This window comes from Sesamum indicum, linkage group LG9, assembly GCF_026168435.1.
Source record: "Sesamum indicum cultivar Baizhima isolate 11 linkage group LG9, ASM2616843v1, whole genome shotgun sequence".
Lineage (NCBI taxonomy): Eukaryota > Viridiplantae > Streptophyta > Magnoliopsida > Lamiales > Pedaliaceae > Sesamum > Sesamum indicum.
Window position 1 is genome coordinate 14,934,340 of NC_142665.1, and position 72,089 is coordinate 15,006,428.

The window sequence follows — 72,089 nt, forward strand, 5'->3', positions numbered from 1 at the left end:
GAGCTGGTGCTAGATCTCCTCGGCCAGCCACAACGATCCAGCCAACTGGTTCTGGGCGTCAGGGAACTGCTTCCGCAGACACTTCCCCCCTGCTACTTAACGGCTTTGAACATCCACTAGTCGTCACAGCCCCATTAGTACGACATCTGCAAATTTGATAAATTAAGAAAAATATAAATATTTAATTAAAAAATATAATATTACTTAAAATTAAATAATATTATTTTTTTTTAGTTTTTAGAACCAGAATAACTGGTGCTCCTAGTGATCTGCGATATATGGGCCTAGGGATGCGGATAATGCCCTTTGACCGCAACATTGATGGCAGTGTGAAAATATTGGCCAAACCTAAAAATAATAATTAAATATTAAAATCAATTCAAAAATAAAAAATTATAAAATAATTGAAGAAATTCTTTTATGTACCTCGCATTGCGGAGACTAATGTAATGCCACTAGGGGAAGTACTGGCACTGGTGGTGCTGGTGATGCATTCAATGGCTGAGCCAAGGTTTGTGAACTGCTCAGCCCACCGCATCTGACCCCATTGCCAGGGAGTCTGCAGGACTCGACGGGGCCTAGTCCACAGCCTCCAAAAATTGAGGGCAGGGGTGCATCTACTGGCTCATCCCGAGGAAGGCATTTTTTGTAGTGAAGGGATGGAGTTGCCTCCATCAATTTAGATTGTAGCCCATTTACAGTCCATATTCATGACATACCCATTAGATTTAGGAAACAATCTGTTTTGATGTTTATTACAAACAAAGTTGGAACAGTGCTGGAAATTCTGAACGAAGAAGAAGATTTGATGTGGCTCAATTCTTTTCGTTTCTGGATCAATGTTAATATTTGTAAGGAGTGGATCGGTCTCCGGCGTGTTACAGTATAACAAAAATACAGAAACTTAAAATAGATTACATGCCTTCCTATAACAAATTACAAGTATTCTAAGGAATATAAAAACTGATACAAGGAATAAACCAGGAAATAGTAATATTAAGGAAATAGCGGACATCAATACTGTAAGGCTCAGGAGCCTAATAAAACCCAAGGCCTACACAAGGCCAAAGGTCGTGAACCTTTCACAGGTTGCACAAGAACACTATAGACCACACAGGTATTCTGAACCACAAAGGTTCTACTAGAAATCCACTCAGGAATATGCCACGAAGGCTTTTTAGTGAACCACAAAGGTTTGCCACTTAGGCTTTTTAGAGAGTTTTAGAGAGTAAGAAGAAGATGGTAGAAGAATGTTACCTTGTTAACCAAGAGCCACAACAAACCAGCCATTTAAAGAGGCCGTTCATCAATGGCTCAATAACGGCCATTATTGGAGTAAGAGAGAACACAGAACCCCAAGGGTTAATGGGGAGTCCAAGGGGACGAGTTTTCTGGGGAAGGAGAAGAGCAGTCGAAGGAGAAGCCAAAAGAGGGGGAAAATGGATTAGGGTTAGCAGATGAGGGTATAAATAATAGGTCAACCGGATCAAACCTTTGTGGGTCGGGTTAGTGGGTCAAGCGGCCTAGTGGGCCGAGTGTTCTTGGCCGTCCATGTAGAAAGGCCCAGCGTTTGGTTTTGGGCCAAATAATTCCAACAATTTCCACCTTGGTCCAAACCAAGATGGTGGGTTTTTAGGCCATCAACATTGCCTTAAGGATGGTACCTGCAAAACAGAAATCTGTATACAGAATAACAGTTCACAGATTAAGTATATCAAGACAGATTTTAAATTTTTCCAAAGACAAACATTTAGTGCCCATATATGCAGGATTATCTGCACACTTAATCTTTTCAAGATTTATTAAGCCTTTATTAATCACATCACGGATGAAATGATACCTTACATCTATATGCTTAGTTCTATAATGAAAAACTGGATTTTTGCAAAGTTGAATGCTTGACTGACTATCAGAGAAAACAATGAGTTTTTCCTTTAAAAAACCAATTTCAGAAAGTAATCCTTTCAACCAGATAACTTCCTTTATTGCCTCAGTGGTGGCAATATATTCAGCCTCAGTAGTTGAGAGTGCTACAATGTTTTGAAGTTGAGACTTCCAGCTTATGCAAGCATCAAATAGTGTAAAAATGTATGAAGTGGTAGATTTTCTACTGTCCCTATCATTAGCATAGTTAGAATCTACAAATCCAACAAGTTTTGCACCATTAGAACTTTTTGAAAAGGTTATGCCAAGTTTCTTAGTACCATTAAGATATCTTAAAAGATACTTCAATGCTTCCCAATGAGAAGAACCAGGATTTGACATATATCTACTCAAGCAGCTAACAGAATAAGCAATATTAGGTCTAGTACTTACCATCAAATACATAACAGAACCAATAGCATTGGAATAAGGCACATTTTTCATTTTATCTTTCTTAGAATCAGGTTTAGGACATTAATCCTTACTCAACTGGAAATGAGCAGCAAGTGGCACAGAAGAAGGTTTAGAAGTTGACATTGAAAATTTTTCAAGAACACTTTGAATGTAAGATGCTTGATTCAAGAAAATAGTTGAACTAGACCTATTTCGTTCAATGCTCATTCCAAGTATCTTTTTAGCATCTCCAAGATATTTCATTTCAAAAGTTTTGCACAGATTTTTCTGTAAGTCCTTAATCATGTCCACATATAGAACAAGGAATATGGGCACATTTTTGTCATACTTGAAATATAGACAAGGGGCATATGCACTGTTTTTGAATTCTAAAGAATGCATAAATTGATCAAATTTTTTGTTCCATTGTCTGGGAGACTACTTAAGACCATATAAAGAGTTTTTAAGCAAACAGACAAGGTTAGGATTTTTCTTATCAACAAATCCATAAGGTTGAGACATATAAATCTGTTCATCAAGATTTACATGCAGAAAAGCAGTTTTTACATCCATCTGTTTAAGTTCCCAATTAAATTGAGCAACTAAAGCAAGCAAGATTCTTACAGTAGTAAACTTGATTACAGGTGAGAAAATTTCAGTGTAGTCTATTCCTTCTTTTTGTGTAAAGCCTTTTGCTACTAATCTTGCCTTAAATCTTTTATTGTTATCTTCTTCTTTTACTTTGAGAACCCATTTGCAGTCAATAACAGAAGCATTTTTAGGTTTAGGGACTAAAACCCAAGTTTTATTTTCTTTTAAAGCTTTAAGTTCATCATGCATAGCAGACAACCATTCTTTTGAATATGAACTTTCTAAAGCTTCTTCATAAGAATTTGGTTCAAAGTTTTCAGTATTCAAAGCTAAGTGATAGTCTGTAAGCCTAGTAGGGATTCTACGTTCCCTAGGCCCTATCTCTTACAAGTTGATAGGTATTTTCAAGATTTTCATTTTCTGTTTCATTATTGTCAACTTGATTTTCTTCTCTATCTTCTATTTCTTCCCCTTGTTGGTTATCTAGGTTATTAGGTTCCACCTTATTAAAGGTATTTTCAATATTATAATTTTCAGTGGTTTTAGAAGTAGTGTGCAAGCAAGGTATTTCAGATTCATTAAAAATGACATCTCTACTAACAATTACTTTAAAACCAGGTTGGTTTCTTAATCATAGTCTATAACCTTTAACACCTTTGGATAACCAATAAATACATATTTTTGGGACCTAGGATATAGTTTATCACCATTGACAAGGCAAAAAGCAGAACATCCAAAAATGCGAAGAGAAGAGAAATCAACATCAGAATTAGACCACAGTTTTTCAGGAATATTTCCAAACAAAGGCACAGATGGTGATCTATTTATTAGATAAGCAACAGTTAAAAGTGCTTCACCCCAAAAATTTTTTCGTAAACCTGAACTTATTAAAAGACACCTAACTTTGTTAAGCAAAGTCCTATTCATCCTTTCTGCTACACCATTTTGTTGAGGAGTGGAAGGTGTAGTTTTATGTTTTTTTATGCCATATTTATCACAAAGTTCAGAGAATTGTTTGTTGCAGAATTATAAACCATTGTGAGTTCTTAAAGCTTTAAGCTTATGACCAGTTTGATTTTCAACAAAAAATTTCCAGTTTTGAAACTTTTCAAAAACATCAGATTTTTGTTTCATAAGGAAAACAAAGACTTTCCTAGAATAGTTATCTATAATTGAAATAAAGTATTTATTGCCACCATGTGTTTCAACATTTGCAGGACCCCATACATCTGCATGCACATAATCTAATATGCATTTTGAAGAAGTGGGGACAGGGTATGAGGAAGTAGGAAAACTGACTTTATGATGTTTTCCTAGAATACAATCATCACAAAAATTGGACGTGGCAGGTTTATCATGCAAAAAACCATTTTTATGCAACAATTCAAGACCTTTTAAACTTATGTGGCCTAGTCTCTTATGCCACAAATCAGATTTATTATTCTCAGACACATTTTCAGAACCTTGCTATAGCGTTCCTGCCTAGGCAGAATACCGTCACCCATTCTTACTAAGAAACTAAAAGAAACCTCAAAAACGGAAGAAAGGGTGGAAAGTGAGGAAAGCAAAGAGCGTTTTCTGTAAAATAAAGCCAAGCCCCTTTCCGCCTTCCACCCCGTCTATGATGAAACTGCAAGCCAACTTCGTTGCCTGCCACGATTTCTAGACCATATGTATGGAACCTTGCCAAAAGCGGTCCTCGATCCATTCAATTTGTGATCCGCCGGCTAGAGTGGCTAATGGAGTCCTAGAAGAGGCTTGAGTCCCTTTCCAACTCTATGAAGCTGCCGAGAACACTCTGATAGTCTAGAGAAAGCTCTTTAAGAACCATATTGGGCTTTGGCGGTATTTACCATGCACTTCTGGGACCCGAAACACTGGAAGAATCTTTTCCATTCTTCGGTTATGTATGGAAAGATAGAAATAAAATGACCACAATTTTAGGTATTCACTTAATCTTGTTGGGTCTAGGTGTTTTTCTTCTAGTCTTCAAGGCTCTTTATTTTGGGGGCGTATATGATACTTGGGCTCCGGGAGGGGGAGATGTAAGAAAAATTACCAACTTGACCCTTAGCCCAAGTATTATATTTAGTTATTTACTAAAATCCCCCTTTGGAGGGGAAGGGTGGATTGTTAGTGTGGACGATTTAGAAGATATAATTGGAGGACATGTATGGTTAGGTTCCATTTGTATACTTGGTGGAATCTGGCATATCTTAACTAAACCCTTCGCGTGGGCTCGACACGCCCTTGTATGGTCTGGAGAGGCTTACTTAGCAATGTACAGTGGGCAAATAGGATTATTTTCTTCTCGGGACCTTTTACTTTTTTTCCTCATGTGGGAGTTAGAAATCATATTGCACTTTACCAAGATACAGGTTTCTTTTCTTTTCTGCTTTAAAAATGGTTAAGGACCCTTTGGTGATTTTCATTACCCTTTTACCCCATCTCCCTTCCAACCCATCCTCTTCTAGGGCTGAACAAGATAACAGATTATGGGCAAGGTCTGGTACATATCTAACACCTTTAAGGGTAAGTTTAGAACCATTTTCAAATTTCAGAAAAACATCCCCAAAACCAAGAACCTCTGTGAGGTTCTGATTTTCCATAGAAATAGAACCTAATTTTTCTGTTTTAAAATTCACCAAAATATCTTTATAAGGAGTCATATGAAAAGTACATCCTGAATCAACAAGCCATTAAAATTTATTTTAATTATCAACAAAATTAATGTCCGAAGTCATGTATACTTCATCAAAGGTTTCTTCAGGAACATTAGCAGAATCATTTTGATTATTTTTCTTTGGTTTCTTACAATCTTTTATAAAGTGTCCTCTTCCCCCACAATTATAACACTTGTAGTCTTTTTTAGTGTTTTGTTTTCCAACCTTTCTTATTACATAATCAGATAAGTTTAAAATAATAGAACTGTAGGCATACTCATCATTTTCAAGTCGTTTTTCTTCAGAAACAGTTTCAGAATATTTACCATCGATAGCCTTAAAAACTTTTTGTTGTATTAAGATGCCTTTCATTTTTTGTTGCCAAATAGAAAAATCAGATTTTCCATCGAAAGGTTGCAAGTTATAACCAGACATTTTAAACAGAAAACAGCAACTTTCATAGTGATAATTTCAGCACAGAGTATTCACAATTTACAAGATAATAGTAAGAACAGATATTAACAGAAAATATCCCAATCACAGTATATATGTGCAGGGACCTTAACTGCCCCTCCACCAGATACCTGACGGCTTCAACAGCCCGGCCAAGGGAGATAAACAGAAAGGGTTCGGGGTTCTGGGACCAGAAAATTAAATGAGTTTAGGTTAAAGCAATATTACCGTATATGGCCTTTTTGGCCAGAGACTCACCCTGGATGCTCTGATACCACTGTAAGGAGTGGACCGGTCTCCGGCGTGTTACAGTATAACACAAATACAGAAACATAAAATAGATTACAGGCCTTCCTATAACAAATTACAAGTATTCTAAGGAATACAAAAACTGATACAAGGAATAAACCAGGAAACAGTAATATTAAGGAAATAGCAGACATCAATACTGTAAGGCTCAGGAGCCTAATAAAACCCACGGCCTACACAAGGCCAAAGGTCGTGAACCTTTCACAGGTTGCACAAGAACACTACAGACGACACATGTATTCTGAACCACAAAGGTTCTACTAGAAATCCACTCAGGAATATGCCACGAAGGCTTTTTAGTGAACCACAAAGGTTTGCCACTTAGGCTTTTTAGAGAGTTTTAGAGAGTAAGAAGAAGATGGTAGAAGAGTGTTACCTTGTTAACCAAGAGCCACACCAAACCAGCCATTTAAAGAGGCCGTTCATCAATGGCTTAATAACGACCATTATTGGAGTAAGAGAGAACACAGAATCCCAAAGGTTAATGGGGAGTCCAAGGGGATGGGTTTTCTGGGGAAGGAGAAGAGCAGTCGAAGGAGAAGCCAAAAGAGGGGGAAAATGGATTAGGGTTAACAGATGAGGGTATAAATAATAGGTCAACCGGATCAAACCTTTGTGGGTCGGGTTAGTGGGTCAGGCGGCCCAGTGGGCCGAGTGTTCTTGGTCGTCCATGTAGAAAAGCTTGGTCATACCGAAAAATTCTGTGAATTGCATTTTACTGATGGTTTCATTGATTCTGGTCCAAATTCCCCATTCGGACCTTGGTTAAGAGAAAATGGTCCAAAGCGCAATGTAGCTTCGCTTGGGGGTATGAACCAGAAATCGCAAGTGTTACCTCTCCGTCCAGTACCCACATCGGTTAGAGGAGCTTCCACTCCGGCAGACGGTACACCAAAATGGAAAGGAGCTAGAATTTTTGGTAATTTCCCAAATGCAGTGCATGGTAATAGCGCCTCTCATGCAAGAAATGAAGCCGGTAATTTATTGGTTATAGTTGGATCCTCTCATTCTTCAGAAATTAAAGAGAAAAACTCGTCTGCAGCAAAAGGAAAGATCAACTCTCAAGGTGAAGTTGTTGTCTGCCACTTTTGTTGGAAAATACCCCACTATCGACCCACCTCCTAGCCCACACAGCCACTATACATATCACCTTAAAGCCGAACATAATAAAACTATAATTCCAAGGGGTGTATTTTTTGGAGTTTTGGAGCGTTAGATGTAGTTAACAATAATAATAAAATTAAATGGGACTAATGGTAAAAAGTATAACGAGAAGTGCAAGAAAATGTAAATCAAGAATTACCTTTTTCTTGATTTGTTTCAAACTCCTTTTTCTTTCCGTTCACGCTAAACTTCAACATAGAATTCCTCTAAAGACATGTTCACACCACATCAGAATTTTAATTCAATTTGCTAGAAAAAAATTCAAGAGAAAAAGTACACACCAAGTGTTCTTAGAGAGAGGCGGCTGAATTGGAGCTCTATGGTAGGAAAATTATTTTATGTTGTGTTATGTTTTCATTAGTTATTCCAATAACTTATATATATATATATATACCTTTTATGGATGTACTAGAATGTGTCTAGGTTCATTCTACAATCCATAAGGTAATAAATCCTTTATTCTAAATAAAGAATGACTAACATAGCACTTTTCAAAAGTGATAATTGTTAGTCAATAATTTTCTTTACTAGAATTTTCCAACAACTTAATTAGGGTGTTTGGCCGATTTCATGGAGATAAAATGCAAGGCCTAATTAATTTTAATTAAATTTAATTTAATTAAGATACACCTAATTAAGCCCATCATGTATTTAATTCAATTAAATACATAAGCCCCAATGAGCCTTTATTAATTAATAAGTCCAACTTATTAAATAATAAGGGCAAGCCCAACATAAGTTAATCCTATTAATTTATTTTTGGGTTCCTCTATCCAATAGTAATCAATTATTTATGGAATTAACTCCCAATTAACCCTCATCCCTTCTCGAAGATTTGTGTGTGACTCTTTAGGTTTACCTTTTAGCTAGACTTGGGCTAGTGTCAAACACTATTATTAATTAAATCTAATTTAATTAATAATTCTCAATCAACCCTTGATCAAGAAAGCCCGTCACCATGGGTGGCCATCTAGCAACAATCCATGGCACTAGAGATTAGGCGAATATCCATGTCAACTTTTAGGCGAGTCCATACGGGTCTGATCCTTCCGTCTACTGTCTGTCGGCCTTAGTCTAGGGCATGGAATTGGGTGTCGGCTCCCATCCTGGACTAGGCGTCTATGCTTAATACTTGAAATCGCGTTACGTCAAAGCTCGACATAAGAACCTCTTTCCTATTCTACCAATGAATGTGGCCACATGTTTATAGAGCGTGAATGCATCCCCAAATGCATAAGAGATACCTCTATCATATTTTGATAGGGGATGGATCCTCTTCTTGAAACTCACCAACTTCGCTACATGCTTTGACTCAACTAGACAAGGCTTATGATGAACATGTCTCAGACATAATCACCTCTATCACAAATCTAAGATACAACCATCGCATGCACGTGACTGCCGTGATTTCTCAAGTCTAAGGACTACTCCCGTATTATAGGAGTCAGGGATTCGAGTCATATTGATCAAGCCTCCAAGGCTTCTATATGATGACCCCCACGAGTCAGTTCAGTCGATTCGACACCTAGCCAATCAACCCACCAAGATTGTATAGACGTCCCACGTTTGTCGCGGATGAAATACCACACTCATCAAATGAATGCGACTCTTAATGCAAGTCTCCATAGGACACTCGATGTCCATTCTTGAGATCCTAGACTTGGTCATTTCAGACCCAACCCTTGGCAGTTGGTTTCATGACCACCATCCAATGCAAAGTTCAATTATTGCACGATTGTCAAAGTAGTTTGTGGGCTTTGTTGTGATGTTTAAAAGAAATACAAATATATGTGTAATGAGCACAATAAATGAAATGCCAATAGCGAATACTCATTTTATTCAGTGAATAATATCACAAAGAATAAAGTTATTGTCAAAATGGATTACAAGTATGCCAATCTAATTGGTTTTCAAGTCATCTACTCTAACACACCACTACTGGAAGGAGGACCTCATTGACAGAACTTCTGTACCTGACATTGTTAGCTTGATTAAAGCATTACCTCTTGCAAGCCATCGAATACAAGACGTCTTCGTGTGGCACTACTCGAAGAATGGACTCTTCTTAGTTAGGAGTGCTTACTATGTTCAAAGCTTCATAAGAGGAATAACAATGTATTAGATCCATCTTCAAGTAGAGAATGAAGAACGACATGGAATTTCCTTTGGAGTTGAAAGCCCCCAATAAAATTAAGATTTTTATTTGGAGGCTCTGTAATAATGCATTACCTATTGCGCCGAACCTGATACGACGACGAGTGGACATGGAACCGTCCTGCCCTTTTTGCCAGTCACATATTGAAGACGTTGAGCATCTATTCCTCAACTATGTTTTCGCTAGACAGGTATGGGCGTTATCAGAAATTCCTTGTGCTTCTATCTTTAATTGGTTGGAATCGACTCAAAATTGGATTAAATTTTTGTATGACAATCTTGAGGACGGTCAATTCAGACTGGGTAATGCAGTTATGTGGAGATTATAGCATGAAAGAAATAAACTTTTTATGGAGAATCAAAGTCCTAACTCCCTTAATGTGGTGGTTGGAGCGAAGAGCACAACACTTGCTTGCCAGGAAGCAAACTTTGAGCCATCTTCACTATCTAGTCCCAACGTGAACCCATGTTGGATGCCTCCTACCCTCGCGGCCCTCAGAGTAAACTTTGATGCAGCTATATTGAAGGCGCAAGTTGATGCCGGATCGAGTGCAGTCATCAAAGATGATCAAGGTCAATACTTACGATGGCAGTCCAAATTTGTAAAACATATTGCTGACCCCACATATGCTGAAGATTTCGCTGCAAGGATGGCGATCGAAATGGCCTTGCATTTCCCTGAAAGAACCATTGAAGTGGAGGGCGACTGCTTGGTGGTAGTAAATGACATCAACAAAAGGGACTGGAATCACTCCTTTTTTGGCCCTATCATCAAGGATATATGCATTTTGTTAGATCACTATACCAATATTACTGTTAGTTCTCTCGTAGATCGGCAATAAAGTAGCCCATGCATTGGCTAGACGAGCTGTAGAGGTGAATGGGAGCAATATTGCACCCAATACCTTAAACATTATTTTGCAAAGGGATAGAGAGCCCACAGAATAAATTCATATTATAAAAAAAATAAAATAAAAACCTACTTCTGAAGGTTGGTATATATCATTTACGATAGTAACTAAACCTAAAAGTGATGTTAATGGTTTAAATAATTAAATTTAAAAGAATCTAAAATATATATTTAAATGGTTCAATAATTTTATTCGCTCATAATGATTCAAAGTTAGAAAAAAAATATATATATATCAACTAAACATTAATTTAAAATTGCACTTTGCATGTGAAAATATTAATTTTTTTATTCTAAAAAATATCAATTAAAAATACTCTTGACTTGATTTATTGATCAGAACGAGTAGAAGTATATCAGCAGGGACAATGGATAGCATTCTTATTGCCTACGTACAAACATTTCCAACATCATCAGAAACCAGCTGGAAATCCACCTTTCCTCGGATCGCTTACAGCAACAAGATACCCTGACTTAGAACTCTCCAATTCTTGAACTACAAATTGGCATATTGTCCCTCCGGCCAGGCTTTCTAGTACATGTCCCTTCTTTTCCAGGGCAGCTCTTGTTTCTGCTGGAACCTCAAAGTGTTCGCCTGTCGGCACTGTCCAGTTCTCGTACCGTACTGCGTTAGGAATCAGCTGCATCAAACAAGAGCAGCGTTAACGCTAGCGAACAAAAAGCTTTGAAAGTATTGATGTAGTAGTCCTATGTCTTGTTGGAGAGTCATTCTGAATCCTGTCGGAAGGAATTGTTATCCTAAAATCATTACCTGATGGTAAGTTCTTGGAGCTAAAACCGAAGAGAGTGGATCCATTCCTCTTGCTAAATGATTAAGTAAAACTTCTGTTGTGCCTGCTATTATCAGGGACCCTCCGCTTGCACCCGCAACAGCTTTCAGTTTTGCACCCTGTAATGGGATTGCGAAACAATTTATCCGTAAGTAAAATTTGCAACCATAGTCTAAGAACGTGAGTACTAAGGTTGTACCTTGTTTTGTCAGGGGTTAATTTATAATTTTGCAAAAGTTTGTGGACGTCTTAACATAAAATAGTTGATGGCTGACTATCTATTGTGTTTTTCAAAATGCTATCATAGTACGATAAAATTAATTAGTACTCTGCATGTAGGAGTGTTTTCCGAACCACGTCAATTTTATTGGTCTTGTGTGATTGTTCTTTTCGTTTCTGCACACACTTGACGACCTACCTTATAAGTTTCCAACAAAAAGTATTTGTGATGAGAGAAACGGGAAATTGAAGATATTGAGTAATATATTACCTTGAGGACGATTGCGGGTGTCATGGAAGACAATGGTCTTTTCCCCGGGTGTATAAAGTTGGCAGGCGCCGGAGGTGGAACATTTTGTGAAGTGTTTTCCGGCATGGAGAAATCGTCCATTTCATTGTTTAGAAGTATCCCCGTTCTTGGAGAGAGGAACTTAGAGCCAAAATAGGCATTGATGGTGGTGGTCATGGAGACAGCATTCCGTTCCCTATCGACTATGGAAATGTGGCTGGTACCATGATCATGTATCTGGTTCCACCTATTACAAAGCTAAGATACAACACTCTTAGTATTTTGTCCCAAAATACAGACAGGTTTGTATAGGTATCTTTTTCTAATCTTTTATTACAAAATGGTCATGCTACGTCTATAAAATACTCTTTTGACATTTATAATATTGATTTTATACATGTGACATGTGTATATTATGACAGCTGCTTCAAGTTCTTACCTCCCACCATAATGACTCGCATTAAATGTTGTATTGTCAAAAATAGATTTCCTCAGTCTTGCAGCAAAGTCTTTTGACAACATATCTTTCATGACATTCTTGATGTCGACATAGTCCGGATCACCTAGGTTCATCCTCACAGCGAATGCATTCTTCAAGGATTCAATTTCTCGGTGTGTCATAAGGGAATCAGGGATATCAGACAAGTCTTTATACTGAGCCAAGATGTTTAGCATCTGAGGTAGCAGAAAACAAGAAAAAATGTTGTAATATTACATAGAATTTCAATCTTAGAAACTAAATTCTGTGACTTACAAGCGACATTGCAGCACCTCCAGACGATGGTGGAGGCATGCTGAATATTTCGACTCCCATGAAACCAACTGAGACCGGTTCCCTAACTTTAACTTGGTAGTTCTGCAAGTCTTCAAGTGTCAGGATTCCTCCAGCCTTCTTAACATCCTCGACTAGTCTAACTCCGATCGGTCCCTTGTATAATGCTCTTGCGCCGTGCCTTGATATCGTTCTCAATGTTTTCGCAAGTTGCTCGTTATAGCAGATATCTCCTGGTTGCAGCAGACTACTGTTTGATGTGAATACACCGCGGAGGCCCTCGTCACCCCTGATGCCCGATTCTGTTTTCATCATTTGCATATGGAGATACAGCGAAATCTTGAATCCATTCTTGGCAAGGCGAGCTGCTGGCATAACGAGTCTCTTCCATGGAATCCTCCCGTATTTTTTCCAAGCATAGTGAAGGCCTGCGAGTTCGCCTGGAACTGCTACCGAGAGGACACCATTAGCTTTCAGAGCAGCATTTCCTGCATACATGTTCTGCAGAGAAAATCAAATCCGCTAAGCTCTAGATGTCTTTTGGTGTTAAGAAATTGCAAGACTTATTGTAAAATATTTGGAAAAAAGATAGAAAAACAATCACAAGAATACACAAACTTCATGTGAATGCTCTACCTCCACTGCTACTCAAGTCTCTCATATTTGAATATAATTGCGTACAATTACGACAACCAACCAATCATTATGTACATACAGTAGACAGGATCCTTATTGTAAATGTACAACATTGTGAAATTAAATTCTTTTTTCCTTAACAATACAGTTGGATATGTGATAGCCGACTAGAAAATATAATGTTGGGTCAGACTCTATACTCAATAGTTGGGTCGGCCCAATAACTACATATACAACAAAAGAAACAGAGGATAACTTTTATTCTCAAAACAACTGATGATGGGGCTAACGCAATGAAACAAATCACTCTTACCAGATTCATCTATAACCATAACTGAGAAATGAAAACCAACAATCAACCCCTTTCTCGTGGAAAAAGAGATATCCCTCACGTGGGAAATTCTAGCCCAAATTTGGTTCGGCTAAAGCTAAATCAATCACACTACAAGTGCAATACACTTGTGTCAATTACATAGCAAGTGTATTACACTTATTTTGTGATTGGCTTGGTTCGGGCAGATCTGATGAGGACCAGAATTTTCCCCCTCACATTCTCTTGTTATGCGTTTATCTCTACGACAAGAATCCATCACTACTTAGACAGGCTAGTAACAATGCAAGAGAAGGTTATACCTCAAAAGCCAGCGCTGGAGCCGTTTCTCTCATATCATATGCTTCCGTCTTGCTATCAGTGGATCGGACCAGCATAAATGCCCCACCACCGATGCCGCTAGATGCAGGGCTGACCACGCCTAGGCAGAGGGCAGCAGCCACAGCAGCATCAACCGCATGTCCACCTTTGCGAAGAATGTCCCTCCCTATTGTCGAGCATTGTCCGTGATCCGTGGCCACAACGCCATTACGTGCAACGGCTCTCGCAGATTTCTGATTGGCCTCGGAAGCACTCATGCAAGAAAAGAACGACGAGAACAAAAGAAACAGCCATAGAGAGACCGTCCACGACATTATCATAGCTGCAAAAGATCAAAACTTTATCCAAGTATTAATCAATCCATGGTTCAAAACCTGTATTCTTTTTTGTGATTCTATGAAAGTAACTGCTTGATGAAACTGAGAATTTAGAACCCTTCATCGAACTAATACAGGAAAACCAGCAGAAACTTGCCAAAATCCAACTTCGGACAGTGAAAAATCTACACACATTCATTCGTACAAAATCCAGAAGAAAAAACAATATGCCCATAAATGGAACAGTAACAAGCATTGATCAATTAGAATCAAGATCCAGATTATGTAGAATTAGAGGCTGTGGGACAGAATAAAATCTTTGAGAAGCTAAGCAAGAACCTTCATAAAACTGAAAAATTACAAAAATTGTATCCATTTGAACGCTTGGAGCTAATCAGACAATAAACGTGCGAAACATCATATATTCAGGCAAACAAGTAAGAATTCCAGAGTCGAAATCGAAAACCTCACGTTCTTGAAAAATGGGTCGATCAGCAATAATGAACTTCTCGATGGAATTGCGAAAGCGGTTCATTCATGTAGAAGACAAGTCAAACAACATATAGGCACGTATTCAGAATCTTGAGCATTAGTTTTTTGTTTTCTTTCCTTTCTTGAAAAGCCAATTACTGGAAAAGGAGATGTGGTATGAGGAAACTGTTGTGTGTCGATTGTCTTGTCACTTCATGAAGTTGTGAGTTGAGTGGGAATGAGCACTCGCAGCTCTTTTGGAAATGAGGGTTTGGATTTTTCCCTGACGTGTACGTTTGTCCTTGGTTAGAATTATGACTTCTCTTTTCTCATACGGAATCCTTGTCTGCATGTATCTCAGAAGGTATCTTTTTAGTGCGTAGCTTTCATTGATTTTGACATTGTTTTGTTACTATGGAGATTTTTTCTCCAATGTTGTGTAAGAAATCAAAGTTGGGATTGTGTTAAATGGGTAAGTTTGAGGGCTAAAGTCTTATTTAGTTGAGTAATTAATGTTTTTTTCAAGTGATAGGACGGCGGTTGATGTATTTGATAGGTGATTTGGAGAGTTATATATGGCTGTGTAGATCCTGTCTGTGGTGCGCTTTAGTCCCTATTTTTTATGAAGAAAGTCTCCACGTAATTCATTTATATTTGTACTCATTTGATGCACTTTAAGGGATAGTTACATAAACTTTGATGTAATTAGATATTAACTCATTGTGTTTTTGAAAATAATATCAAGTATTCTTAATATTTGATTCTGTTTAACAAATAACTTCCCTCATTAGTTAAAATTTGGATAAAATCATAAAATCCATCTGTATTTTAAAAAGTTGGCTAAGAATCTCTTTCTATTTTAAAATAGGCTAAAACCCCCCCTGTATTTTTGTAAAACTCAGCAACAAACACCCTTTCATTAATAATTAACGGAAGGCACATAGCACGCCTTCTTTGTGTGTTTGAGGGTATTTTTAACTGTTTTTGACCTTTTTCTTAGGTGTTTTTTACTAAAATGTCCTTTTATTTTTATTTTATTTTTGTATTTCTTTACAATTTAAATTGAAATGTTAAATTATATTTATTTATTTAATATTAATATTAAATTAAATTATATTTAAATTCAAATAATTTTATAATTGTTAATTGTTAAATCAAAGATTATTTTTAATTAATTAAAAATACAACAATTATTATTAAACTTATTCTTAATTAGCTAAAATACTTAATCATTATAATTATTTAAAATATTCTTAAATAACTAAAATATATTTTAATTAATATAATTAAAATTAATTAAAAAATTAAAAAAAAAGAAAAAACTATGCAATTCACTCCTTTTTTGCCGGAAAATTGTCTCTTAGTTTCCAGCACCGTCCAGACGAGTTTTCGACTACCAGTGGTATCATTCGAATCCTCTCTTTAAGGTTTCATACCTTCAATTTGAATTTTTGTCGATCGGAGAGACTAAGCTCAAGCCATAATGGCCGAACATGTTTGTCGTTGATTCGTCACTATACGATTGAATCTCGATTGGAGACCACCACTATCAGACTCGTCACTTCAAGACGATTCTAATGAGATCGGCCTCACTATTTTGGTAGAGCATTTACAGAGATCGGATTGTTTGAAGAATCCACCACCGTGACGGAGATGGTGGTGGGGGTGGGGGTGGGTAAGGGGGTAAGGTTTGTGGTGGGGTGGGGTAGTTAGTTTATATATATATATATATAATAATAATAATACATATTTTTAATTATAAATTATTTATATATAATATAAATTAAATAATTTGTTGAATCTAGACCTTAATTTTTTTCAAAATTTAACGGTTGAGACTGATTGATTAGATTTAACAATTATTATTTGATAAATAAAAAGATCCAACGATCGTTAAAATAAGAAATAATATATATTAAGTAAGGGTATAACGATCATTTTATAAAAAAAAAAATAATACTATTAGTTAGATTTAACGGAGAGGGGGCGATTGAGCTATGTTTAAGAAACACAGGGGAGGTTAGCCTATCTTTAAAATAGAAAAGGGTTTTTAGCCGATTTTTTAAAACACAGGGGGCTTTTATATATTTTGTCGGTCAAAATTTATTAAATTTGCTGATATTAATAAAAAAAAACTAAATAAAATTGATATTTACCTTTAATTGACTTATTATTGGCTTGTTGCAAGTTAAATATTTTTTGTCAAACTAAATTACTCTTATAATGATAAAGATATACATTCTCACATGCATTAACGTGTGAAGACGTATGAGGGTGATTTGATCATAAAAATATTTATTTAACCTGCTATAAATCAATAATAATTAATTGAGGGTAAACATAGATTTCTTTTTAGTTTTTTGTTAATATCAATAAATTCGATAAATTTTAACTAATAAAGGGGCTTGCTGTTGGATTTATTAATCCAATATTATTGGATCCTTAATCCAACGTTAGGCTAATACGTAATATAATTATGTATGGACTGATGAAGTTTAGGCCCAATAAAATGATCAAATAAGGGTTTAGTAATTTGGATCTAAATGTATCTGATAGGATATGAGCCTTTAATGTGTAATGACAAATGGAAATTTCAGTTTTATTAATGAGTTGAAATTGAAATACCTATTATTATATATATGTGCCATGGTCTTCAAATCCAATGGTACTTCATTATATCTTCTGACATCCCATTATCAGAGAGATATTAGAGATAAAAGAAACTAAAGAAAACTCTGTGAGACCGTGTTGATCTGGAAGGTTGTTGACACGATTCAATTGAGTTCCTTATAGCTATGGATTCAGGTACAATTTCGCATCTATGGTTATCATATTTCTTAATGATTTAGCATGATCGATTCTAGAATTGATAGTGATTCTTTATTCACTATAAAGTTTTCACTTTAAAATCCAACAAGTGGTATCAGAGTCACTCATGTTGAATCATTGAGAAATTATTTTTTTGGGGGTTATGAAATTATGTATGGATATATATATATATATATATATATATATATGCATATTTGAAATTATGTATTTGAAATCAGTATGTATATATATTTAAGATTTATGATTTATGGAATTTTATATGCAATAATGTACGTATATATGCATATTTGAGATCTAGATTCAAATTCAATTTATGATTTATATGAATATATATGCATACATGCATACGTAAAATTGTATAGATTTTTAATTTTGGATTCAGATTTTACAGATACAATTTTGGATCAGATTCTTGGGTTATATATATATATATATATATATATGAAATTTATGTACATATTCAAATTCAGATTCGATTTCTTTTTTGATTTTGGTTTTGGATTGAGCAGCAACATGGAGATCGCCACCTGTTAGATGTGGATCGGTCTCCGGCACAGGTACAATATAAACGATTACAGAACACTTAAAATTATTACAGGCTCTCTAAAACAAATTACAAGAAACCTACAGAATAGGATTAAGCATACAAGAAAATAAACCGAAGCAATACAATTACAGAATGAGGAATCACAGACAACTTCAGAGTGATCGGCTCAGAGGCCTAAGACCCAGGGCCTAGAGAGGCCGTAGGCCGCAACCCTGCTCACGGTTGCACGGATGTTACCGAGACCACAAAGGTCAACAACCACAAAGGCTGTTTTCAATAATCCACCGAGGATTTGCCACAAAGGCTTTTAGAATCAGAAACCACTAAGGTTTTTGCCACAGAGGCTTTAGAATTTTCAGGGAGGAAGAAGAAGAGAGTAGAGTAATCTATCCGTTAATCATGAACCAGCAAGTACAGGCCATATATGGAGGCTAGTACTTAATGGCTCATTTACAACCATTGTCTGGAGAATAGGAGTTACAGAAGATGAAGAACAGGGTGAGAAACCCAAAGGGTCGAGGAAGGAGAGGGGATAGAGAAGACGACGGAATTAGGGTTAAGAAAGGGGGAGGAGGGTATTTAAATGGGAGCAGCCGGGTCAAACCTTAGAGTGGACCGGGTCGGTGAATTAGAGGGTTTGGGCCTTGGTTTTATCCGGCCATCCAGTGAGCAAGGCCCAATCATATTGGTTTGGGCCATTTCATTTTTACATTTTCCACCTTGGTCCAAACCAAGATGGCGGGTCTAGAGGCGATCATCATTGCCTTTGCTTCCTTTCCTGCAAAACAAAAGAGTTAAGGAATAACAGTTTATAAATGAAGAATACTAAGACAATTTTTAAAATTTTCGATTGCCAAGCACTTTGTTCCCATATCTGCTGGATTTTCTTCAGACCTTATCTTTTCAAGGTTGATTACTCCTTTATTGATAATATCCCTAATAAAGTGATACCTAACGTCTATGTGTTTGGTTCTATAGTGAAAGACTGGATTTTTACATAACTAGATACTAGACTGACTATCAGAGTAAACGACAAGTTTATTTTCCAGAAATCCTATTTCAGAAATTAAGCCTTTTAGCCATATTGCTTCTTTTATTGCTTCAGTAGTTGCTATATACTCAGCTTCTGTAGTGGAAAGGGCTACTATACTTTGAAGTTGTGATTTCCAGCTTATGCAGGCATTACAGAGAGTAAAGATATAGGAAGTGGTTGATTTTCTACTATCTTTGTCATTAGCATAGTTAGAATCCACAAAACCTTTGAGTTCCACACCATCAGAATTTTTAGAAAAAGTTATTCCAACATTTTTAGTACCATTCAAGTATCTAAAGAGGTATTTTACTGCTTCCCAGTGGGAAGTTCCTGGATTGGACATATATCTACTTAGGCAGCTAACTCCGTATGCAATATCCGGCCTAGTACTTACCATTAGGTACATGACAGAACCTATAGCATTTGAGTAGGGCACATTTTTCATTTTATCTTTTTCAGATTCTGTTTTAGGACATAGTTCTTTGCTTAACTGAAAATGTGCTGCAAGTGGTACAGAGGATGGTTTGGATTTTTCCATTGAAAACTTTTCAAGAATGCTTTGAATGTAAGAAGTTTGATTTAAGAAAATAGTTGACTTGGTTCTGTTTCTCTCTATATTCATACCAAGTATTTTCTTTGCATTTCCTAAATCTTTCATTTCAAAGTTTTTGCATAAATGATTCTGTAAACATTTAATCATACTAAGACTAGGACTAGCTATTAACATGTCATTCACATATAAAACAAGAAACAATGAGACATTGTTTTCATACTTGAAATATAGACATGGATCATAAGCACTATTTTTAAAATCCAAAGAATGCATGAACTGATCAAACTTTTTATTCCACTGCCTAGGGGATTGTTTTAGACCATATAAGGATTTTTTGAGCAAACATACATGATTTGGATTTTTCTTATCAACAAAACCATGAGGCTGGGACATATAAATTTGTTCATCTAAATTTCCATGCAAGAATACAGTTTTAACATCCATCTGTTTTAATTCCCAGTCAAAATGAGCAACCAATGCAAGTAAGATTCGAACAGTAGTAAATTTAACTACGGGAGAGAAGATTTCAGTAAAATCAATGCCTTCTTTTTGTGTAAAGCCTTTTGCTACAAGTCTTGCTTTAAATCTTTTGACATTGTTTTCTTCTTTTATTTTGAAAACCCATTTACAATCGACTATAGAAGCATTTTTAGGTTTTGAAACTAAAACCCAAGTGTTATTTTCTTTTAAGGCTTTTATTTCTTCATTCATAGCAATTATCCATTCTTTTGAATTTGAACTGTCTAAGGCTTCTTCATAGGAACTTGGTTCTAAATTCTCAACATTTAGAGCTAGATGATAATCTCTAAGCCTAGAAGGAATCCTACGTTCCGTAGGTACTCTATCTCTGACTAGCTGATAGGTGTTTGGATTTCCATTTTCAAGCTCTTCATTATTGTGTTCTTCTTGATTTTCTTCCCTATTTACTATCTCTTCCCCTTGTTGGTTATCCTCATTACTAGGTTCCACCTTATTAAAGGTATTTTCAATATTGAAATCTTCAGTATTTTTAGAGGAAGTGTTTAGACATGGCATTTCAGATTCATTAAAAATTACATCTCTGCTTACTATAACCTTAAAACTAGGTTGATTCTTAAGCCATAGCCTATATCCTTTTACTCCGGGTGGATAACCAATAAATACACATTTTTTAGACCTAGGATCTAATTTATCACCATTATAATGACAGAAAGCAGCACAACCAAAAATGCGCAGAGAAGAAAAATCAACATCAGAATTTGTCCAAACTTTTTCAGGAATATTTCCAAGTAAAGGCATAGAGGGTGACCTATTTATCAAATATGCTGCAGTTAATAAAGCTTCTCCCCAAAAGGTTTTAGATAAACCAGAACTGATTAAAAGACATCTTACTTTGTTTAACAAAGTCCTATTCATTCTCTCAGCTACCCCGTTTTGTTGAGGAGTATATGGTGTGGTTTTGTGTCTTTTAATACCATACTTATCGCATAATTCAGAAAACTGTTTGTTACAAAATTCCAAACCATTATCAGTCCTTAAAGCTTTAAGCCTATGACATGTTTGGTTCTCAACCAGATTTTTCCAATTCTGAAATTTTTCAAAAACATCAGATTTTTGCTTCATTAGAAAAACAAATACTTTTCTAGAATAATTATCTATAATTGATAGAAAATACTTATTGCCCCCATGAGTATTTATATTAGCAGGACCCCATACGTCTGCATGCACATACTCTAAAATGCAATTTGAGGAAGTGGGAGATGGGTATGAGGAAGTAGGAAACTTTACTTTGTATTGTTTTCCTAATATGCAGTCATCATAGAAGTTCAAAACAGAAGGTTTTTCATGCAAAAAACCATTTTTGTGTAATAACCCAAGTCCCCTAAAACTGATATGACCCAATGTTTTATGCCAAATTTCAGATTTATTTTCCGTGAAAACATTTCCAGAAAAAGAATCATACTTAACAGTGCATAAATACAAATTTCTCTTTTTGATTGCTTTGAAAATAGTCATGGAACCCTTAGAAATTTTCATAAACCCTTAGAGCATGACATCAAGTTATGGGCAAGATCAGGGACATACCTAACATTCTTAAGGGTTATTTTTTAACCATTTTCAAAAATAAGACATGTATCACCAAAACCAAGCACATCACATAATTTTTGGTTTGCCATTGACACAGAACCTAAACTTTCAGTTTTAAAATTTGTCAAAATTTCTTTATAAGGTGTCATATGAAAGGTGCATCCAGAATCTACGAGCCATTCTGATTTATTTAAAGAATTTTCAACAAAATTCACGTCAGATATCATATAAACTTCATCAGTGGTTTCTTCTAAGACATTAGCAGATTCATTTTGTTGGTTCTTTTTAGGCTTTTTACAGTCTTTAATGAAATGACCTCTACCCCCACAGTTGTAACACCTAAAATCCTTTTTTGTGTTTTTATCTTCGTCTCTTTTATTATTATTGTTGTTATATCTATTTCTAGACGGACTTCTTCCCCTACTTCTGCTACGACTTTTACTATATTTTCTGAACTTAGAGTTATTATTATTGTTTCTGTTTTTAGGTCGTCCTCTTACAAAATTTACTTCATTATTGTTATTACTAGAAGTATTTGTTTTTAAATCCATTTCTTTTTATTTTAGACCACTAATAACAGTTTCTAAGGTTACATTATCACGTCCATATTTTATTGCAGCTTTAACATCACCATAAGACTCAGGTATAGCATTTAATAAAACTATAGGAGTATAATCATCTATATTTTTATCTCCTGTCAATTTTATGTCTTGAATTAATTTAGTAAAATCATCAACATTTTCCTCAATATTTTTTGAAAGATCCAGTTTATATATGAAAAACTTTTCCAAGAGAAATAATTTACTAGGAAGAGAAGTTTCTGTGTAAAGTTCCTCTAATCTATTCCACAGTTCTTTAGCAGTGTTTTGTTTTCCTACTTTCCCAATTACAGAATCAGACAGATTTAAAATAATAGAACTGTAAGCATATTCATCATTTTCAAGCCGTTTTTCTTCAGAAACAGTTTCAGAATATTTTCCTTCAATGGCTTTAAAAACTTTTTGTTGTATTAAGATACCTTTCATTTTTTGTTGCCATATAGAAAAATCAGTTTTTCCGTCAAATGGTTGTAAATTATAACCAGACATTTTAGCAAGTTTCAGTAATATCACAGAAATTCACAGTTCAAGTAATAGAAACAAATTTTAAACAGCAGCAAATTCCCAATCACAGAAAATCCCAAACAGCAGAAAAATTAAATCACAGTTAATAGTGCTAGGGCCTTGACTACGCCTCCACTAGATACCCGACGGCTTCACGAGCCCGGCAAAGGGAGGTGGGCAGTAAGGGATCAGGAGACTGGGACCGTAAAATAAAAAGGAAGAGTTAGAACGAAGTTACCGTGAGTGGCCTCAGGCCAGAGACTTAACCCCGCTCTGATACCACTGTTAGATGTGGATCGGTCTCCGGCACAGGTACAATATAAACGATTACAGAACACTTAAAATTATTACAGGCTTTCTAAAACAAATTACAAGAAACCTACAGAATAGGATTAAGCATACAAGAAAAATAAACCGAAGCAATACAATTACAGAATGAGGAATCACAGACAACTTCAGAGTGATCGGCTCAGAGGCCTAAGACCCAGGGCCTAGAGAGGCCGTAGGCCGCAACCCTGCTCACGGTTGCACGGATGTTACCGAGACCACAAAGGTCAACAACCACAAAGGCTGTTTTCAATAATCCACCGAGGATTTGCCACAAAGGCTTTTAGAATCAGAAACCACTAAGGTTTTTGCTAAAGAGGCTTTAGAATTTTCAGGGTGGAAAAAGAAGAGAGTAGAGTAATCTATCCGTTAACCATGAACCAGCAAGTACATACCATATATGGAGGCTAGCACTTAATGGCTCATTTACAGCCATTGTCTGGAGAATAGGAGTTACAGAAGACGAAGAACAGGGTGAGAAACCCAAAGGGTCGAGGAAGGAGAGGGGATAGAGAAGACGGCGGAATTAGGGTTAAGAAAGGGGGAGGAGGGTATTTAAATGGGAGCAGCCGGGTCAAACCTTAGAGTGGACCGGGTCGGTGAATTAGAGGGTTTGGGCCTTGGTTTTATCCGGCCATCCAGTGAGCAAGGCCCAATCATATTGGTTTGGGCCATTTCATTTTTACACCACCCAACAGATGAACGACGCAGTAGGATCCGCGCCAGCGATAGCGGATGCGACAGCCCAGCACCCCTGAAAACCCAATTTTAAAAAAAAAAAAAAAGGAATGAGGGTGAAGGGCAAAAAGGGCCGCGACGGCGAAGCAACGAAGGCAGGCAGACCATGGGCGTGTAGTGAGCGGGGGGGGGGGCGGGGGTTCTCCCCCTTTCTTGGTGATGGGTTCGCATGGATCTGGGTCGACCTAATCTGGCAGTCAATGTCGATTGTAGACCGGTCAATGGTCAACCATATCAAAAACGAAAAAAAATTGAAGCAGTTTTGCAGTGATATTATTAAATTTAAATTTTGAAACGATTATGTATATATTCTAATGTGAATTAATAAACAACATGTCCGCAAAGTGATCTCTCTTGTTGAAATTAATTCATTTTAAAATATAAAAGAAAGTGTGTGTGCAAGTTTTCTTAATTTTGATCGGCCCAAACGAAGCTCCACATCCAATGGGATTTATGTACATGTATGGTGGTAGACACGTAATGATTATTCCATTTTATATGTGAATAATGATTGGCCCAAAAGGAATTTTTATTGTTTGACATGATCTTATCATTAGTGTTTAATCACTGAAATAATATATCAATTACAACTTAATATTTTGTCTAAAGATAGAATATTAATGGAGTACTCGATATCTTGAGGATTATTGTACCATTATTTTGAATTATAATTGTGATTTATATTTTATTTAAAGACTTACGTAGCTTGTATGGATTCAGTGATGGCTGTTACTAATATTACTAGCAACATAAATTCCATCATTATTCTAAATGGCTCAAACTTCAAATCATAGAAGGAGAATCTCGAGATATCCTCGGGTGATGGATCTTGACCTCACACTAAGGGAAGATTCCCCTCCTACACTTATAGATAAGAGTACCTCTGAACCAAAGATGGAGAAAGAAAGGTGTGAGAAATCTAATCGTATGTGCATAACGATTATGAAGAAGACCATTCCAGAAGCATTCAGAGACATAATGTCTGAAACATTAACTAAAGCTAAATTTCTTTGCTGATATTGAAAAGAGGTTGTCAAAAATAAAAAAGTTGAATTGGTACACACTTGACAAACCTAATTTCAAAAAGGTACATTGGCAAAGGTAATATCAGGGAGTACATTATGGATATCTCTCATCTTGCTTCAAAATCGAGAGCACTTAAAACTTGACCTCTCTAAGGACTTGTTAGTACATTTGGCTTTGATATCTCTTCCAACACAGTTTAGTCAGTTCAAAGTGAGCTACAATTATCAGAAAGATAGTTGGTCTCTAAATGAGCTCATATCACACTGTGTTCATGAAGAGAAAAGGTAGAAGCAAGATACGATACAAAGCGCTTACCTCGCCTCAGCCTCATGGTCCCCAGATAACACGGTACTTCATTATATCTTCTGACATCCCATTATCATAGAGAAAGAAAACTAAAGGAACTCTATAAAATCGTATTGATCCGGAAGGCTATTAAAATGATTCAATTGAGTTCCCTATAGCTATCGATAACAGGTACGCTTCCGCATTTATGGTTATCCTATATTCATAATGATTTAGCATGATCGATTTTAGGATTGATAGTAATTCTTTATTCACTATGAAGTATTTATTTTAAAATCCAACACTTGTTTGTTAGATGGAAACAAACTTCAAAAATATTAGATGTAATTTCTCAAACTATAAAAAATTTATATATAATAACATTAAATTTTAGGAGAGGATAATATAAAATGGGTAGTTGGGAGTTGGGGGGGGGGGGGGGGGGGGCAGTTTTATGTACTTGAGTAATTCATGTACTTATCAAGCTGTAGGATGTGGTTATTAGCCTATTTTGATAGTCGATGGGGAGAGTTCTATGATGCTTTGGTGGTCCTGTCTCAGTTGTAGGATGGTCTTTGTGTTTTATGATCATAGCCCACTATAGATTTTATATCATCTATGGTGTATAATGTTTGGCATCAATTGATCTTGACTGTCACTAGATAAAATTTTGTTCATATAGAATTGAATCAATAGTTGGAGGGATTGGAAATAAATGAATAAAGTTTCAAGGGTTTAAATGAAAATTAAATATAATAGAAAATTGTGAATCTTCATAGTATGAGGAGTAATTTTGATGTCCCAAATTCTTAAATAAATATGTTTTTTTCTACAGGGCAACATAGATAGAAAAAAATCATCATTATAATAATTAGGGTAAATTATATTGACATTCTTTGAAAATAGGTCATAATACACAAATACTTCCTGCCTTTGATAAAATTACAGTTACATCCTTTGAGGGATATTAGTGTAATGTTTTTTCAATGGGCATTTATGCAAGTTTCGCCTCTAAATAAATAATATATTTATAATTACAATTATAATTTATAAAGAATAGAAAATATTTTTTTACATTTTGACCTCGTCTCAAAAGATAATTTACCCAAACAATTATACATTATTCATTGATAATTTGAGTGTCCTCCACTCAAATTGGAGGAGTTCTTTTAATATTGGCTCTTTCATTCCTTTTGTTTTTCCACTCTTTTTTAGGATGTCTTGTCTAAAATACCAAAGTGGCATTGTGTAGAAGGGGTAAAATCTTCTTTTTTACTTGAGTAATTCATGTGGGCATCAAGTGATAGGATTGTGGTTGGTCAATTGCTCTATTTTGATAGCTTATAGGGGAGCTCTATGTTTGTGTTTGTCTTTGTTTTCAATCTTTTGCTTATAGCTAAAAGAGTTTTTTGAATGTTAGTTTATATTTTTAATTCAATGTGTTTTAACTTATCTTTATATATTTTATACTATTATAAAATACAAAGTGTTAGCACCGGAGAGAAAATAAAATTTAGTGTCAGTTGAATATTTGGGCTTTCATAATTAGTAAATGAGGAGAAAATATATAATATACATACCAAAAAGAAAACTGCACTTTTGGTCCCACCGGATAGGTACTGCTGCAATTTAGTCCCACATGTTACAAGTTCAGCATTTTTCATCCCACGGAAAGAAAAAGTGTTACAGTTTTGATCCTAATCCCGTTTAAATCGTTAAGTGAGGAATGAAAAACCACTTTTAAAAGGTCAAAGGTGGTTTTTATGGTTTGAAAACTACTATGCTTTTGGGAGGGAATTATATATGATTTTGTCGCATTTTTCATGCATCTCACTAATTTTTGCCAAAAAAAAAAAAAAAAAGGATAAGTTGTACAATTATGGTAGATAAAAGAAAATATCTCTACAAAAATTCACTATTCCCAGTATACAGATTTAGCCCTGTTTTTTCCCCTGCCAACTATGCACATATGCAATTTACATCCCAAAAGAATTGCCAATGTTTGCAATTGCCATTTTGAGGTCATTTTAATTTTGCAATAACATAATTTAACATTTCATTCATAATAATATTTTTTTTATCTATCATAAGTATGTAGCTTATTGTTTTGCAGACACATTGTTTTTTTATCTATCATAACTGTACAACTTATTTTTTTGCAAAATTTAATGGAAATTTGGCATTATAGTAAAATGCATGAAAAATGCTACAAATAAAATATAATTCCCTCCGAAAAGCAACGTTGAGCTTTCAAAAGTATTTTTTCATCCCTCACTTCACCGTTTAAACAGGATTATGATCAAAAGTGCAATACCTTTTTTTTTTTTTTTGTGGGATCTAAATTGTTAAGCCCGTAACATGTGGAACCAAAATTACAACAGTATGTATCTGGTGCGACTGAAATTACATTAGCCCACGTACTAAAATATGAAAATCAGTTACAAATTACATTAACCCCTAGTCACCATGACACGCCGTATTTGTGCTCAACAATCAGATGGACACAGTGCAAAGTTTACAAACAGAAACCACCACATTGCTTAAAAGTGAGGCAATGACGTTGACTATTTAGAGTAAAAATAGAAAAAAGAAAGAGTAATTATATTACATTATAGGTAGAAATGGTAAATGGGCGGATTGGGTTGGATTCAAATGGGTTGGGTTCAATATGATTGGGTTTAAAATGAATTGGATTGCAAATGGGTTGAGGTTGGATTGACGATACTCGTATTTTTATATTTAATATTTACAAAATTTAAAATTTCAGATAATCATAATAAGATGACAGTATTTTTAAAACAACTTGTAACATAATATAATATGATTACATTTGTACATTAAAGATTCATTTGTTAAATATAAAATGAAAAGCTTGTAAAGTATTAAGGAATACCGTATTTTTTTAAACAAATCATTATATGAATAGTTGTGCAATCAATTTCTCCATGATTCTTTCGAAAATTGAATTGTGAATTTTCGATCGCAATAACAATAGTATATGTTAGCTCATTATAAATTATTATTAGATATTGATATTTGATATGCTCATTGAAATTTATAATATAATTGTTTATTGTCAGTTTATTAAAAAAAAGAATTTAAATGGTCACATATGTATTGCAAGTTTTGACTATTTTATAAAATTCTTAAGTTTTCTTTAATTTGTTTCTCATTTATTTTAGAAATAATAATTTACTAAATAAATTTTAAAAATTTTATTTTTCATAAAAATGTGAAAAGTTAGAAAGGTAAAAGTAGATAGTAATATATAGTATAATTAAATCAAATTTAATGAACTTAAGACACATCATCAATCCACTTAAAATTCGCCACTAACCCATATAGAACACATCATCAATCCACTTAAAACTTATCACCAGCCCATATAAGGCCCATAATGAACTCATGATTATAATTTATATTAATATTTTTCATCAATTCTATTATATTACTAAAATTACTTTTGGTAAACTAATAAAAAATTAAACATGAAGAACACATAGGGTCATAATCTATTTAAATTTATTTAACAAAATCGTATTAAACCCATATAATTTTATAAAGAATAGAGAATATTTTTTTTGGTATAATTTTTTGAAATTATTATTATTAGATTAAATCATGGGATCAAATCACCAAATTTTTACATAAATTTATAAGTAATAAAATAGATTATTATAATGTATACGATGTTATAAATATACCAAAATATAGTATGAAGTTTTAATTTATTATTATAAATATAAACTACTAATTAGTTTAGTAGTAATATAATTAGTAAAATATACCAAAAAAAATAATACTGAACAATTTAGAATATTAGAAAAGTATCCATTATCTAGAATAGTTCAATTGAAATACATTAAATATTTTATAGTTGAAATTAATATATGTTCACAATCTGCAAAATTTATATATTTATAAATGTTAGGATAACATTAATATAACTATCATCTTATATTGTTGAACAACATCGTTAATCCGGCCATCAAAATTCAGATCAAACCTTTATATATGATGAATATTACAGAAAATACATTTGGTAAAGTTTTAAACTTATTGGATATACGAATGCCGAGATATCGTACTCGAAACATAAGAGTAATCATTTAAGACTGTGCATCGTTGAATTAGGTCATTTAATTTTAAATCATATCGTCAATATGATCTAATGGACACAATCTTGTATATATTTAAATTTATTATGAATCGGGTGCCCGAATTTTAAGATATCGTAATTATTGATTAAACTTTTTTAACTTATTATATATATAATAAAATACTAAATAAAATAATTAAAAATTATTCAACCATCATCATTATTATTATTATCATTATTTTTAGATTAATTCGTACGAAATACTAAATTTCGACATAAATTTATAAATAATAAAATATATTGCATAATGCATAGTTTGTATCTTGATATAAATATAAAACTCAGAATTAGATGAATTACTTGTCAATTTAAAAAAAGTATAACGTAATACAAATATATCTTAAAATATAACATAAAGTTTATACATGTCATATTAAATAATAATTTTAATTATAAAAAATATTATAATTTACTAAGTTGTTGATTAAATTTGTTTTTGTATAAAGATTAAATGTATAAATAAAAGTACCAGAATTTATTATTATTCAAAATAAAATGTATGACCTTGATTAATAATTATAATATATGGTGAATTTTGAGTATAAAATTGATAAAATATTGACTATGAAATTAAATATATAAAAATTTCAAAAATAAAAATAATTAAAAAAATAGAAAAAGCTGCTCACGACAGAAATAATTGAACTAGAGTGCTTCGCGAGCCGGCTCGACTCGTCCGCCAGCCCTACTCCCCGGACAGAAGAATGAACCTGTCACATGTTAACCAGATGCACCTTTTAGCAATGTCAACTTAAAAGACCATATAAAGAGCTCATTTCATTAGTTTTTCTTGAACTTCAACCAACAATTTGTTGTCTCATGACTGCAGCACACAGAGAGGAAAAGGGAAAAAGAAAAATCAACTCCAAGTAATAAATCAACGGGCAGCCGGAGGGTTGAAAGAAGTTGACAGGAACCAACTCCCAACCCTGCATTCTCAGGAAACTCCGAAGTGCTGGTCTTTGCCTCTGGTGACCCTGATGTGACGAGCATCGCCACTGCACTTCCTGACATCCCAATGCACAAAGTCAAGTGGCTACTGCAGAGCCTGGATTAAGGCCTCTTCTACGTGAAACTCATAGAGAAAAGCCTGGATAAAAAAGGGAAATTTAGTAAACAAACTTTACCGCGAGTGGCAGGACAACGACCTCCATGAAACCTCTTTGAAAGGCAGGAACTCAAAGGAGGCACTTCATGAGCTCTCAAAGCGAGCAGAAAAGACCATCATGGATTTCAAGAGGGAGGTGAAAGATATTACCTGATGGAAAACCTCTTAACTGGCCGGTTAAGGTTATAGCTGCTAACTCAATGTACAAGATCTGCAAAGGCTCTTGATAGGATATGAAGGTGATCGGCCCCCAACGGATGAGGGACTGTTCGAACAGTTATGCAACATGATTGCAAATATAGTTGCAGCTTGTCTTACCAAGCTAATGCATGCTATAATCATGAAGTGCCACCACAAAGCCATAAAATATATGGAGAAAAGTGTCCGTCAAGAAGCTCAACTCTAGGGAGAAACTGAAGACATTCTAAGAATACTTTAGCAGCAAGGTTGAATCCTGATGAAAGAATTTATTCAAAAATGGTGTAACTTAATCAAGAGGAAACTTTAGATTTCTACATCTGCAGAGCAGAAATCTCATTTGTAATTCAGTTGGAAGCCATCCGCAAAGACAGAGCAAGCAAGCAAATGAACACCTCTTGAATGAAGGTAAAATGAAGAGATCCTAATCCCATGAACTGTGGAATACAATCAAGAACAAGAGCAACAGCTATTCGCTTGAACTTCAAAATCTGTAGCATCGAGAAATTGTAATAGTTTCAATCAGGCAACATGTGCAAAGAAACACACATGCCATACTGTTCAGATGAACCAACAAGCATCAGCTAGTGCATCAGAAAGGGAGGAAAATGGTGATTCTGTCCTGAGTGAAATTCTTGTCTTTTTACTCTATATGTTGAAAGAAAATAAATGATAATGCCATTGGGTGGAAATAGCCAATGAAGCATCACCTGTAACAGAGTATATTGGCATTGACATTCTAATATATAAAGAGAACATTTCATTGACATTCGACTCATTTTAAGTCATTAATCTCAAATCTGAAGTTGGTCTCGGAATACAACACATTATGGTTTTCCTTTATTAAGTTGGCTATACCAAAACAATCACCTCTTCTCGAACTTCAGATAAGTAAAATATCATCACATGCGAGCTCAATGCAACTCTGCTTCAGCCTTGCAAATCGATACTTCTGCATTATCTGTTTCTCATGGTTATTGCCGTTCAACACTCAATTCCTATTTGTTTAAGTTCCCTTCAAGTTGCTCAACCCAAGCACCAATCCCGCTCTTTGCTTCCACAGTATCACTAACTTCAGAAGTCATACACAATTTCCCTTCAGATGAAGCCAACCTGTAACAGAACACTGCTACTAGTGCCATTCTTAATTGGCTTGAAGAATTAAGGTTGAAAATTAACTATGTAACAAATGAAACTCAGTCTTCTGAAAGTAGTGGTAAAAATTATCGCAAACATTCATTCCAACAACCGCAATAATAGCCATATATATTATGTGCATTATTCACCAGAACCTTAAAAAAGTCAAAATATTAAGGTAGAGAAGAGTGTAAACAAAGAAAGAATGTGTTAGAAGTAATTGCAGTTTCACAGAGTATTACAGCTTTAACACAGCTCTAAAAAGTGATGATTTGCCACTCTGCAAAAGGCAAGAGAAAGAATAATACCTCATAATGGACTGCAAAATTGCATGAACAATCCAGCAACTATGTTAGTAGCACTATGAAATCACCAAGTGCAACATTTGAAAAAAAAGCTCTTCTTATGCCCCAGCATACTCAGGTATGCAAGAGTGATTCAATCATATCCCAGCTCTATCTAATTATGACTGTGCAGTAGCAGCTTCTTGGTGCAATCCATCACTCTTTCTTGTGGATTTCTTGCCGGGAGGCGACGACCCAAGTGCCCCCAGAGCATCGAGGAAGAACCTTTTGTTTGGAACGATACCATCTTTGTCCATATACATGAGTAATTTCTCTATTAGCTCTTTCATATTGGCTTTAGTATAGGCCTTGTAAAGGAGCTTGTAAGTAGAGGAATCTACAGCAAACATTCGACTTCTACGTGCACTCTCGAAAAGCATATCTGCTTCCATGGGTAAAGCATTCCGGCAATAGACATCAAGCATCGCATTAAGAGTTGATACTTTTTTCTCCTTTTCAGACTCAGCCATCTGGTCAAAAATCTCTCTAGCCTTCGAGATACAGTCACAGTAACCGTACATCATAATAAGACACTCATAAGTAATGAAGCTTGGCTTATAACCCATTTCAGTCATTTTCTGGAAGACCAAATCTGCTTTCTCCCTGAGCCTTGCTTTTCCATAGTTCGTAATCATGGAATTAAATGTAGGGAGTGTCGGTTTCTCTTTGGAGCGCAACAAGCTCTTGAAAACTTGTTCCATCTTATCAAATTCTTGTTTTCTCCCATATGCATCAATTAACAAATTAAAAGTAATGATGTCTGGTTTTATCTGATTGCTCTTCATTCTAGAAAGAACAAGCTCCATTTCCCTAATCATCCCAAGTTTCCCATAGGCATCCATCACACCATTAAATGTATAGATATCAGGACTGACAATACTTTCATCGAGATCTTTGAACAAAGCATTAACTTGATCAACATTTCTTGCCTGAGCAAAGGCTCTCAAAAGAATGTTGTACGTCACAATACTAGGTTTACACCGCTCCATCCCCTTCATTTTCTCAAAATACCAAAGAGCCTTCGCTAATGCCTTCGATTTATCCCGAGAGTGGAGGTGGGCTGTGATCAGTGCATTGTAAACCGATGTGTCAGGCTTACAACCACTATTACGCATCTCAGAGAAAAGCCACATGGCCATTCGAGTTTGCCCTTTCTTGCCCATGACTGAGATCAACTTTGAATACACCCCATTATCAGCTATATACCATCTCTGCTTCTGCATCCATCTGAACATCTAAAACAAGAAAGAGAAGGCCTCTGTTATACTCAATGCAGAGAACATCGCTGGAAACAATAAATGGAGGCCATATCAGTCTCCAGTTACCCAAAAACTACACCACTTTTGCGTACTCATCAATCTGACAACAGCGAACATAACGAACATGCTATATGAATCATAAAATTCAAGGAAAATTTCACATTCCACAGCCAACAAGATATAGACAGATTGCAAAACATAAATCTGAAAAAATGTTTCTTGAAAGATTCTCTAATACACTAATCAGGACTCAGAGGATCGCAATTTCTTACTTTATAAAAGTCGTTCTCGAAATTGAATTAAATCGAAAAGTTGAACAAACCAGAAACCAGATAACTCACAAAGATGCAAACTTTAACAAGCCCAAGTAGCAATAATAAGCAAACTTTTCAAAAAATAATAAAAAAAAAAAAAAACAAAACGATTCGGTAAATATTAGCAAAACCTCAAGGCACTGAAGCCACTTATCGCTCTTCCCAAGCTCCTCGAACAGCAAGAAACAGTGCTCTGTCCTCACAAGCTTCACATACTTGTTCAAAGTATTCACCAAAGGCTGCTTATCAGTGAAATTCCTCATGAGCAGGCGAACTAAGTCTTCTGCTTCGGAAGAGGAAGAAGAGCCCCTTTTCTTGTTGATCCTTTTCGGACCCGGGATTTTCTTGGGTTGGGTTGATGCACACATTCGGATTGCTGAAGGTGGAAATGGGTTATGGGTGAAGGCGGGAGTTGGAGTCCGAATGCGGGTGGATTTTGGTGTGGGGGAAAGCTGAAAAGAGGAACAAGTAAAAGGGAGAGAGCTGGACGTCATTTCCTGTGGTGCTGGTGGTGGTGTCTCCGCTGGAAAAGGTGGCTGCGCCGCCGTGTCTTGTTATCCAGAGTTTGTGCCCAAAGGAAAATTTGGACAAAAGACAATATTGAAAGAGTTGCTACTTTAACATTAACGATTACCAAAGAGTCGCTTATTTGTTTTTGTAATGAGGGAAGATGAATGACATAACTATCCACGGCGATAGCTATTTCTGGAGGGGCAAAAGGGATAAAAAAATTCATAGAGAGTAAAAAGCGGGGATTGAACCCGACGTGAATCGAACACGCAACCTTCTGATCTGGAGTCAGACGCGCTACCATTGCGCCACGGATCCACTTGCTTTGACAAAGCGCACATTTGAGATACGTTCACATTGTGCTACGGATCCACTTATCTGATAAACTTATAAATGATTAATAATCAATTATTGAATGCATTAAGTCCTAAATTTAACAATATAAAGGAAATAAAATAAAAGTAACAAATTTAGGACCAAGTGAAAATATATTCGGGTAACGATTCGTACACTCTAGCATATTAAAATAAAAAGTAAAATTCGACCCAAGCAATTTCTCCATCTTCTCTCTAGAAAAGTGGGCTCTCACCTACTTTTTGTTTGTAGAATCCTCCATCATCCAATCACCACAGTCTAACTGCCACCACCATTATAGCCTGATTGCGGCCACTATCGATAGCCTAAAAAGAAATGAGATTTGGTTATTGTAATGTTCGATTTTATTTCGTTGTTGATGGACATATTATTTGTTTGATAAAATATTTTAATAGGTGAAGAACAAGGATCAATGCACGTAGGACTTGTTTTTTGTCTTTCTTTTGTCATTTCAAACCCTAAAAATAAGTATTAAATTTTGCTATATTAAATTTAAATTGAAATATTAAATTATATTTAAATTCAAATAATTTTATAATTGTTAATTATTAAATCTAAAATTATTTTTAATTAATTACAATAATTATTATTAATTGGCCAAAAATATTTAATTATTATAATTATTTAAAATATTCTTAATTAACTAAAATATATTTTAATTAATATAATTAAAATCAATTAAAAAAATAAAAACAAGAAAGAAAATCGCTATTTCGCCCGTTTTTTCGCCGGAAACTTGTTTCTAAGTTTCCGGCGCCGACCGGATGAATTTCCGACGGTCAATGGTACCATTAGAATCCTCTATTCAAGACGAACATTTTCTTACCTTCAAGTTGAGTTTTCATAAATCATAGAGAGTGGGCTCAAGCAACGATCATCGAACATGTTTGCTATTGATTCATCTCCATCCGATCGAATCTCGATCTCAAATCACCACCATCAAACTTGTCTCTTCAAGACGATTCTAACGAGATCGGCCTCACTCAATTTGGTAAAAAATTTATGAAGATATGATAATTTTAATAAAATTTCATTGCCAGCGACGAAATTAGGGCGGGGGGGGGGAGCCGGGGGTAAAGGGGGTGGGGGTGGTGGGTTGGGGTTGGGGGTGGTGGTGGGCGGTTGGGGTTGGGGGTGGTGGTGCGGGGGCAGGGGGTGGGTGGGGTAGGTAGTTTGTTTTTTTAATATATAAGAATAATATATTTTTAAAGTTTTAAATTATTCATATATAATATAAATTAAATAATGTGTTGAATTTAGACTTTTTATTTTTTAAAAATCTAACGGTTGAGATTAATTGATTAGATCTAACGATCAATATTTGATTAAAAAAGATCCAACGGTCACTAAAATAAGAAATAATATATATTGAGTAAGGGTATAACGGTCATCTTCTAAAAAATTAACACCGTTAGGTAATCCATAGCCTAACAGAATGCAGCAGTGAGGGACAACCCCCCCATACAGCCAGCGGGGAGGATGGCACTACTGTCAAAGACCGTCTGGCGAAAACGCCGCAGGCGCGAAGCGTGGTAGGGCTTTCCTTCATACCTCCTAAGAACGCCTTGGGATTGTTACCTGGTTTTTCGCTTGCAATCTATACTCTTATGGAGACCGAGCTAAGGTGATCTTGACCATCTCTTAAGTAAATTGTTGGATTTAACGGAGGGGGTGATTGAGCTGAATTTTACAAAACACATGGGAGTTTTTAGCCTATTCTGAAAACAGGGGGGTTCTTTTTGCAGACTTTTTAAAACACAGGAGGGTTTTATGCATTTTATCCTTTATTTTTCCCACCAAATTTCTATGATTATGTAAGAAACAGATTTATATATACCTCTTCTTCAAATGGAAATGGTAAAAAGTTTTCGTAAGAAATTAATTTTTGGATATGTGATAAAAAAACATCTAAATTTAAATTAATATAAAAATTTAAAAATACAAAAAAAAAATCCCACATCATCTTCTTCCCCACCCCCCATTGCCTGCCACCTAACATCCGTCGGCTCACCCCCCACATTGTCACCCGCCCCCCTCCCCCAGCTTCGCTACACCAATCTTCTTACCCACCTCCCCAATCGTCTTCTCTCGCTAGCTCCTCCTTCCCCCGCTTGCATCTCCCTCACCTACTGTTTCTCATCGTTCCTGCCCAGCCAATGTCCACCCCCTTTCTAGCCCGCTCTCCTAGATATCTTCTTCCCTCTTCCCCAATAGTCCTACATCATCGCTCTACCCCAGCTGCCGTCTCCTTCCCCACTGTCTCTCTATGTATCTATATATACACATTTATGCAAGGAAAAAGTTGTCTGTATGGACACATTCGACTTGGATATTTTGGTCGAGTTTTTGCATACCACCTTGAAAAAGGGGAAAATTTAGGGAACCCCCTGTGATAATAGAATTGTTAAAAAATATTCTGTGAAAATTAAAATATCAATCACCCCCCGTGATGTAAAATAAAGTTAAAAAAAAACCCCTCTGTGCAGATTTTGCACCACACTTGCTTTGACTGCAAACTTGGGTAGGAAAAATTGTATTTTTTGGATGTTTTTGCCCTTCTCTCCCCAATTTAAAGGTTGCTTCAGTCCTTTCTTTCTATCACATTTTTCACCCTTTCTTGCACGTTGCTTTCTCATTTTTTTTCTTTCTTATAAATTTTGAAGCCATGTCCACACAATCAGTCGACCGAAAAAAAAACGAGGATGCAATGGAATGCTTGATTTGAGGTTTTCAGCTTCACCATTTTGTGGATGCAAATTCAAAGGCAAAAATTAGAGTAGTGGAATCTTTAAGAAAACCTTCTAGAGGTAAGTTGTATTATTATTGTAGATCTCAAGTTTGTAATTTTTTTTCGTTAGGTACAACCTGAAAAAGCTACATGGGCACCAAACGGGTTTCCAGTAAACTTTGATTATGGAGCATATATTGGACTGGGAGACAATGCATTCACAACAGATGAAGATGAACAAACTGGTTGTAATATAGATGATGTGGTATCGAAAGCGTCGAATTTCAGGAAATCAAACGTAACTGTTGAATACAACGAAAAAGTGGTTAGCAATGTTAATTTTTGGATTGGAGTTAGTACAATTTTATTTTTGGTGGTTTTCATTCTGTTAATCAAGTAAAAAATCAAGAGTGGTTGTAATTGTATTCTAATTCCTCAAATATGCAGTTTATTTTTATTTATCCAGAGTTGTTCTAATTGCATTGTAATTTAAAAAATATGCAGTTTGTTTTTATTTCTAGATTATAACATCATATTAAAATATTGTCGAATGCTGTAAAAAGTACTACATATGGCACTTAAAATGTGCAAGCACTAAAATGTCTAATTTCATTGAGCACAATGTAAGCCAATTCATATTGTATCCGCCAATTAAGCTAATTTACACACTACCAGAATGTAAGTCAATTTACACTGCCAAAATTCACAAAATGTAAGCCTAAGTCAGAAGTACATCCAACCCCATTCAAAGACATTACTAGCTCCAAAAATACTATATTACTAGCTCCAGAACTACTGCCAAACATTTTCTGCCAAAAATACTGAATAATTTAAACAACTAGCTCCATTTAAAGTAGCCAAAATGTACATCCAACACCATTTAAACACATTATAATGGTTAAGACAAAATTACAACTCCATTATTCATGGCCACTATGGCCTTTTCTTGGACCTCTCCTTGATTTTTTCTAAAATTTGGAAAAAAATTAATGGCCTTTTGTTTCTATTTATATTTATAGGTCTTTTTGAGCTTGTTCCAACAATGTCTCCCATCAAAGCAGCATTTCTATGTTCTTGATTGCCAATTTTTTGTAGATAATAATAATATAAAGAAAAAGAGTTTAAAATAGTTGCAATAAAATATAAAGATAAGGGAATCTATAATAACAGAATTTACAGTAGATGGATAAGTGCTTGTGGGGGGTGTTGTTACAGATGACCTACAGTGGTTTGTTCATTCTACATCTCAAAAGGTAATATGTCAAGGATTATATTTTAATTACTTACTTACTACACAGTCACAAACATTTGATAGCCAATTTCTTACTATTAATTAAAAAAGAAAAAAAGAAGTCATAGTGCTTATAGTAGATGGAGGAGTGTTTGTCGGGTGTGTGGTTACAGATGATCCATCAGTTGTTTGTTCAATCTGCATTTGAAAAAAGAAAATATAATATGTCAAGAATACTACAGTAAATGATTCCAGCAAAAAGAATTATATTTTAATTGCTATCAGAACTTACAGTTCTTACAGTAGATGGAGGAATGCTTGTTTGCAGTATCTTTGCACTTGTTCTTGTTTTTTGCTTCTGAAATTCAAAATAATTTGTTGATATTTGAGTAGTAACTAAAATTTACATTGAAAAAAATGTATTAAGTAACTTACCTTGGTTGCTCCTGTAGCCTTAGACTGCAACTCTTCTACACCACCTTCACCATTACCACCATGCCCTTGTTCTCCTTGCCCCTCACTAATCAGCCTTTCCCCAACACCCTCACACATAGATCCTATCCCATCCCTATCTTGTCCCTGTCCCTCACAATTTAGCTTTTCCCAATACCTTCACACACAGAACCCAACCCTTCTCATCCCCCACAGGAACACTATCATCTAAATCATTTTTGAAATTAACCCCATCTAGCAAGTACCCAATTTCTTCCTCATGTTCATTGGGAACAATATTACCATCTTTATCTAGTGCTTGAATAGGCTCACAATCACTTTTTTCTATATATATTTCAATAGGCAAGTCTATCCCTCTATATTGATTCTCCAAATCACATATGCAAATGTCAGGGCATTCGTTGTTAATACGTCTTAGACCAAGCTCTAACGGTAAGCCTGGAACTTTTTAGTAAAAGTTCATTCTGCCTTTCCTCCCACCACATTTATCATACATAACTCCTAATTTATACGTTCCTAGAAAATCAATATCTATCCCTTCAAAGACCTTCCTTGTGCCCTCTATATATTTAGATTTGTTACCATCCACAAATCTACCATCATACCAGAAGTGAATATCATGCAAGTCACTACTCTCACATGGAGGGAAAAAGAACAAAAGAACAAATGCAACTTTTAAAAGGAGGCAATTCTCAAACAAGGAGCACATTTTAAAAGTAGATACACATATATATATATATATATATATATCACATGGGGTTTTGTGAACATTTATATCATCAGGGGCGGACAATTAATAATTCTCAATTTTCAAACAGGACTACATTTCTTAAATATAATAGAATATAACAATACAATATAATAATTCTCAAATAGGGACCACATACTAACATAAAAAGTCTAAACATAATTGTTAAATTTTACAAACTATCATAAAAGGTATAAACAATATCATGCAAGTCCCTACCAAAAGGGAATATCATGCAAGTCTCAAATAGGAACGTCATATACATAATAATTCAAATAAAACAAACACGCCGTCATTGTCTTGCACAGTTCACCAAGTCCCAGTCTTTTCTTTTTCTCTTGTCTTTATATAAAATTTACAATAAAATAACGTAACTAAGAATGAGTTCTTTAATCGAGATTTTTCTTGAAAAAAATAAAAAATTACATTAAAGTAGCAGATCCGGAAAACTAACCCATATATTGTTGAACCTCTTTTATTTCTCTCCAGCAGAAACCATAAAAGAAAAAGTCCTACACAAAAAAACTTAGAATAAAGAAATAAGAAAAACCCTAAATCAGTTCTTGTATTGAGAATCTTTTTAAAAATCATCAAAATACCTTAAAGTAGTAGATCTGGAAACTAACCTCATATATTGTCGAAAACTCGTTGATTTCTCTCCAGTCGAAACAAAAAAAAGAACACCTACATAGAAAAAGTCAAACTTTTATGTACAGAAATTTAATAAAAAATTATAAAAATCCTAAATCATAACATAAATATAAAAATTGTAAATTACAAAAACCCAAATACAATATAAACACCACAAAAGAAAATAGCAAAACGTAGAGAACCCATCTTTGTTAACCTTTTTTTGTTGATTATACACTTTTCTTCGCAATTTAATGGTCAGATTTAGAAATTTTTTGCAAAGTAATCTAAATAATCGAAGGATTGGGGTTTTCTCTCAATCAGCCAAAGAAGTGGGACGTCTAGTCTAAACTGGTCAACAATTCCTTCATATATATGGAGGGGCATTTTAGTTATTACCCCTATAAAATTAGGTTGTCATTGACCGAGGACAGTGTGATTTTTTATTTATATAAAACAGGAGGTGAAACTGATATTTTTTTTTCATAGGTTTTTTTTTATCTTTCTTGGGCCTTTGTGGCAGGACAATGCTTATGATCATCCCTCCAGTCAGTTTGTTTGGGGTTCCAACCACGTGTAAGCGAGAATGTGTTATATCCAAGTGTCCACCAGGTCATTCTCTTGTCTGGGCCGTCCATGGTCGTTCTTGGGCCTTCACGTCTAATAGGCCCCCGGAGAACCCAAGCCTAAAAGTCTTGCCCTCCTTAGGCCACGCGTAATCTTTGATCCTTCTGAGGCTTCTTTTAGGTTGGGCCCTCTCTTAGGCCGCATGTACATTTTTTGGGCATCACACATCATATATATTCCTATAATTCATATATTTATATTTTATATTCATATATACACTATACATATAAAAATACATAAATATAATATATAAAACTTTTAAATTTGGGACGTTAATTAAATTAACTAAATCAGATCATTGATTTATAGACAACAATGAAGAAAATCTCATTTACGGCTCGTGGAAGTCACTAAAGAATTCAATGATTTTTTTACTTTATTTTTAAGAACACTCGGAAGATTTTTGGTAATTTTGTGTTACATGGACTATTTTGGACATTTTCCAAATTACAGGAAGTGTGCTTGGATTTTTCTATTTATTAGTACTAACCATTACGGTATATTAGCACTTTGCGTATATTATAACTAATTTTTCATGTTTTAAAATATATTATATATAAAACTAAAATATATAAACCAACATATTACATTAAAAAATACAAAAAATTAAAGAAAACAAACTTAAGGATATTTTTCGGCATCGCAAAAAAATTTGAAGTAGTGGTGCAGCAAATTGTCGTTTGTGAGTGAAAATTGTTTTTTTTTTTTTTTTATATTTGTATAAATATAGATGAAACCAAATTATGACACGAAAGTATGATAAAAATTCTACATCAATTTATTCTAGAATGGAACATGGTATTTTTTTTTTAAACACATGATACTTAGTATTATTTATAATTAGGGTGTTTCCAAAATTTATACTCTTTCATAAGTGCTTAATTATAGAAGGGTAAATACTATATTTGGTCTTTTAAGTTTTTGCTTAGAATATTTTAATTCATCAAGTTTATTTTTTGACTTTAGCATCTTTAAATTTTAGTTTTTGTCTTAGTTTGGTCCTTTTTATCATTTTCCGGTGAAAATGTGGCCGAATTTTGGCTCTTTCGAGAGTAAAATAGTCAATAAGTTTGTTTTTATTACTTTAGTCCTCTAAGTTTGTAAAATTATCAAATTAATCTTTGTTTACACGAAAAACATAACTTTTTAAAAAAAATTATGTTGATAAGTTGTAATTATCTTATGTGAATAATGAAAACTTTGAACTCTTGTGAACATAATAATATATTGCTTAACTTAAAATAAATAGTCTCTTTTCTTTAGTAGTTAAAAAAATCAAAATTATGAATAAAAATATTATAAAATTTATCCAATATGAAAATATAATTAAAAAACCTAAGTCAGTAATTTTTTTATTTCAAGAGTTAAAAAATAAGTCTAAAAGAGTTAATCCTTAATAATATTTATTAAATATTTGGATTTTCGAATAAAAATTTGGTAGATTATACTTTTTAATTAAATTTTTTGGTGGATGTCATATATATAAAATTTATTTTAAGAGGCTTTCTATAAAATGGGACTATATATTTGGAAAACCTCTTAAAATGAATTTTATATATATTTGAAAACCACCTAATAATCTAATTAAAGTACATTCCACCAATATTTTCTTCAAAATAGTAATTTTTAATATTTAATAACATTGTCAAGATTTAATTTTATTATATAAGTTTTATAAATTTATTTATAATTTTATATTTTGTCACTTTTGAAAAAGAAAAAGACTATTGTATTTTAAATTAAACAATATGTTAATAATATGTTTACAAGAGTTCAAAGTTTTTATTTTTATACAAGATAATTACATCTTGCCATATAAAAATACTAAAAGAAATTGTTTCCTTTCTATAAAGTGATTAATTTGATAATTTTACAAATTTAAGGGACTAAAACGATAAAATCAAACTCAAATTAACCATTTTACCCTCCAAAAAGTCAAATACCGAGGCCACATTTTTGTCGAAAAACGATCAGGGTACCAAATTGGGACAAAAATTAAAATTTATAAATATTAAAGTCAAAAAATAAACTTGAGGGATTAAAGTGATTTTAAACGAATACTTAAAAGACCAAACATACAATTTACCCATTATAGAAATAGTTGATAAGTGATTAAAACATAAAAGTCGAGAGTATCTATATGTAATGGTTATAACTAGATTAAAGTTGACGTAAAAATATTTGATATAAAAAATTAATGTATTATCAGTTTATTTATAAATTACCTAACTACTTTGGTAGGTAGGTAAAAAATCTTAGGCATTATTAGAATGAAATAATTTTTAATTATATATGTGAGTATATATATATATATAAATAGCACAAAAAATTCATAAAAAAGTTCATTCATTTACAAATACATCTTAAATTGCAAACAAACACTTTCTCACCAACTTACACCTTTTAACTTATTTTAATTTAAGATAAGCGTAAACAAAAATAATTATTTCCAAACACCTTAATTTAATTTTTTTTGCAAATATTAACTAAATGTCACGTTGAGGTTGTAAGAATTGATTATATAAAATAGAAAAATCAAAACTATTATTTTGAGTTTCAAATAAATATATGAACACAATTGTACTTTTGGCACCACAGAACACAGTGTGCAACTAAAATCAATTTTACAGGCTTGATAATTTAAGTATCAAAATTATAAAAAAAAAAAAAACATTATTGTCGTAAAAAAATGAATAAAATACGCATATGCTGATCATGTGCACGTTAGCCGACACGTTTGGAGGGAAAAATACAGACTTACCAACTAGTTGTTGCATTCTAGAGAGAAATTTGGTGAGGAAAATGAGTCTCCCACCCTTTATCACATTATACAACTGAGAAATTTGATGAGGAAATTCTACTTTACATTTATTTTTATTACAATTTATTATAATTATAATATGTTTTGGTCTCATAGTAACCAAATTCAAACGTAATACTAATAATACAATTAACAATTGCAATACAAATCCAACATAAAATTACTTATTATCTCCACCGCAGAACCAAATGGCATAAATTAGTGATCTACATCTGTATGCATTGATCTTTGTTATTCATCTATCAAAATATTTTGTCAAGCATATAATATGTACATCAACAACGAAATAAAATCGATAATTACAACAATCAAAATTTGGTTTCTTTTCAAACCATCGATAGTAACCACAATTAGGCTATAGCGATGGTGCCAGTTAGGATGTGGTGGTTGAGTGGTGGAGGATTTTATAGAGTACAAAAAAGTGGGTGGGAGCTACTTTTCTAGAGAGAAAGTGGAAAAAAGGTTAGGGTCGAATTTTATTTTTTATTTGATATACTAGAGTGTACAAATCATTAGCTGAATATATCTTCACCTCGTCTTAAATTTGTTACTTTTATTTTATTTCCTTTATATTATTAAATTTTGGTCTTAATGAGTATGCAAATGTGAGCTTTGTCAAAGCAAGTGGATCCGTGGCGCAATGGTAGCGCGTCTGACTCCAGATCAGAAGGTTGCGTGTTCGATTCACGTCGGGTTCAATTCCCTCTTTTTCTGTTTTTACCTACCCCTTTTGCCCCTAGAAATTTCATTTTCCTCAGTACAAAACAAATAAGCGACTCTTTGATAATCGTTCATGTTAAAGTAGCAACTCTTTCAATACTTTTGTCCAAAACTCTCCCCCAAGCCTACGGCAGGCAGCGGAGGACACAAACACTTTTGTTTTGTCCAAAAATTAACGAAGAAGGGGGAAAAAATGGGAGAATTATACCTTTTGTTTTCAAACTTTACCAGTAATTCGATTTTGGTTTACAAACAATAAAAAATGACAATTTCTGTCTTCAAACTATCAATTTTTTACAAAATATCCATCAATTTACCCCATGCTTTAGGCAAACATAATAAAAATACAATTTATCCTCTTTATGTATAGGAAATAAGTAAAAAGCCTCCTTTGTTGTAGTGTTGGTATCGAAGTTGTCAATAATAGAGTTCAAAGCCACGTGACAAATCGGAGATTGTGTTTCATTCTATCTTGTAGTGTTGGTATTGTTGTTGCTCCAACTAGACGAGTCGGGACTCATTTTTGTTTGTGGCTGAATTTTGTCGTTAAGGGATGACGAACTCATGCATCTTTGCTTCTTGTTTTTCTACCCTTTCTTGCATCATTGTATTTAATTTGATAGTTTGAGGACGAAAAGTGTAATTCTCCCATTTTTTTCCCTCCTCGACCGCATGACGCTAAAAAACGTGCCCTCATCCATTCAATTGACGGACACTTGATGAAATATGTCACGTGATGGCTCACGGCTTAACACGTGACTTGCGCAAGTGCATTATTGATCTAATTTTGAAAATTTTTCCAACAAGTATCCTCAATCCGTAAAATCTAATAACTTAATGGACTAAATTGCAAGTAATACCTTTAAAAGGATCAACATTTCAAATACTTACTGTTCAAAGGGTAAAATTATAAGAGATTGAAAAAACAACAAAAAAAGAGAAAGAAATATAGATAGAAACTCATTTAACACCCAAATAAAAATAAATTACAGTAAGCATGATAAAATCAACTTAGGAAAAAAATAAAATTAACTAATTATGTAATTACTAAATCATGCAATTATAGGCGTGTATGTTGGAAATTTATCCCCGTAGTGAGCCCCAAAAAAAATACAGTTATTATAGTGGAATACAAATCAATATAACAACGATTACATATTAATAGGAACAATGAAAAAAACAGATATGATAAATAATTTTAACTCAAAGAGCCGAATTCGATTGGGAAGCCCATAGCCACAAAGGCAAGAAACCCAACCATCGGTTGCTCAAACCCACCAAGGGGTGACAGCTACCAAGGCTAACCCACACCACCAAGGCACACACACGGCTACCAAAACACCATTGAACCACTCAGGTTTACCTATCTCTTTTATTTTTTCTTTACTTATTATTATTTTTTTTTTCTTTCAGAAGGTAGTGTATAAATAGGGAAAAATCATTGATGATGATGCAAAAAATCAAGAAAGAGAGAAAGATATGAGAAGATTTAATAAATTCGGACAAGAAAAAAGAATAAGAATGCGAAGGGTTTCAGTCATCTAAAAGTGGGAACCGAGTAGGGTAATGGGTGGATCGCGTCGGTAGGTAGGGTAGGCCTTCCAGGTGGTGGGTTGGGGTTGTGGGCTTGAGCTTGCCAAATTTGATTCTGGGCCAATTTTCCAACATAATCCCCTTGGTCAAGATCCAAAAAGGAACCTAGTCCAAAGAATGGATCCGACAATCATCATTGCCATAATGTACCTATAAAATAGAGATGTTAGCAACCAATGCAAATTGATATAAACAAGAGTGAAATATCAACAGATAATATTTGCACATTGCAGATAAACTTGCACACAATAGGATTTATAAATTTCATTAATAAGCATTAAGCACCAATTGCAGAAATCGCACAAGATTTTAGGGAGAGTTGCTGGTTTTAGGGATTTTATTAGACTAGGTCGGGTCGGGTCATGGGTTGGTGGGCAAGGTCAACAAGTTGGGCCATCAGGTGGTGAGTTGGGCTTCAGGGCCTACCAAATAAAAATGGTCCTAGGCCAAAATCCAACAAATTCCCCCTTGGACCAGGACCCAAAAGGGACCTAGTCCAAGAACTGATTTGGCAATCATCATCGCCATTTATACCTGCAAAATAAAAAAGTTAGCACCAAGATTCAAAAGATAATATCGCGAGCACTAAGCACAACATAACACACAACAATTAGCACTAAGCACATATTACATATGCACACAACAAATGATACTAAGTTATTTTTGCACCAAGCAAATAACGACGCTATAAACTCGTAGTCCACCGAGGCTAAATTAAACAACCACTAAGGCTCAACCAGCCATTTAGGCTAATCCACGCCACCAAGGCACACATAGACTCAACTAGCCACTTAGGCATAAATCACAAAAACATATGACCACGTAGGTTCAATCACAAAGACCTTTAGTCACCAAGACTAAGTCACAAAAACATACGGCTACAAAGGCTCAAAACCAATAAAGATCACTTATTATACACTAAGTATAAACTTGCACAAAATATCTACAAAGAAACATCCTTAATGCACTAAGCATTAAATATTACACACAACAAAAATGCACATAGCGATCATTTGCACAAAGCCAAAAAAAAAAAAATTCTTCAATAATAATGAACCAAGGATTCCCTGGCCAAATCTCGACCAGATACCCGTGACCTCAAAGGTCCGGCCAGGTGAGGAATTAGCGAGGAATTAGCGGGGAATTAAGCCTCAATTTTAGTATTAAAATTTTAACTGTATAATAACAATAATTTAATAGATGCACTAAACGGAATATATTTGCAAAATATCTTGCACCAAGCAAAATAATAACAATATCATCAACAGAACTCCTCATCATGCAATAGTTCACTAGTTCCTCAAAGAATTTGAAAACAGTAGTAATATTGCACTCAACAGATATTTTGCACTAAGCAAAATAATTTCAGAAATATGTCGCATAAAGCAGAGATAATTTCAGGAAATAATAATATTATTATCGACAGATTTTGTACTAAGCAATATCTATCATCTCAGCCACTTAGCAGAATAAATAACAAATAATAGCCATAATGCCCCGAAGAAAGATCATATGTCTTTCACAAGACACCAGTCTTGTATAAAGAAAAATTACATACAGAGCCTTTGAATGGAAGGCCTTTACCAATCTTTGGCAGCATTTTCAAACAAAATCATTATCTGTTGGTTTATTAAGAAACTTTCGCAATCACCATTAATGTTTTCTTAAGAAGAATTAAGATAATTATGCTCCATTTACAACTTCAACTATGACTTTTAACATATACAAAAAAAATCAGATTTTCTAGAAAAAAAATATTTTTTGAAAATGTCACAAAATTTCAGAAAAAAAACACTAATTATTGAAATCGCTTAAAGTAGGAAAATATGGAAATCTCACAAAGAGGAAAAATATTTCGCAGCAATAAAAAAATAGGATCAATCCTACCGGCGTTGGAAACGGAGATAGAGCCTAAGCTCTGATACCACTGTTGGGATTTATCCCTGCAGTGAGTCCAAAACAAATACAATTATTTCTGAGAAATACAAACTAATATAATTTTGAATATAAATTATTATTTAATTGGAATATATTTTAATAAGCTTGATTATAAATTATAATAATGATTTATTTGAAAAAGTAAAAGTATTAAAAGAAAATTTATTTTTATATAAATAAAAAATTAAAACTTTAAATTATTATTTAATTGGAATATATTTTAATAGGAATAATGAGAAAAACAAATATAATAAATAATTTCGGCTAGGGGAGTCGAATCCGATGGGGAAGCCCACAGCCATAAAGGCCGGCAACCTAACCACCGGATACTTAAACCCACCAAGGGGCGACGACCACCATGACTAACCCACACCACCAAGGCACACATACAGCCACCAAGGCACCATCGAACCACTCAGGTTTACCTATCTCTTTTATATTTTTCCTCACTTGTTTTTTCCTTCTTTTTTCTTTTCAAATGTAGTGTATAAATAGGGAGAGCCATTGATGACGGCGCAAAAAATCAAGAAAGAGGGAAGAATACGAGGAGGTTTAATAAATTCGGCCAAGGGAAAAGAATAAGAATGCGAAGGGTTTCAGTCATTTAAAAATGGGAACCGAGTCGGATGATGGGTGGATGGGGTCGGTGGGCCAGGTCAGACTTTCCAGGTGGTGGGTTGTAATTGTGCGCTTGGGCCTACCGAATTTGGTACTGAGCTAATTTTCCAACAGTGTATGTCAGACCATTTAAACACCCTAATAATAAAAGTTTAACATAATAAATAAATAAATAAAAGTGTAACACCACAAAACTTGAAAATATATGATTAGTTAACACAATGTTAATTACGAAATAAGGCGTATTGGTTCCTTGATTTTATGTAAATAATCAAACTTTTCTATATCAAGACCTAACTACAAAAAAATTAATGGATCATCCCCTAAATTGTTAAAAAATAATGATTATGTCTTAACAATTATGATAAATTAATACTTTCTACCACGATAAAAAAATTTAATAAAACTAATGCGAAAACTATATATTTTTATCAAGGTTAATCAATATTTATCATGATATTAATTAGCTAAAATTAATATTTTTGAAATGCGAAAAAAATACAAGCCACCCTCCTATGATATGCCATATACGCAAAATATCCCCTTGTAAAAAATATAATATGAAATTACCTTGTGTTTTACAAAATAAAACAAATTAGCCCTTTAAAGAGTGGGTGTAATGCATGCACCCCTACTTCATTTATTGATTAATTTTTAAGAATAAAATATTAATATTTATATATAATATATTAATATTTTAAATAATATATATATAATTAAAAGACCTTCATCCCTGCCAGCCCCCCTTTACCCCCTACCACCGGTCTGCCGTCTCCACCTCCACCCTTCTCCCTTTCCTTTAGTTCCTGCCATCCTCTTCCCCCTCCCTCTCCCCTTCCCGTTGTTGCCTCCTCCGTAGTTCTCCTCTCTCCCCTTCCTCACCCATCCTTGTCCCTCCCTCTCCTATCATCGTCGCCTTCCTTCTTCCCTAACCTGTTGTTGGCTCCTCCACCTCTCCGTCCAAGCCCCTCCCCCCCCCCCCCCCCCCAACCATCGCTACCTCCCCCTCCCTTCTCCATCCACATTTGTTTTTGTAGCCGACACTGTCTCCTTCCCTTTTAGGTCTCCCATTACTAATCCTGTTTCCTTCCCTTTTAGGTCTCCGATTGCCGATTGCCGATTCCCTCCCCCTTCCTTGCAGGTTTCCCATCGTCAAACCCTCTGTGATGTCCCAAAGATTATATTATGTAATTGTAGGATTAATTGATAAATCTTTATGAAACTTAGTTAATTAGTAAATAAATTATAACTTAGTTAATTAGTAAATAAATTATAAGTTGAAATTCAAAAATATTAAAACTTGAACGGATTAAGTTGGAGTTTGTTATAATATTTAAGGACAAATTATATTAATTAAGAAAATTAGCAAGGACGTAATGAGTATTTTAAAAAAAAAAATTAAATTAAACAAAAAGAAAGAAAACGAGAGGTGATGGGTGTGTCCTAAAGAATTTCGGCCCAAGAACAAGATTAAGAGCCCAATACTCCAACCCCCATACTTGACCGCTATAATGGGAGAAGCTCACTGCGCACAACCCAACGTGCTCGGCCCAGACGCTCGTAGCTAGCTCAACTCTCATACACACGTCACTCCTTGAGGCCCGCGTAGCACACACATGGGCTCTCCATGTAGGTCCTCCTGACTGACCTAGAGTCCGCATGACTAAAAAGCCTCCCCAAGAACTCGGACTCTGACATCCAATACACTCCTTGCGAGCTGGGAGTCCTCCTCCGCCTGGGATTCCTCTCCTCATTCAAATAATAACTCTAATAACATAATCCTAAAAAGAGGGGATTCGATCGAGCTTTATTTTAACTAATTCTATCCATTTTCCTCAAGAATAGGAAACACTATTAGTTCCACGGCCGAGGACACTCTTCTATAAATAAGAGAGTCATCCCCAGGCGAAGGGGCGCCTTGAAGAGAAAAAGCTCTGGTTGTTGCTCTGCCTCGTTTGTACTCACATTCATATACATGATTCTTTCTATTTTTCTATCATTACATCTCATTCTTTTAATGCTTTTTATTATTTTGAATTATTTTTCTCAAATTCCAATACTAACTTGGACGTCGTAATGCAAGTCTCGTTCTTTTTGAGTACTATTTTGAACAATCTAGACCCAACGCCTAAGTCGGATTTCGCTTGACTCGTGCTAAAACAACACGCATGGGGCCACCATCCACCATCCCACCTCCATGATAAATATATAAATATATTTTCGCAATACAAACCATTGCAGTTTCTTTTTCTCTTTCAGTAGATTCGCAACAAAGGTAAGAATTTTTACTTTAATCTATATAATTATATTATTTAATTACTCTTTTTATTAAATGTTGTTTATATTGAGCAATGTACTAGTTTTAAATTGGGTTGGGTTGAAATAAAATAGATTGATATGAATTTAAGTTAAATAAAATTATATTTTATATGAGTTGGAGAGGGGTTCAATATGAGTTGTTAATGGTCTTATATGAATTTTTAATAGGTTAAACCCATAAAATAAGAAAAAAATTAACAAGAACCCACAACTCACGCTACTACACACGCACTCACTTCTCTCTTCCCCCCCCCCCACCCAACACACACAAAAAAAAAAAAAAAATAGATGTATTCACTCCTCTCTTTCTCCACACACACAAAACCAAATGAATTTTCATTCCTCTCTTTCCTCATTAACACCTCTCAATTTTATGTTAAAAATTTATAATTTTGGTAATTTACTTTGTATTTCTATGTGATTTTTTTTATTTGATATTACAATTTACAATTCTAAAGATGATGAAAATAAAAATTGCCTCTCGACAAATATAAAAAAATTGATTGCACGGCTTGGTGTTCATTTAAAATGAGCACTCAAAATTTTATGAATTATTTTGATAAAATGTAGTACTTTGTAGATACTTAGCATATTTTTTTATTTTATAATTTAGTAAATGAATCTTAACGTGTATGGTCATTTGCTAGAAATAATGTATAATACAAGTAGTAGTTATCTTTTTCAAATATTGTCTTTTTTTCTTTTTATTGCGTAAAATTTTAAAATCTTTAAATTCAAATAATACAATGGTTTATGCTAATCTGACCCAACCCATTCTGGACCCGACCCATTTTTAACACAATCCAATTGAATCCGAACCAACCAACCCATTTGCCACCCTTATTTGATTTTAATGGTATCATATCTATTTTAGTCATTTTATCGATTGAAAAACATATTATGCCAAGCACCCTAATATTTATAAATTTTAACATCTTATTTTACCCAAACACTTTAGAAGCATATTTTTAAAATAAGATTTAACATCATATAAATTTCTAAAACATCTTATAAAGTGGAAGAGCTTATGACATTTTAAAAAAGCTTAGCTGAACACCCTTTCACGTTAGGAATTTGATAATTGAGTATATAAAATAGTCAAATCAAAACATATTATTTTGCATTACAAATAAATAAATAATAATAATTATACTTTTGGCCCCACAAAATACGGAATGCACCTCAAGTCCTTAATTTTACTGAGTTGACAATTTGAGTACCAAAATTCAAGCAAAATAATCTTTTCTTGTTGCTGCCGTTAAAAAATGGATGAAAAACGTATATGTTGGTCATGTGCATATTAGCCGACACGTTTGGAGGGAAAAGTAGAGACTTACGAATTGGCAGTTGCATTCTAGAGATATTTGGTGAGGAAAATGAGTCTCCCACCCTTTATCACATTATACAACTGAGCAGTTTGGTGAGGAAATTTCATTTCTTTTCTTTGTCAAGTAAGTAATATGCACGTCAACAACCAAATAAAATCGATGATTACAAAAATCAAAATTTTATTTCTTTTCAAGCCATCGATAGTGGCCACAATCAGACTATAGTGATAGTGCCAATTAGGTTGTGATGGTTGAGTGGCAGAGGATTTTAGTACAAAAAAACGGGTGGGAGACACTTTTCTATAGAGAAGTTAGAGAAAATTGCAAGGGTCGAATTTTATTTTTTATTTGATATACTAGAGTGTACAAATCATTAGCTCAATATATCTTCACCTCGTCTTAAATTTGTTACTTTTATTTTATTTCCTTTATATTATTAAATTTTGGACTTAATGTATTTATTTTAATAATGAGTAGGCGAATGTGAGCATTGTCAAAGCAATTGGATCCGTGGCGCAATGGTAGCGCGTCTGACTCCAGATCAGAAGGTTGCGTGTTCGATTCACGTCGGGTTCAATTCCCGCTTTTTTCTTTTTTTTTTACCCCTTTTGTCCCTCCAGAAATAGTAATAGCCATGGATAGTTATGTCATTTAATCTTACAAAATGAAGAAGCGACTCTTTTGTAATCGTTCATGTTAAAGTAGCAACTCTTTCAAATATTTTTCTCGAAACCTTTGCTTTCGTCAGAAACTCTGGATAACAAGGACACGGCGGCACAGCCATCTTCTCCAAGCCTACAGCAGGCAGCGGAGATACGATCACCTTTTCAAAGCCTACACCTCATGAGGAATTTCACCATCTGTGACTACTTTGGACAAGAGCGTGAGAGGTGGGAAAAATTCTTTGTAATCCCATTGAACAGTGCTCCGACTTTTTTGGTCCCATCTCTTCCAATTTTGACTTCATTAAATATAATGGGATAATTATATTCCTCATCCTTTAAGTTTAGTGTAATTATATGTAGCACTCTTAAAATTTATTTTCGTCTAAAAAATAAATTATTCCACTAAACAAAATTAATCGAATTTGTTAATATTAACAAAAAAAATTAGACTAAATTAACATTAAACGCTGATTGGCTTATTACTGACGAATTATTTGTCAACTAAATTTTTTTATGATCAAATTAACGTTATACGTATTCACGCATTAATGGATATGAGGATGTATATTTTCACCGTTATAACGGTAGTTTAGTTCGAAAAATTAACCTTCCATAAGTCAGTAGTCAAAATTGAGGGTAAATATTCATTCAATTTTTTGTTAATATCAACAAATTTCGTAAATTTTGACTAATAGCGGGATTTATTTGTTAGAAAAAAGCAAATCTTAGATGTGCTAGACGTAATATTTTAAACCACATTGGATTTACATATAACTGTATCAAACTTCAGGGGAGAAGAATGTAATTATCCCTAAAACAAAAATAAATAGATAAATAAATGGTCCTGCCGTTAAAATTAATGGCAGAAGTCATGTACCTGGCACATGTTGTTAAATGCTCATTTCCAGGGAAATGGTCTACTCCAATTAAAATTAACTCGAACGTTTCAGGTCTCATTATAGTTTAAAACTTAATCTATTATTTATATAATACTTTTAATTATTGTTTGAATTGAATTATTATTTAGTTTGAAAATATTTTAATGAATGATGGATATATCAGTAGTATTAAATGGTTATTGAGGATATATTTGTAATTTTCACACCTAAAATACACCGTAAGAACCTACACCCTACAATACCATAAAATTTCATACCCCACTATAAATGCTAAAAATAATATTTTTTTATTGCAAAACGGAGAGATGCCCGCGCCTCGTCAACAATCTCGACCCCGCCCCAAGGGAGCGTGTCCCGTCCAGATGTTACATCTCAAGAACCAATGGTACAACTAACGCAAGAAGCCTTGTTGGCCCTGATCCTTGATGCATCCACTTAGGCGGCTGCACAAGCAGTGACCCAATTTGTAGCACATCCCCTATGAATCCACCACCTCCTTTCCCTCACTGAAGTCGAAAATTATCCTCGGTTCCGGAGGAGGAGGAGCAGGGCAGGAAGAGGTGAACAACTGAATCTCTCGACCTAAGGTTGCTCAATCTCAAGAACAACCCACTCCCTCCCCCCCTATTGTCTAGGGGAGTCAAGGATCCTTATTTGCCGTTAGCCATTGCCCCTTCAAGATGTAGCCCTTTCGCTCACGCTATCCTGGCCGAAGCGTTTCCAATAGGTGTTAAAGTCAAATCTGTCGGAGTATGATGAAACAGGAGATCTACAGGAGCACTTAGACAAATTTTATGCCAAAATCGATTGGTATGATTTAAGTGATGCTCCTTACTGCAAGATATTCCACACTACGCTCTCTAAGCACGCTCTAGCATGATTCAACCAACTGCTTGTTGGAACAATTCGAGCATCGAGCAGTTGACGCAATATTTTTTACATTATTTCTCCATGAATAAGAGAGTCTCGAAAACGGTCGCATTCCTATTCACAATACACCAGAAGGAGAATGAACCCTGAGAGATTATTGCAAAGATTCGTGGAGGATGTAAACGAAGTTCCTCATGTCAACCATGATTTGTTAACTAGCGTCATGCAACAAAACTTGTTGCTGGGAAGATTCAAAGAATCCATAGCAGGAAAACCCCCAACACTATGGAGCAGTTGCTCATGTGGTCACAAAGATATATTAGGATGGAGAAGTCTAATGCTTCGGACCCTCCTTTGCCGTCAAGTGGAAGAGTAGGGAGGAAGAGAAAGAACCAGAGAAGGAGGAATGCAAACACGCACCCCACCGCTGGGAAGATTCAAAGAATCCATAGCAGGAAAACCCCCAACACTGTACATCACTTGCTCATGCGGTCACAAAGATATATTAGGATGGAGAAGTCTAATGCTTCGAACCCTCTTTTGCCGTCAAGTGGAAGAGTAGGGAGGAAGAGAAAGAACCAGAGAAGGAGGAATGCTAACATGTACCTCCGCTGGGTTTCACGCATTACACCCCCCTAAAAGCTTCCAAAGAAGAAATATTTGTTGTGGCGGAGCAGTAAAGATTGATCAACCAATGGCCAAGGAAGATGAAAGATAACCTTTAGAGGCTCAAATCCGACAAGTATTTTCATTTCCACTGCGATAGAGGACACACCACAGAAGAGTGTCATCATCCTAAGAATGACATAGAAAAAGTTGATTCAATGAGGGCAGTTGAAAGAGTGTGTTAAATCCACATCCCGGATGGGTAGGATTCAGACAAAGACCGAGTCGCCAGCCATAGTTTCACCTGCTCAGACCCCAAATGAGGACAACCTCCCCATTTCAGGTGTTATCGCCATGATCTCAGGAGACCTAGCAGGGGGAGACTCCGCCAATGCTAGGAAGGTGCTAGCTTAAGCAACTAGGGGAAACCATCGACAGACACCCATGCAAGTCCATACTATTAGCTCTGATGGGACGGAAGAAATTTTGTTTAGATGATAAGACATGTTGTGCCCCCTTAGAACTGAGGTTGCGGGTTGCTGCAGGTAAGTCCGCTAAATCTGGAGGTGGGTGGCGGGAGTTTTCATGGTGTCAAGATGGTCGATCAGACCTGAGTCAGGTAGGTCTTAGAGGATAAGGTCTTAGAGGATATGGTTTGCATCTTGGAGGAGAGTTGTTAGGATGATCCTTTCGTGCCTTCAGGTTGAGGTGGTGATTTTGTGGTTTTCCTTTGATGTCATGCAAATAGCTTTTGGACACATGTGAAGGACTAAAGGGCTTGCTTTCTAATGGGCCAATGGGTTTTAAATTGGGTCCAACTTTTCCGAGGTCCTATAAGTCGATAATAGGCTGGGGGTTATTACCTCTTGGACTCCATGTGATGGGAGCTTTCTACTAGGCCGTAAAATTAGCCCTTCACTTAGACGAAGTGTATTTTTTGTGTATCATTCAGTCCGTCCCCCCCTCCCCTTTAGGAGGAAGGAGTTAAACCACACTTCCTTCGACTAGTGTGTGATTGGTTTGGGGCATCCTTCTTCTCTCTCTCGGAGGGGGAGTTCCTTTGACCAGCTTGTTCGCCTCACTATAAATGGTGAGGAATCATTTCAGAGATTGTGCGCTCCTTGTAAGGGTAATTCGATGACTAATCACTAGCTTGCCACTAAAAGTGGGACGTGGCGAGCTCACCCGCCTAGTTGACGATTAAAGGTCACCGCCCCTAGTGGTGACTAATTTAGCATGTTGGTTGGTTACTTGGAAAGGACGTGGTTGACTCTTTGCCTTGACTTCTACTTCCTAATACAATCTCCGTTCCTTCTTTCCACTTTCCCCACGATCTCTGGAGAAAAGTCCTAGAGCTTTTGAATTTCCCCTTCTTCTTATACAATTCCCATAAGTTGGGTTTTCTTCTTGAATTTATTTTGCTTGTGCTCTTTGCTTCTGATTTTCTTGGCCTTTTGAATTTCTCCTGCCTTCTTTATTTATCCAGGTCTAGTTATGGCTTCCTCTAACAAACTGGTGTAGTTTGTGGGTGAGAGGTCGGCTGGCGATGAACCCACTGAAGCTAGTTCTTAAAGGGCAGGCCCTGATTTGTCTTCCTTGTAAGAACTAGCGATGGAGTTTAAGGAGGGCAGCTGTCGTTCAGCGCTGATTGGTTGATGAACCTTCCGATCTAGGGGGCGAGGCCACTAAGGGAAATAAGGAAGAGAACTCTTCTTTGGGGGAAGAAGAGGGAGAAGAGTACATGGCCATTGGCGGAGAAGGGAAAAGGGCAGCTAGTCCCATCTTATTGGATAGGGTGCTCTCCTCCTTTAGGGATACTAATACCCACCGCTTGAGAGCGAGGTATTGTTGTTTTCGATTGCCTAATTAATTGAGGATGAAATGTTGTACTGAAATGCAACTTTGTACCTTATGCCCTTTGTACTATTTTACCCATAGAATTACCTTCTCGTATATGTACGAAATGAGTTGACTTAGTCAGTCTATCCACAATTACCCAAATAGCATCATATTATCTAAACATATATAGTAACCCCTGTAAAAACTTAAGCGGAAACAGTGATGGAGCTGGAATTCATTGAAAAGAATCACTCTTCGAATCAAAATGAGAAGAAATTGAAGCTAAGCTCACAAAAAACTCTGTATCTCTATTCTCTGTTATTTCACTATGTTTAAAGAAGAAGGATGAGGATATATATATATACACGTCTCTGTATAACCACCTCAACTAACACGACTTTTACTAATACAAAGTAGGCGTCAATCACTAATAGAAGCGCGAATGCGCTTCTTTAACTTTTAAGTCACTAAAAGAATCGCGAGAGTAAAATAAAGCGCATTTCACCAAATAGCGCAAACTCGTATACACAAAAATGCGATTCCTTCTACGGCTAGTTTCATCCTTACAAAAGCTGAACCAGAGCTTCCATTGTAATTGCAGATAGGAAGGTTTTTTTACACGCCCCCTTCAAGTGGAACTTGTTATTAAGTTGACAAGTTTCAACTTGGACAATAGATGTATAAATCTGGGACCTGGCAACACCTTTGTGAAAACATCTGCAGGCTGTTCTTTTGTAGAGATATGTATTGGATCAATAAAACTTGCTTGTATTTATCCCTCACTAGATAGCAGTCGATCTCAATGTGTTTTGTTCTCTCGTGTAAAACTGGATTTACTGTGATGTACAACGCAGCTTGATTATCACAATAAAATTTGATAGGAGTAGGCACTTCAATCTGAAAATCCTTCAGCAAGTTGTGTATCCATGTGAGTTCGCATGTATTAGTTTCCATGCTTCTATACTCAGCCTCAGCTGAGGATCTTGAAACCGTGGTTTGCTTCTTAGTTTTCCATGATATCAAACAATCTCCAAGAAGGATACCTGCTGGTAGTGGGGTGTTTGTTGGTTTAGCTTGACTTAATCCCATGTTTGATATGATGTCTCTGATGTATTTGTTTTGAGATATAACAATTCCTGAATCAGACCTGCAAATTTCCTATCCAAGGAAAAATCTAGCCCTTCCCATATCTTTAATGGTGAATAGGCTATGCAAGTGTGCTTTTATTTCTGCTATTGTACTTTCACAAAGACCTGTGAGTAACACATCATCAACATAAACTGAAAGACAAAACAAACCTTTATCAGTGATTTTTGTAAAAAGGTAGTAATCAAACTTGGATTGGGTGAAACCATGCCTTTCTAATTGGAATGTAAATTCTTGATTCCATTGTCTAGATGTCTGTTTAAGGCCATATAAAGACCTCTTTAATTTGCATACATAATTCTTAGGAACAGAATAACCTTTAGGGGGTTCCATGTATATTTCTTCATCTAAGTAACCATGCAAAAGAGCATTATTAATGTCTAATTGATGCAAGTGCCAATGTTGCTTTGCAGCAATGGTTAGTAATACTCTGATTGTGACAACTTTTGCAACAGGTGAGAAGCTATCTATATAGTCTATTCCCTCAATTTAATTGTATCATTTAGCTACAAGTCTAGCCTTATATCTATACATAGTACCATTTGGTTTTAGTTTGAGTTCGTATATCCACTTACATCCTATTACTCTTTTACTCTTAGGGAGTTGAGTGACTTCCCATGTATTGTTTGTTTCCAATGCCTTTATCTCATTGTTCATAGCCTTTATCCATTCTTCATTTTTGACAGCATCCTCATAATTCTTTGGTTCTTGAGGATTTTCTCCTCCTGCAACAAGACAAGTATGTATTTGGGATGTTAGGCAATTCAGAGTTTAAAGAGCATATATAATCATCAAATCTAACTGGTCTACTGATTTGCCTAGTATAACTTCTGGGAACTATATTCTCATCAGGTTCAGTATTTAATGGAACCAAAGTTTCATCTGCAGGTTCAGGGATAGGTTTTGCATTATCAACCTCATCATAGTCTAAATCTGCTACAGGTTTAGGGATAGAGCATGTTACAGGGTCTGTCAATTTGTCTGCATATGGGAATATATGTTCTTCACAAGTAACATCTCTAGACACAATGAGACTTCTCTTATCTATGTCATAGACTTTATATCCCTTCTGATTTGGAGCATATCCAACAAATATACATTTTGAGGCCCTAACATCAAATTTAGATTTGTGACGTAAGCTGTTGGTGGCAAAACATAAACAACCAAAGGTTTTGAAGATGGAATAGTTCACAGGCTTCTTGAATAATATTTCATAAGGGGTTTTCCAATTCAATACACTAGAGGGAATTCTATTTATTATAAAAGTATAAGTTAATACAACTTCACTCCAAAATATTTTAGGAAGGCTTCCTTGAAATATAAGTGATCTAGCCATTTGGAATAAATGCTTATGTTTTCTTTTTACAACTCCATTTTGTTGTGGAGTATATGTGCATGTGGTTTGATGTATAATACCCTTATCTCTGAACATGTTTTGTGCTTGTTCTCCCAGAAATTTTGCACCATTGTCACTCCTAATCACTTTAATTCTTTTGTTGAATTGGGTTAAAACCATTTTATGAAAGCTTCTCAAAAGCTCTATAGTTTCTGTTTTATGTTGCATCAAATAAGTCCATGTACATCTACTCTTATCATCTACAATAGTTAACATAAAACCACATTTGGATATAGAGTATTCATTGTAAGTACCCCATATGTTTACATGCAATAGATCAAAAGATTCATTTGAAATAGAAGAACTCAAAAGAAAAGGCAACCTTTGTTGCTTAGCTTGAGGGAAAATTTCACACTGAACAGTTTAATTCTTGTTGCTTTTAATCAAACCAGTATGCAACATGACATTTTGGGACAAATGCACTAGTCTTCTATGCCATAATTCTGGTGAAATATGTGAAGTGACAAGCCCAAAATCTCTGTAGTTATGCAGTGTTTCTTGTTTAAACTTGATGTCAAAACTGTCTATTCAAAACATACAATTTCCCTATTAAACATGCAACAACAATGACATCTCTAGTCTTGTGGTTCTGCATAACACAACAAGATTTCATAAATTTAAAATTCAATTGAGATGAGCTACACAATTTACTGACAGACAATAGGCTAAAATGAAGATCTGGCACATAAAGAACATTTTCTAATGTTATACCTTCAAACAGTTTTATAGTCCCAGAACTGTTGACCTTATGTTTGGTTCCATCAGCAAGATGGATATTCATATCTGATACCATAGATCTTGTGTCAGTAAATAATAGCTCATTACTACACATATGAGAGGTAGAACCACTATCCACAATCCAATTATCAACAAGAATGGAATTCAAGCATAAAGAATCACAAGATTTACTTGAAAATTCATTATAACCTGTGTCAGTCAGGGCCAAGGTCTGTGGCTTTAATCCACCAAGAAATTTGTTTATTTCTGTGTTTAGAACTTGAGCAATAATCTTGCTGTCAACAGAACTGTTGGCATTCTCATTTGAGTCACATGCTGCAGCTGCTTTAGCATTGGGAGGTATATTTTTCTTCCTTTGTTCCATAAGATTTTTATACCACTCTGGATATTCATAAATTTCTAAACATACTTCTTTTAAATGTCCTGATTTTCTACATTTTTTACAAATTTGGTTTCTTTTATCCATTATATTTCTCCTTTTCTGAAAAGGTTTTAGCATATCATTTCTCTTAAAAACCTGCATAGCCATGTTAAGAGTAGTATAATGTTGTCAAGAATTTACCTCTTTTTGCTTTTCCACTCTAAGAACCATGGCATAAGCTTTATTGATGTCTGGAAGGGGCTCCATTGTGAGAATTTTTCCTCTGATATGATCAAATATCTCATTCAATCCCATAAGGAATTGAATGACTTGATCATGAATCTTAATTTCTACAGTTTCTTTGGCTGCTTCACATGTGCATTTGGGCGTGTAAGTGATGCATGCCAGCTCCTCCCAAAGCTTCTTCAATCTTGCAAAATGTGTGGATACTGACATGGAACCTTGAGAGGTGGAGGCCAATTCTTTCTTCAATTGATATTCTAAAGGACCATTGCTTTGTCTATATCTATTTTCCAACTCTAGCCATCAATCTCTTGATGTATTCGTATACATGAAACTTTCAGCTATTTCTTTTGAGATAAAATTCAAGATCTACGAAGAAACCATGCAATCTGTTCTGATCCACTGCTCAAGGTCTTTTGTGTTGTCTTGTGGCTTATGTGCATCTCCATTAATGAAACCAATCTTCATTTTGGCTCTTAGAGCCAGCTTAATAGATCTGCTCCAAGAAATAAAGTTTGAGCCATCAAGTAAATTGGTGACTTAACTCAAACCAGGATTGTCCCAGGTTGTAACTTCAGGACTTCTGTATCTTCACTCATTTCTTGTTTCTTGTATGCAATTGTTGAATTTCAAGAACTATGGATATCTATTCTTTCCAGATAAATTAGAGACTAGGGGTGTCCATTTCGGTTAATCGAACCGAACCGAACTGAATTTTTGGTTAATCGAAAATTCGGTTCGACGGTTTGGAAAACAAAAAACCGAACAGAACAACACCGGTTCGGTTCGGTTAAAACCGAACTAAAGTTCGGTTTTTCGATTTTGAAACCGAAAAAAACCATTTTTTTTTATTATTTAACCAATTAGTAATGCAAATTAACCAATTAGAAGCACCAATGCAATTACTAAGCATAAATTAACTTAGGCATTTCATCAAACACCTTCAAAGCAATATTGTAAGTTAAAATTTTTCCATTTTTTTGTAAGAGTCTAAGAACCAAACCAGAAATCCTACCTGTCATGACTCATGTGAGGTTGTCTTTGCAAATTTTCTGTCTCAATCCGTCGATCGTCGCCGCCGGTGCTAAGGCTTCTCTCTTTCTTTCTTTCTTTCCTTTCTCTACTCTCTGTTTTAGACTTTCAGTTCAGAGTTTCTCAGTTTTTCAGACTCACCGTCGCCGGTGCAATCGTGTGCAAGGATTCTCTCTTTTCTTTCTTTCTTTTCTTTTCTGAGTTTTCTCTCCTGTCTCCAGTCTTCTCTGTTCTCTCTCAGTCTCATGCAAACTCTCAGTCAAGTCAATTCTTCTTAAATCTTATTCCATATTAATATATATTAACATATATTACTAATATAATATTAATATTATAAGATATATATAATTATATAATTTTTATGTGTAAAAATATTTTTTTTATTATTTACAAAATCGGTTATTCAGTTCGGTTCGGTCACCGAATTGGTGACCAAAAAACGAACTGAAAATCGAATTTTTTTTTTAAAAAAAATAAAAAATCGAACCGAAATTTTCGGTTCGATTTTCGATTCGATTCGGTTCGGCCGATTTTTCGATTTTCTGCACACCCCTGTCAGAGACCAACAAAAGATGGCTGTGATACCATGTAAAAACTTAGGCGGAAAAAGTGATGGAGCTAGAATTCATTGAAAAGAATCACTCTTCGAATCAAAATGAGAAGAAATTGAAGCTAAGCTCACAAAAACTCTGTATCTCTATTCTCTGTTATTTCACTGTGTTTAAAGAAGGAGGAGGAGATATATATATATATATATATACGTCTCTATATAACCACCACAACTAACACGCCTTTTACTAATACAAAGTAGGCGTCAATCACTAGTAGAAGTGCGAATGTGCTTCTTTAACTATAAGTGACTAAAAGAATCGCGAGAGTAAAACAAAGCGCATTTCACGAAACAAAGCAAACGCGTATACACAAAAATGCGGTTCCTTCTACGACTAGTTTCATCCTCACAAAAGCTGAACCAGAGCTTCCATTGTAATTGCAGATAGGAAGGTTTCTTTACAACCCCAAAATCAAAGCCCATAGCGATCACAACCTATTTCTATTGAGGTATGGATAAAGGTGGAAGTTTACCTTTTGATAATCAATCTTCCGCACTCACTTGCCGATAAGTTAAGCATTTAAACATAAATTTTGCTACATCAATTTTTCATAATCTACAACCAATAGTAGGGTCCTAAATTCTATTTCCCAACACATTCACTTCAGTGGCACAAACTCGATTCCCATTCACTATCAATCCATCAGTCCTCTATTGAAAAATTGGGCATCTTATCCTGGTTAATATTCTCTAATATCCTTAACAAGAAAAGACCCAACAAGACCATAATAATTTAGCCACTAAATTAATACCACCAGCTATCAAATTTCAAGATATTCTTTCTAACACATAAAAGCAACCATTACAACATGTTATTCAAGTTAAAAAGATCTAATAGACAATATACAAGTTAAAATCATCTCTTCAGACATTCCAGAAATATTACGTATCCCTCCCAAACTTGTGGAAAGTGCCATCACAATTTACATAAAACATATTCTATCCGTTTGACAATTTTTTTATAGTTACTTCAAACCCGTCCAATCCGTCCCAAATCTTTTAGGAGGCCCTTCTCTGTTGAAAACTCAACAATTGTCACAATTTTATAGCGATTCAATCTTCCTTTTTAAGCCAAAACATCTCTAATTATGTGATTTTATTGCATATTTAGCCAAAAAGGAAGATATGAGACAAAGATGGCAAAAATCAAGCTAAAATCGGAATTGAAGGCATCAAAAAGGAAAAAGGAGATTACAAAGCAATTTATGCAGGATTGACTAAGCGTGCCCACGCTCAGTGCAGTGGTCAACTTGGGTGAAGAAGGAAAACGAGTGATTTCCGCAAAACAAAAAGGAATGAAGTGCTTAGATTTGGAAAGGATTCCTTAAAACATGTTATTTGTGATTTATTTACCTTTTTAGAGTTAATTATGTATTTATCCTCCCCCTACGTCTAGACTCATAGGAGAATTTTATTATAAATAGGGGGGACCTCTTCATTTGAAGGTTGTTTGCTAATTGGTGGAATTCAATAGAATACCTTATTTTCATTTGCTTATTTTACTCTATCTTTTACTTTTAATTTATAACCGGAGTTAATGAAATTCTACTTTTTAGTGTGTTCTTCCATTAATGTGTCCAGCTAAATTCCTTATTTTCTGGTTAAGGTACGGTGATTGCTTGATTCGCAATATGTTGTGATATTTAATCTGCTCTCTCTACACTTATTAAATGAATATTCATACTATTCTCTGTGCTTTAATTACAAACGTCTAATTTATGAATGATATGGCTAATTGTTCATTATCAAGAAGGTTTTCTTAGCTAATTGGACTTTATAAATCTGTGTAATTATTTATTTAGTTCAATGCTTAGTAGCAACGTAGCATGATTAATTATGTCATAATAATTATTTATGTTATGGGGAATGTATAATCTAGCTTAAACGAATTATCCTCGAACGAGTTTGTTGATTAGAATAAGGCCTTTCTAATTCTTAATGCTGTTAATAGATTAAATCTTGTGGCCGTTCCCAGGGTTGTCTGTTAATTAGGGATGTAGCCAACGGTCGTACCTTGGCTGACGAAAAGGTAAGGAAAGGTAAGGTGTTAGGTCGTACCAACACTATAACTGATTTATTCGTTTATACATGTATTATTATTACATCAACGATCAACTCACAAGAATCAAGCATGATCCTAGTCTTAATCGGAAAATCTCTCTCTCGTGTCTTCACCAGGTAATTTCAGTTATTTTCTAGTTTATTTAGTTTTCAATTATTTTTTTTATCATCAATCTCCCCCCATTATTTTCTTTTTCTTAAAGAATTCAACTTAAAACCAATCTCCGTGGATCGATCCTCTCCCACTTTTACAAGTGTAATAGGAATTATTTTTGGTGATCTCGACACACACCAAATTTTGGTGCCGTTGCCGGGGACTGGCATTTTTAAGAAGATTTCTTTATTTTTTTTAGTTACTTGATTTTTATCACCATTGATGCCAAGGTCTTCTTCTACAGGTAAATTGGAATACGACCCTGAAATCGAGAGGACCTCACGAAGAGTTCGTTGGGAGACTAAGCAACAATCGGAAGGAACATCCGCTCCCTACGAAGTTGGAAAAGACATAACTTTGGAATTTGAGGAGTCCTCGAGCTAATCTGGAGAAGAAATAATGGCTTTGAGTCCTGAAAGATCGATCAAGGACATGACGTCACCCGATCTAAACCAGCAGCCACTGTGCATTGAGTACCCAAACTTGGAGGTAAACTTTGAACTGAAATCTGGATTAATTCATTTACTTCCCACTTTCCGTGGTCCTGTAGGTGAAGATCCACACAAGCATCTGAAGCAATTCCATGTGGTATGCTCGAGAATGTGACCACAAGGCATAAGCGAGGAACAAGTCAAACTGAGAGCATTCCTCTTCTCTCTTGCGACCAAGCGAAGGATTGGTTGTACTTTCTACCTTTACAAGATGGAATTATCTCAAGAGGCAGTTTCTTGATAAATATTTCCCTGCCTCAAGAGTCACAACGATCTGGAAGGAGATCAGTGGGATTCGTCAACTCGCGGAGGTGAGTCTTTTCGAATATTGGGGAAGATTCAACCAACTAGTGGAAAGTTGCCCCCATCATCAAATCCCGGACCATCTGTTGATCCAGTACTTCTATGAAGGTTTATTAAGCATAGATAGAAAATTGATAGACGTGGCAAGTGGAGGAACATTGTTCAATAAAACCCCCACCGAAGCACGTAACTTGATTTCGATTATGGCGTCCAACACGCAACAGTTGGGGTTAGATACGATGATCCACCAAGGAGAAGTAATGAGGTAAGCAATCTTGAAGATCGTTTAAATCAACTCACATCTATTGTCTAAAAAGTTGTTGTAGACAAACATCAACAAGTCAAAGCGTGTGGTATTCGCACTTTAACGGGACACGCCATCGAGATGTGCCCTACTCTTCAAGAGTCAACCACCGAGCATGCCGACGCCGTTGGAGGATTCGCTGGACAACAACAGAGAAGATATGATCCTTTCTCCAACACATACAATCCCGGATGGAGGGTCATTCGAATTTGAGTTACGGTAACCAACACCAAAACTTTCAAAGACCCCAATACAACCACCACCTCCCCAGCATAATCCCACGACTAGTCCATCTCTCGAATACATGATGTCCAACAACAAACACAACCATTCCAACAACAGACCCAGACGAACATTCAAAATTAGGAATCTCAAAAATCAGTCAACTGGCATCGTCTGTTAGCAAACTAGAACCTCAAGGTAAGCTACCTTCTCAACCTGTCATTAACCCTAGAGAAAATGCTAGTGCTATTGTGCTTTGTAGTGGAAAGGAATTGCATGAAAATGTGAACGAAGATGGCACTAAACGTGGGCATGCTGTGAAAAGAAAGTCGGAAAAAGAAATTGAGGTCCAACAGGAACAAGCCGAACCCTAGGAGGACCATCCGAAGCCTTTGGTAACCAGACCACCCTTCCCAGAAAGATTCACAAAAGCAAAGAAGGAAGAGGAAGAAAAAGAGATTTTTGAGACGTTCCGCAAAGTGGAGGTAAACATCCCTTTACTCGATGCCATCAAGCAAATACTCCGCTACGCGAAATTCCTCAGAGAACTGTGCACTAGCAAAGGAAACCTCAAGGAAAACAAATGGGTAAGTATGGGGGAGAATGTTTATGCAATTCTCCAACAAAAACTACCCCCAAAATGTAAGGACCCAGGTACGTTCTCTATACCTTGTAAAATTGGTATGATTGGAATAAAGAGGGCTATGTACAACCTTGGAGCGTCTATAAATGTTATCCCTTCACCATTTTTGAGTCCTTAAATGTTGGTCCTTTAAAGGAAACAGGGGTAGTCATCCAACTTGCAGATCGCTCTGTAGTCTACCCGGAAGGAGTCTTGGAAGATGTTCTCGTGCAGGTGAATGAATTGGTGTTTCCTGCCGATTTTTACATGTTGGATATGAGGAAAGACAACTCCCCCAATTCCACGTCAATCCTTCTAGGAAGACCGTTCCTCAAAACACCTAGAACAAAAATCGATGTGCACAGTGGAAGGCTCACCATGGAATTCGATGTTGAAATCATAAGATTCAACATCTATGAATCCATGAGGTATCCAACTGATTTACCTACCGCCCTCCTCGTAGATATCTTTGATCCTCTTGTGCAGGATTCCATAGCAATTAGTGGCGAGGACCATGTGAAGTACGCATTGGAAGAAAGCCTCACATTAGATAAAGCAAAAATTTTGGAAGAAAAGATGATCATAGATCCGAACATTGGTGAAATCGTTTTTGAACTCGAAGCTCTTCGAATTTTACCTCCCAACGTTGCTTTCATTGAATTACCGTATTCTCACACTAAAATTATTCCCTCTGTATTGCAGGTGCCCGCATTGGAATTGAAGGAGTTGACAAAACACCTTAAGTACACCTTCTTGGTGGAAAACAAAACATTACCGGTAATCATTTCAAGCAAGCTCACTGATTTGAGGAGGAAAAACTGATCCGAGTGCTTCGCGAGTTTCGAGAAGCTATTGAGTGGACTATCGCCGACATTAAAGGTTTAAGTCCTTTGACTTGCATGCAAAGAATACTCCTAGAGGAAGGCACAAAACCTTCAAGGGAAGCACAACGCCGACTGAACCCTTTGATGATGGAAGTGATAAAGAAGGAGATCTTGAAACTCCTCGATGCAGGTATGATCTTTCCAATTTCTGATAGCGAATGGATAAGTCCGACTCAAGTAGTGCCTAAAAAACAGGTATCACTGTAGTCGAAAATTCTGTTGGAAATTTAGTACCCACGTGTTCAAAATGGGTGGCGAGTTTGTATTGACTATAGAAAGCTTAATGCCGCTACTAGAAAAGATCATTTTCCACTTCTATTTATAGATCAAATGTTAGAGAGGTTAGCCGGTCGATCTCATTATTGTTGTCTGATGGATATTCAGGTTTCCATCAAATTCCAGTGGCGCCGGAGGATCAAGAGAAAACAACATTCACGTGCCCATTCGGAACTTTCGCCTATAGAAGAATGCCCTTCGGTCTATGCAACGCACCCGCTACCTTCCAAATATGTATGGTTAGTATTTTTTCCAACTTTGTTGAACAATTTATTGAAGTTTTCATGGACGATTTTACTGTCTATAGAAACTCATTTGAAGATTGCTTGGAAAAATTGACTAAAGTACTTGAAAGGTACATAGAAAAAGACCTCGTTCAAAATTATGAAAAATGTCATTTCATGGTAGATCAAGGTTTAATTCTAGGGCATATCGTGCCTTCTAGGGGGATAGAAGCAGCTAGGTCTAAAATAGACGTCATAAAATCCTTGCCTTACCCCGCTAATGTGCGGGAGATTCATTCTTTTTTTGGACATGCAGGATTCTATCGATGGTTGATAAAGGAATTCTCGAAAATTGCCCAACCATTGTGTGCGTTGCTGCAGAAGGATGTAACTTTTGAGTTTGTGAAGCTTGTATGAAAGCCTTTGAGAAGTTAAAGGACTCCCTGACATCAGCACTGGTGATTCGTCCCCCTGACTGGAACCATCCTTTTGAGATAATGTGCGACGCCAGTAATCACGCCATCGGGGTTGTCCTAGGCCAAAAGATTGAAAAAGATCCCCATGTGATATACTATGCCTCACGGATGTTGGAGAGTGCTCTAAGCAATTACACAACAACAGAAAAAGAACTTTTGGCTGTTGTTTTTGCTTTAGAAAAATTTCGCCATTATTTTTTTGGAACTAAAGTTGTTGTGTATTTTAATCATGCAGCGTTGAGATACCTGTTGTCAAAGAAAGAGGCAAAACGACGAATGATAAGATGGATACTGCTGCTGCAAGAATTTAATCTAATGAATTAAAACAAGAAAGGAGTGGAGAACCTCGTAGCTGACCATCTTAGCCGATTAGTCACCGACGAAAACCCACCACCTCTAAATGACGAGTTCCAGGACGAACATCTTCACACCATTCAAGGAGTCACCCCATGGTACGCTGATATAGTCAATTTCTTAGTCACTAGCGTTCTACCACGAGATTTGACTAGAGCAAGAAAAGACAAAATCAAAAGCAATGCCAAACACTATGTGTGGGATGAGCCTTACTTATGGAAATTTTGTTCGAATCAAATCATTCGAAGGTGCGTTCCTGAAATTGAAATCCCCTTCATTCTTGAGTTTTGTCATTCATATGCATGTGGAGGTCATTTTGGACCAAAAAAGACAGCACGAAAAGTGCTAGAATGTGACTTGTTTTGGCTAAGTATGTTTAAAGATGCATATTTATTTTGTAAATCTTGTGAAAATTGCCAAAAAGTAGGGAACTTTGGTCATCGTGATCAAATGCCCCTCTCCCCAATACTTGTGTGCAAATTATTTGATGTGTGGGGAATCGACTTTACGGGCCCCTTTCCATCTTCTTTTGGCAAGACTTACATCATTTTAGGAGTAGATTATGTGTCCAAATGGGTAGAGGCAAAGGCCACTCGAGCCGATGATGCTAAACTGTTGTGGAATTTTTCAACGCTAACATTTTCTCTAGGTTTGGTATGCTAAGAGAAATTATAAGCGATCGAGAGACACATTTTTGCAACAAGGTGGTCGAGGCATTGTTCAAGAAATACAACATCACGCATAGAATCTCGACCGCCTACCAGCTCCAAACGAATGGCCAAGCGGAAGTCTCCAATCGAGAGATCAAATCCATACTCGAGAAAATGGTGAATCCTAACCAAAAGGATTGGAGTACACGCTTGGATGACGCACTTTGGGCTTATCGTACGGCGTACAAGACCCCCATAGGTATGTCTCCATGTCGTTTAGTTTATGGTAAATCTTGTCACCTCCCTGTCGAACTTGAGCATAGGGCATATTGGGCGATCAAGCAATTCAATTTCGCAGTAGATGAAGCGGGAGGGCAAAGAGTTGCAAATACAAGAACTCGAAGAACTACGGAATGATGCTTATGAGAATTAAAAAATCTACAAAGAAAAATCCAAGGCAGTCCATGGTCGGGCCATTTCTCGAAAAGAATTCATTGTTGGCCAAAAAGTTCTCCTCTTTCATTCTAAGCTCAAGTTGTTCCTGGGTAAGTTACGCTCTCGATGGATAGGACTTTTTATTGTTACTAATGTTTTTCCTCATGGTGCAGTCGAAATCAAGAGTCCCACAACTCATAAGGTGTTCAAGGTGAACGGACATCGGCTCAATCCTTTGTACGAGGATTTTCAAGCACCAATAATTGAGAAAATTCAACTTGTGGAGCCCACCTTCACCTAAATACACCTATCTCAGTCTAGCCAAAGACGTTAAAGAAAGACGTTGCATGGGAGGTAACCCATGAAATTTCTATCCTTTTCTTTTCTCTTTCGTTTGATTTTAAGTTTTAGTACTTTTATTCAAGTTTTGCAAAGCGGTCCCACGCTTAATGGAGCATCCAAATCTTTTTGCAAGACCAAACCAGACAGATTTGGTGATCTCATTAAGCGTGCCCACGCTTAATTGGTCTTTCAGATCTATTTGGTTCACTTCACCAAAACAGATATGAAGTTTGCATTAAGCGTGCTCACGCTTAGTCGAACTTCTTAGGCTGTTATTCACTTCACCAACTTTCATCTACTTTCCTTTATATATATTTATATTTTCGAAAAAAAAAATTAGAAAATAAAAAAATCAAAATAAAAAAGGAAAATAGGTTAAACTCTTTCAACTAATTTTGACCAAGATTTTCTCACTTTTCCTCTCACTTTCACCAACAGCATCTTCAAATCTGCCTAGATCTCTCTCTAAGCAGCTTCTTTCAACTTACAACCAACTCCACGTCACCGGAATCCTCCACCGTTAACACTCAGCTGTTGCCTCAGCCCCCCGCTGTCTGTCTCCAATTGCCGTTGCTGTTTTTCTCATCTTCCACCGTCGCATCGCCATCTGAGGAGGCCGTTCACGAAATCGCTCGCCGTCGCGTCGTCCAACCCAATGCCGCCATCTGCTGTTTCTCGCCTCTAACCACCGTTGCTCTTTCCCGCCACTCCGACAAGCTTCGCCATCGCTACTTTTCTCGTCCAAAGCCACTGTTCGCCGTCGTTCAACGCCCCTATCGCTGCGTCGCCGTTCAAAGCTCAGCCACCGTCGTCTATCTCCAGTCACCGTTGCAAAACCTGACTTCGCCTTTCGCCTTTCGCCGCTGCTCCGACGAAGGAAATCCAAATCCACTGTCTCCTCCCTCACTATTCCTGTTCGCCGTCGCCATTACTGTATTCTCACACAACCATTGACGTCGTTCCTTCCCTCTTCTCCGATAGTCAGAAAAAAAAACTACCCGATTTCTCCCTCTCTGTCGTCGATCTGCTGCTATTTCTCATCTCCTTCGTGACGTGCTGGAAACCCATCTCCATCGTTGCTGCTATTCGCACCTCCGAGGCCATCGGTGCACGATTTTCTCTATCTCTTTCATCTCATTCTTCTTCTATTTTATTTGATTTGCCTCATTTTCTCTTTAGTTGACTGAGAATGAGTAGCCAAAAAAGGAGTTGAGAAGAAGGAACATCCTCCAGATCGGGACCCCGTGCCCGTAGCATGTGCTGTGTAAACACACTTCCACCATCATTTGAAGCTCTTAGCGGTATCCTCAAATTCACAACTCGCACGGAAAAGGATTGGTACGCACTACTCAGCACTCATACTATTCTACCATGCAAAATATTGAACACTGACACTCTACGTAGTTTGCATGCTGTTGACAGTAGTGCCTTACTGAGTGATAATATTGGTTGGAAATATTTCTTTGATTGCACCGAGCATGCATATGTTGAACTCACGAGAGAAGTTTACACC

The 72,089-nt window shown here is 35.5% G+C and overlaps 2 protein-coding genes, 1 long non-coding RNA gene, 3 other non-coding genes and 2 pseudogenes across 12 annotated transcripts; 3 read left to right on the forward strand and 5 right to left on the reverse strand.

Annotated features, from left to right (window-relative positions):
* Positions 1 to 1,651: 1,651 nt before the first annotated feature.
* Positions 1,652 to 2,580, reverse strand: LOC148786914 (secreted RxLR effector protein 161-like; annotated as a pseudogene).
* A 6,725-nt stretch (positions 2,581 to 9,305) lies between these two features.
* Positions 9,306 to 10,607, reverse strand: LOC148786915 (uncharacterized). Its single transcript, XR_016067528.1, has 2 exons — positions 9,726 to 10,607; positions 9,306 to 9,590 (listed from the first exon to the last, which is right to left on the reverse strand). It is a non-coding gene; the product is annotated as an uncharacterized LOC148786915 (long non-coding RNA).
* Positions 10,608 to 10,829: 222 nt separating this feature from the next.
* On the reverse strand, positions 10,830 to 14,934 carry LOC105171242 (glutathione hydrolase 1). Of its 3 annotated transcripts, none has more exons than XM_011092290.3 (7): positions 14,708 to 14,934; positions 13,901 to 14,241; positions 12,614 to 13,132; positions 12,299 to 12,534; positions 11,842 to 12,106; positions 11,333 to 11,470; positions 10,830 to 11,201 (listed from the first exon to the last, which is right to left on the reverse strand). In XM_011092290.3, exons 1-7 carry the CDS (start codon positions 14,769 to 14,771, stop codon positions 10,974 to 10,976), a joined length of 1,791 nt encoding a protein of 596 aa, XP_011090592.1. In that variant the 5' UTR covers positions 14,772 to 14,934; the 3' UTR covers positions 10,830 to 10,973. The 3 variants fall into 3 exon arrangements, with proteins under 3 accessions (XP_011090592.1, XP_020552231.1, XP_011090593.1); XM_020696572.2 differs by having other exon boundaries at positions 14,576 to 14,921; XM_011092291.3 differs by having other exon boundaries at positions 14,703 to 14,920.
* A 9,792-nt stretch (positions 14,935 to 24,726) lies between these two features.
* LOC148786916 (uncharacterized) lies at positions 24,727 to 25,299 on the forward strand (annotated as a pseudogene).
* Positions 25,300 to 30,120: 4,821 nt separating this feature from the next.
* EMB2453 (Tetratricopeptide repeat (TPR)-like superfamily protein) lies at positions 30,121 to 34,370 on the reverse strand. 5 transcript variants are annotated; one of them, XR_016067125.1, is made up of 3 exons: positions 33,866 to 34,370; positions 32,126 to 33,396; positions 30,121 to 31,171 (listed from the first exon to the last, which is right to left on the reverse strand). XR_016067125.1 is itself a non-coding variant. In XM_011092293.3 (2 exons), the coding sequence occupies exons 1-2, from the start codon at positions 34,226 to 34,228 to the stop codon at positions 32,281 to 32,283; spliced, it is 1,479 nt and encodes a 492-aa protein (XP_011090595.1). In that variant the 5' UTR covers positions 34,229 to 34,370; the 3' UTR covers positions 30,121 to 32,280. The 5 variants fall into 5 exon arrangements, 1 of the variants encoding a protein (XP_011090595.1); XR_016067123.1 differs by having other exon boundaries at positions 30,121 to 31,793; XR_016067124.1 differs by having other exon boundaries at positions 30,121 to 31,806.
* A 120-nt stretch (positions 34,371 to 34,490) lies between these two features.
* TRNAW-CCA (transfer RNA tryptophan (anticodon CCA)) lies at positions 34,491 to 34,562 on the reverse strand. The gene has a single exon. It is a non-coding gene; the product is annotated as a tRNA-Trp (tRNA).
* Positions 34,563 to 44,483: 9,921 nt separating this feature from the next.
* On the forward strand, positions 44,484 to 44,555 carry TRNAW-CCA (transfer RNA tryptophan (anticodon CCA)). The gene has a single exon. It is a non-coding gene; the product is annotated as a tRNA-Trp (tRNA).
* Positions 44,556 to 52,877: 8,322 nt separating this feature from the next.
* On the forward strand, positions 52,878 to 52,949 carry TRNAW-CCA (transfer RNA tryptophan (anticodon CCA)). The gene has a single exon. It is a non-coding gene; the product is annotated as a tRNA-Trp (tRNA).
* The last annotated feature ends 19,140 nt before the right edge of the window (positions 52,950 to 72,089 follow it).

What these genes read in the sequence shown, in the direction of transcription:
- EMB2453 (XM_011092293.3), bottom strand. Translation starts at nt 34,228, where the DNA reads ATGACGTCCAGCTCTCTCCCTTTTACTTGTTCCTCTTTTCAGCTTTCC. An exon ending in AGTGGCTTCAGTGCCTTGAG is followed by an intron (nt 33,397 to 33,865) that starts GTTTTGCTAATA and finishes TTCTTGTTTTAG; the next exon opens with ATGTTCAGATGGATGCAGAA.
- LOC105171242 (XM_011092290.3), bottom strand. Translation starts at nt 14,771, where the DNA reads ATGAACCGCTTTCGCAATTCCATCGAGAAGTTCATTATTGCTGATCGA. An exon ending in GAGGTGCTGCAATGTCGCTT is followed by an intron (nt 12,535 to 12,613) that starts GTAAGTCACAGA and finishes CTGCTACCTCAG; the next exon opens with ATGCTAAACATCTTGGCTCA. An exon ending in GCGAGTCATTATGGTGGGAG is followed by an intron (nt 12,107 to 12,298) that starts GTAAGAACTTGA and finishes GCTTTGTAATAG; the next exon opens with GTGGAACCAGATACATGATC.